The sequence below is a fragment of the Taudactylus pleione genome, unplaced genomic scaffold (assembly GCF_031769625.1).
Source record: "Taudactylus pleione unplaced genomic scaffold, aTauple2 ptg000355l, whole genome shotgun sequence".
In the NCBI taxonomy this organism is placed as follows: Eukaryota; Metazoa; Chordata; class Amphibia; order Anura; family Myobatrachidae; genus Taudactylus; species Taudactylus pleione.
The window spans coordinates 516,379-588,467 of NW_028284756.1; the positions used below are offsets into that span (position 1 = coordinate 516,379).

Genomic DNA, 72,089 nt, shown 5'->3' on the forward strand with positions numbered 1-72,089 from the left:
GAAATGTCATAAAAAGGACTAATTCCTTCAGCTTTCAATATGTCTGTAATTCTGGTTGAGGTGAAAATAGGTTACCTACTTAATAATAAATATGAGCGTGACTTGTTCTCTTATTAAACAAATATTTATATTTTCCCTTACATACTACCACCACAAGCTGTACTCTCCCATCTATGGGAATTGGCCAAATAGTTCATTCTCAAAATACTACCCCTCTCCATGTACCCGGCAACACTCATCCTTACATTCATGCAATAATACAGGTGTGATCTCTTTGGCCATGTATATACATTTCTATGTTCAATGCTTAATTGTATTTTACAATAAATATCACTTTGTTAGGATCCTAAACCCTAGGGCTCTTAAAAAATAAAAAAAAGCCCTAGCCGATACATGGATTTTAATAATCACTAAAAAAAAACAACCTTGTTTAAGCTTAGTGGGCACCAGAAGTTTTGTTTTTTTAAATACATTTTTGTATAGAAAACGCCAGGCTCCAACTTCTCTCTTAGCATATAACCCTGTGTCTCTTTTAGGGCATAACCTGGCAAAGAACTAGTAAGCCATACTTGCCCACCCTCTCACATCCAGCGGGAGACTCCTGGTTAACTGCAGAGTCTCCAGCTGTTCCGGAAAGCTGAATTGAGGTTGGGCTGCTCACCAGTCCAGGATAAGAGGTCATTATTCACCCGCCTTACCCTCGGCTGGATTATCCTACCCAGCCTCCCCTCTCCACAGTCCAGGAGTCTAATAGTCGCTGATGGCCCCTGATGCCCTCAGGGGAGACGAGCTGCATACTGTACTCCTTCACTCACAGTCCTCTCCTCAGCAACTGTCTATGGCCATTTGACATCTGAGATATTTATCAGCTCTGTCCCTGCATGCACCTGGCTTCTCTCCAGCCATTGGAACCTGCCAGAACATTCCGACCCTACCAGTGGATCGGGTATGGGATGCTGGTACTCGGGTTCCAGGCTATAGAAGGACAGTAAAAAGGTTGACAATGTCTAGATAGACACCAGATGTTAGACACTCAATAGGTCGACTGGGACAAAAGGTCGACATGGTCAAAAGGTCGACACGCTAAAGGTCGATGTGTAAGAATGTCAACAGGTACAAATGGTCGACATGGTCAAAAAGTAAACACAAAAATGGGCGACAAATTATTTTATTTAGGGGGTTAGGGTTAGGCTCTTACCCAGATGGTTAGGCACCAGGAGGGAGGGTTAGGCACTTACTGGAGGGTTAGGGATAGGCACTTGAAGGGAAGGTCAGGGTCAGGCACATACCCCGACAGTTAGGGTTAGGTACCAGGAGTTAGGCACCAAGGGGAGGGTTAGGGTTGGGGTGAAGATTAGGGCTAGAAAACAAAAAAAAAATGTTGACTATTTTTGTGTTGACCTTGTGATCCTGTCGACCATTTGTACCTGTCAACCTTTTTACATGACGACCTTTAGTGTGTCGATCTTTTGTCCCAGTCGACCTATTGACTGTCTAACATCTGGTGACTATCTAGACACTGTTGACCTTTTTAATGTCTAACTCTTAATCCACACTCCCGGCACTCAGGATCCTGACATTCAGAATCCCGATGCTGGCATCCCGACAGGGTTAGGCTACCGACACCTTCAGGTAAGTATTCTAACCCTACCCCAAAACCTAACCCTCCTTCCCTGCAGCCTAACCCTAACCCTCTCTCTAGTACCTAACTCTAATCCCTAACCCTAATCCTACCATAACCTCACTACTTACCATCGGGATGCCAGTTTATGCCTGGATTTTGACTGGTTCGGAATTCTGGCAACCCAATCGCCGGGATATAAACTACATCCCCTGCCAGTGGCTCGTGCAGGCGCACATCTTGAGCCATCAATGACCCTGACATCATCACTAAAATTTTCAAAGTAGTGGCCACATCTTACTTTACACATAATATCCCGCTGGTATTTGTAGTCCTCATTCATCTCTGTCCCTTCTCCCAACAAATAAACCCTCACTGCTGTCTAAACAGCATATCATGTTCTGTCTTTCTATTTTTCTATATTGTAGAATAGCACTTTTAACCCTTTGTGATGAGGGTTACAGAAGGAATACTGAACTTTTACCATAAATAAGTATACACCTATTGGCAGCACTGATTCGACAACTATTACTACTGTACCATAAAGTTAAGGCAGAAGCCATTAATAATCTGCGGAGAGCAGACAGAGACTGGGATCAGCTGGAATAACGCTGATCAGCAGTAAAGGAAAGCTTGTTACAGCTGGCAAGAGAATCCATCAGCCTCTTGTGTTTCTCCACGTTAAACATTTCCCATGTTCTTGCGATTCCCATACCTGCACTATCACCCCGGATCACGCTGACACTGTACAGTATGTTCTTATGAAGCCACAAAGAGTTAATGCCAACTTGGTATCTGTTTTGCTCAGATCACATCCATCTAGAGCTTGTTCTACTGTGCCCTCTCATTCCTTTGATTAGAGGTTCCCATGCTTGAAAGACAGGTACACAGAGGGCTAATGACTCCCACAGGGAGTTTAGTGACGATGAATCAAAGTCTAATCAGCCCATGGAGGGCGAGGTGCTAGAGAACACGGACCATAAATTGCACCACAGTGTGTAATGACCAGAGAGGCAATTTTACCTTACTTCTCCCATGTCTCTCATTTTATGCACCACCTTTAGCACCTTTTCTGTCCTGAATGTGCCAACTTCTAACCCTTATGCTACTGAATTATGGAGCCAGTCCCTGCTGTGATCTCCGCACATTTCTTTACTCCTATAATCCCAGTTTCCTCTGCCGTCTGGTCAGTCTCCTTCTCAGTCCACCCCATACACTTGTTTTACATTTTAACTCAATATGTATTGGTGCGCATATTTATTTTACCGCCCGAGGCTGCTATTTATGCCAACTCACATAAATATTTTAATAGTGTATGTACGCTGTAAAAGACAAACACTATTACTTTAAAGGATGACTACACCAAAAATGCAACTTTGCTAGTTTGCGACCTGTTTAGACCCTGATATATGGGATTGCCCCCAACAGCAATGAAAAGGCATCTGACCGCACACCGATCTGGAGCTCAGTAAGGAGCTGCATTGTGTCCTGCTGGAGCTTGAGATTAGATAGACGTTGCACCAGGCCCAGGGGCGCTGAGAGGGGGGGGGGGACGGGTACAGATTACCCGGGCCAGGGCTTCCTGAGGGGCCCGGCGGGGGCCCGGGTCTGGCACCGCTCCCCCCCTCACAGCAGCCCAGCACACAGCATGTGCTGAGCTGCAGTTGGAGACTGCTCGTGGCTTCTGAGTAGCAGCCACAGCACTCTCCTATGCCTGTGCGGGGGAGCGATCACACTGATCGCGCCCCCCCTGGCTTAGCGCCGGGCTGAGGGGGCTCAGAGCGCCCCCCCGCGCTGCAAATCTTTTTTTTTTTCTCCGCAAGGGGGTGTGGCCACGCCTCCCGCAATTAGGCCACGCCCTATTACCGGGGCCCACCACGGCTCTTGGCGGGCTTGACCAGGCCTAAGCATAGCAACAGTGCAGACATATATGGAGCCTGGTCCATGAAGGGGGCCATGCTGTATTCGCTGTTGCACCTTCACTCCCAGCATTGGCAAGTGTGTATGCACTTGCCGATGCCGGCATCCCCGTCACGACACATCGGCTTGGTACACATCGTTAAATGTGTACCCAACATAACTGTCATTTCATAGACTGTGCTAGATAATGACAGAAGCTGATTGGTTGCTTTGGGCCAATTCTCCCCTTTATCTTTCTCCAAGGCTTGGTACATCTACCCCAGAGTCAGAATCCGGGTGACAGTCTAAGGGAAGCATGACCGAGCAGAGATCACAGCCTTCTAGAAGACTGTTTTTACAAAAAAACTTATTGACAAGCAGAACTGATAGGCAGGATTGATAAAGCCACGCTGAGCCCTTACCGAGGGCTAAGTGTTTGTTGTTTTCTTTAAGCCAGCTGTGCCAACGCTGACAATTAGAGATAATTTATGTTTCAAATACAGAGACCTGTGTTTTGCACATGAAACTCCATCACTGGAGATAAAATTGTTATTGTACCATGACATACTGTACAGTAGCTGGTAACAAAGGACATTAGTTCTAAGGGCTCTATTTATTAACATTATTTTGACTAAAATAAAGTGAAAAGGGGTGTTTTCACACCCTTTTCACATTATTTTAGTATCACCTATAGTTATTACAGGGCAACTGGAGTAGAATTCGTAAAATTCTACTCCAACCCCTAAGTATCACTTATTTTTAGTAATCAGAACGCATTTCCCATACTTGTAATGGGAAATGTGATCCGACCAAAGTTACTAGAAATAAAATGTGAAAAAATACCGGGGAAAGCCCTGTGATAATAACGCCACCTGGAGGTGGCGTTATCCAGGGTCTCCCCCAGTTACCGGACTCCTGCACCGCTATAATGGGGAGAGCAGAGCCCGGAGCCGGCCCCAGTGATCAGCTGTGTGGTCTAAACAGACCACACGCTGATACACTGCAAAAAAAGGTAAAAAAAAAAAAGTTAAAATAAAACAAACTTATCTGACTCCAGGGACCGGAGTTCAGGACTCTGGTGATGTCCTCCCTCCGGTCAGCTGGTCTCCCATGGTGCACTGGGACCCGGTCGTTACCTGACAGGGCCCCAGTGCAGTATGAGATATCACCTGACCGGAGCGACAGAGGACATCACCGGAGGCCTGATAACTGCAGGCAAGTGTAATTAAGGGAGGGGGGGGGGCGCGGGGGGTCCGCGATCGCGGGGGTGGGACTTAGCAATGGGTGCGGGGCTTGGCGACAGGGGCTGCGGCCAGTCGGTGAATGCGCGGGGCAATTGTCACGATATTTTTTGCGAAAATACCTTGATAAGGCTCCAGAGGGGATTCGCAGGGTCAGAGCTTTATCGCAAGCTCTGTCCCTGCAAGGGATTTGTAGTAAATCCCTGTGATATTGCCTGAATTCGCAATGCGAATTCAGTCGGTAATATCACACTACAATCTGCATTACAAATGCGGATTGTAGTAAATAGAGCCCTATGGGCTCTATTTATTAACATTATTTTTACTAAAATAAAGTGAAAGAGGGTGTTTTCACACCCTTTTCACATTATTTTCGTATCACCTATAGTTACTATAGGGCAATTGGAGTAGAATTCGTAAAATTCTACTCCAATTATCACTTATTTTTAGTAAGCAGATCGCATTTCCCATAATTGTAATAGGAAATGTGATCTGTTTAGTAGTTACTAAAAATAAATTGTGAAAAAATACGGGGGGGAAGGCCTGGGATAATAACAGCACCTTGAGGTGCGTTATCCAGGCTCTGCCCTGGTTACCGGACTCCAGCTCTGCTCTAAAAGATAGAGCCCGGAGCTGCCCCAGTGATCAGCTGTGTGGCCCCAGTGATCAGCTGTGACCACATGCTGATGCACTGCAAAAAAAAAAAAAAAAAAATAGTAAACATAAAAACAAGGATCGGAGATCGGGGCTCCAGTGATGTCCTCCCTCCAGTCAGCTTGTCTCCCATCCTGCACTGGGGCCCAGTCATCACCTGACCAGGTCTCAGTGCAGGATGGGATGTCAGCTGACCGGAGCCACAGAGGACATCACCGAAGCACCGATCACTGTAGGTAAGTCTAATTAAGGGAGTGGGGGTTGTGATAGTGGGAGCGGGGCTTAGCGGTGGCCGGTTGGTGCATGCGCGGGTCTTTGTCACAGTATTTTTTGCAAAATACCGTGATAACTGTGCGGATGGGATTCGCAGGGACAGAGCTTTATCGCAAGCTCTGTCCCTGCAAGGGATTTGTAGTAAATCCCTGTGATATTGGCTGAAGTCAGTAATATCACACTACAATCTGCATTCAAATTGCGGATTGCAGTGAATAGAGCCCTAAAACAGATAAACTAATATTATTTTACAAACCTTGTCTCTGGGGTGGGGAAGCCGAGATTTCTTATTAAACACTCTTACCAAGATTGCAAATGTTGTAGTGGTTTACTTTCTTACTACAGGAACTTGGGGCCTGATTCAGACCCGCTGGCTAAGATGCACACTCTCGCTGCTGCCGATGGTATGCAGTGTGTATGCATTGTGCGCATGTGTAGGCATTACAGTGCGCATGTGCATACCTTAGCGAAAGTTCACAATGCATTCGCTCGCTGCACATAGACAGCCCAGCAGAGTGAGTGATAGGGGAAGCCGTTTGTAGGTGGTAACAGGGGCTGGCCATTAAAAACGGGGGAGTGGAGGTGCAAACGCAGGCGTGCCTGAATATCTCAACGGCGTTTTAGAGGTGTGCATAATTATAACACAGCATCATAGTACACGCCACCTGGTTTGTTTTATACTGAAGTGCTCGCAGTGCTTGCGGCAGGTGGTCAACCTCAAGCGCTGCAATAGCATCCGATGTACCGATGGTTGCATACACTTCCTGGACATGACGTGCACAAGTGGGCATCTTAAAACAGGCTGGGTGTCTGCATACACTATGTGATCGCTGTCTAAGAAATACTGGGCGTGCTAATGCATTGCTGTGCAATAGTACTGCCTACACAATTTGCATACACATCGTGCGAGCGATCGCATCTTGCAAGCGATCGCATCTAGCGAGCGGCTCTGAATCAGGCCCTTGGTCTCTAACACAATTAAATTAAACACATTGGACAATTATGTTCTAGCTCAGACAGAATGATAATGTTATTTAGTTTTCATTCTACCACCCTGCACCTGTCACAATCTGTGCATTTCCTCTTTCCTGTCTGGGATGTCGCTCTCTACTCTGGTGCTTCTAGCACACTATGTTCTGCATACATGCGGTTTGTTGCATCAGACGAGTGTGCTAGAAGCACCAGAGCAGAGAGCGACACCCCAGGCAGGAGAGAGGAACTACATGGGTTGTGACAGGTGCAGGGTGCTAGAATGAACACTATAAATATTAACTTGTGATTAAAACAACTAAGGGGTAAATGTAATAGCCAGCAACTTGCAGGCACCGGCGAATTCCTGACCAGGTTGATTTTGCCTTTTAAATGATTGCCACATTAAAAATCATCTGGCGGATTCACCGGGATCTCGAAAATGCCTACAAGTCGCAGGCTATTACATTTACCCCTTAATGTCTAACACAATTGGTGTTATACAGTAAAGAAGGCCCATTCCATGTTTACATCTGCCCCCAACCCACCACCTGCTGAAGCTGTTTTAGGGTAGCCAATGCTGTTGGCCATATCTGGCAGTTTGGTTGAAATGCCCATTGTTACAAAGTTTATCCATTCCTGTAAGGAATAACCCACTTTCCCTGGCACAGTCTGATTTAGTCATGCAGCCTACACCCTACTGAGTTTCACAAGAGCCTGGCACAAGATGGCTCTAAACTCACCCCAGGCTATGCGCTGCTAAGACAGCTCTTTTAACCCCCTCATGAAATCTCCTATCTGCAAAGAGGCATGGCATGTACACAAGGTTAGTTCACGTTGCACCGGGCAATTTGTGTGGACTGTGACTTTTTTTTTTCTTTAACAAAACCTGGGTTCAGCTTAATTCTAATTCAAAAAACCGTCCTCATCCTCTTATTTTATGGTTCGTTGGGCAAATTTAGCATTCCAATACTATCAATTCCACGTAAGGCTTAAGTCACCCATTATTTGATTCTTACATTATGTTAACTCACTCACTTAACTACTAACTAGAAATGACCACACGGACACCTACAGAATATGGAATTAAAAAAGGACACAAACGAAATTTATTGATCAATTTGTAATTAGAAAGATGGTGGCACTAAAAAGCAGTGCTCCAAGGCCACAGCCCGGCAAATATATTTGACTAACTAAATAAAGAGACGGATCCCCGCCCGGCGCAAACTGACCTGAGGTAGAACCATTCTCCCTAAATTGGCATAGCCTCGGCCCTCCCTAAAATGATGGTCCAGACCTCCTCCAAAGGGAATGACCAACTCGCCGCTATCAAAATGCCAGCCAGGCACTCTTACGCTATAATAGGCCTCCTAGGAGCACTGCTTCCCGCCAGGCTACACCTACACCTGTTGGAAGGAAAAATTTAAATTGCACAGTCCAACAAAATAAACAATAATTGCATACAATACAGCTTAAACGGGTGGGTGGGGTTCCAAAGCTGGAAAAGAGGAAAATTGCTCCTCTTCCAGACTATTTATAATGAATAGAATGGGCCTTGCCCTTTGTCACTGCCGTAGGCTACTATTTTGATGGACACAATCCTGGCTACGCCCCCCTTCATCTCCTTTAACCCCTGGTGAACTAGCAATATTCCATCACTAAACAGGGTGCTTATTTTTCCTCAAACTTATTCAAGTATTCGGATCTATTTAGACTGTAAGCACCAAAAAGTTAGGTCATCTCCGAAAACTAAAATGACAAGAAAGTCTTTGGATTGTAAATTCTCAAGAGCTGCACCCTTATGTGTTTGCCTTTAGACTTTTAGTACTGTATGTCTCTGCAACTCTTACAAATTGTATAGCACTGAGTTAACTGTTCTTTCTAAATACCGGATATTAGTAATCATGTAGGGAACCCTTGCTTGCTTCGAATATGCAATATTAAGTATTTGGAAGACTTTAAAAAAGGATTGTGACCTGGGGTCTCCATACGAGAATTTACATTCTGCTAAATGTACAGGTCTCTATGTCATACTGATGTTGATTTATACTTTTCGTGTTAAAGTCAATTTTCCTTCACCATTATTACTAATTCTTTTTCTTTTAGAATGTAAGCTCTTATGAGCAGGCCCTCTAACCTCTTGTACTTCTCCCTACTTTAGTTTCATCTACTTCTTACTCACCACTAGGGCACCTAACACTTGGTTGCTTATGCTCTGTTGCTTATCTGGGTGTTATGGTCACTAATGTAGCAATGTATATTATCCATGTCATGGTCCTGTTTTGTGTTGTTCTGTAAGTCGCTTGTCTACAACTTGTTTATGTGCTTTGTAAGGCGCTGCGGAACATTTATGGTGCCATATAAATAAATGATAATAATAATAATAATTAAGAGTTGCCTCTACTGTACAGTACAATGCCCCTTCCCTGCCAGAGACAGTCTAGTCTTGACCGTTATCTAACTGACAGACCTCATTATTCCCAAGCCCTCTAGGAACATCTGTCCAAACTCCGCTAAAATCTCACAACAGAGATTTGCAAAAACCATTTAACATCACTTATATATCAAGAGGATGATCACAATTGCATTCGAATCAAGAACAGAGTAATATGTTTGCTACTTGTGAGATCAACTCCTTGTATTACTGTGTGTATGTGACATATTGCACATAACAAGTAAGGTAAGTGAATCATATCTTACCAATTCAAGTGTTCTGAAATCATTTTAAAATAAGGACTATAAAAGTTTATGATTTGACGGAAGAAATAAAACAGAGCATCTAATTAATTATCTTATTATCAGTGCAGAAATGATTACCATGTCAGGTCAATTACATCTGAAATAATTGAATTACCTCAAATGACGTGTTGTCTGGAGCGATTTGAAAATAAATTCTGAAAGTTTTCCGCAATGGAAATGATTAACAATTATTATTCTTTACATATACAGTCAATGGCTGGGTGGAGCATTCAGTCTAACTTATCTAAGGTGCTGGAGACAAAAGAACACACACACTAGTAGTAGTTTAATCGGAAACTACTTAACACCACCCCTCCCACTGTGCACAGAGACTACTGGTTCAGTAACATGTAATTTGCCCCCCACCACACCCTCCACCCATTGTGCACAGAGACTACTGAACCTTAACATGTCATTTGCCCCCCAACCACACACCCCCACCCACTGTGCACAGAGACTACTGAACCTTATCATGTCATTTTCCCCCCCCACCACACACCCCCACTGTGCAGAGACTACTGAACCTTATCATGTCATTTGCGCCCCCCAGCCCCACTGTGCAGAGACTTCTGAATCTTAACTTCGCCCCCCCACCCTTACTGTGCACAGAGACTTCTGCGCCCCCCTAACCCCCAACACACACAGATACACACTGTTCCCTGAGACTACTAAATTCCAACATGGCTTCTGACCCCCACACTGTGCACAGTGACTACTGAACCTCTCCGTGGCATCTGACTACTACACTGTGCAGGACAGAGCCGTAACTAGGCTTTTTGGTGCCCTGTACCAAGAAGAGCTTTGGAGCCCCCCTCATTTTTCAAAGGGACATAATGCACCCAAAAAAGGGGTATGGCCTCATGGGGAAGGGCCAGGGAAGAGATAGGGGAGGCCAGGAGATGCTGGGAATGAAATAAAAGGAAGCTACAAGTGAGAATGACAATAAACAGAAATTTTACAGGCCCAATCAGTGCCCCCTGACCTGTGGTGCCCTGTGTGATGGCACCGGCCGCACTACCCTAGCTATGGCCCTGGTGCAGGATGACAATGAACCCCAATATTTTCTGTTACCCCTGACACTGTGCAGGATCAGCAGGGTCGTAACTAGGGGTGTGCGACCTGTGCCGTCATATATGGTGGAGGACCCTGAGCAGGGCCTTCCCGAGTCAATGTTTTTTGGTTAGCGGGAATAGATTTTGGCGCCCCTCAATGGACCTCCATCCTAGTTCACTCATCCCCCCCATGGAGCCCCTCACAGCCCAGCACCCCTCATAGGACCCCTCACCACAGCCCCAGTCATCACAACCCCCCTCATCACAGCCCCTCTCACTCCCCTCATATCCCCTCATCACAGCCCCCATATCCCCTTCATCACAGCCCCTCCATCACAGGCCCCTCACTCCCCCTCATCACAGCACCTCCATTACAGCCCCCCTCCATCACAGTCCTTCATATCCCCTCTTCACAGCCCCTCATATCACCCTCATCACAGCCACTCCACCACAGGCCCCTCAAATCCCCTCAACACAGTCACCTCCATCACAGTCACCTCCATTACCTCCATCACAGCCCCTCATATCCCCTCTTCACAGCCCTTCAACATAGCCCCTCTCACTCCCCCTCATCAGTCACCTCCATCACAGCCCCTCCATTACTTCACCCTTCCATCACAGCCCCTCATATCACCCTCATCAGAGACTCCATCACAGCCCCTCAACATAGCCCCTCTCACTCCCCCTCATCATAGTCACCTCCATCAGTCACCTCCATTACCTCCATCACAGCCACTCCATCACAGCCCCTCATATCCCCTCTTCACAGCCCTTCAACATAGCCCCTCTCACTCCCCCTCATCAGTCACCTCCATCACAGCCCCTCCATTACTTTACCCCTCCATCACAGCACCCCTCCATCACAGCCCTTTACTGAGACAAGGCTGCTGGCTCCAACAGTGGCAGCAGAGGACTGAAGGGAAGGGAACAGGTCTGGCTGGCAGTGACATCGGCGGGCGCCCTCCTGAGCGCTGCAGCGTGCCATGTGCAGGCAGCTGTGTCACAGTGACACAGTCTGCCCGGAGGCACATGACCCGTCACCCGTCCCTGCCCCGTCCCGAGTAGGTCTCAGTGCAGCCAGCACTGCTCAGATTGGATTACCAAAGTGATGATCTGCAGTCAGCTGCTGGCCGCGGATCATCACTTTCATAATCCGATCGCTTCATTGCTCTATAGATGAGAGGGGAGGAGAGCGGTCCCTCCTACCCCTCCAGCAGGGACTCGAGCCTCCCGCCGGGTGACTGCCGCGGCGCCTTCCTCAGTCTGGCGCTCTACGTGGCCGCGTACCCGGTGTATAGGTTGGGCCGGCCCTGACTTTGAGTGAGGCACCATTGCTTCCCCACGGCACCTGCATGTTGCTTGCAGGGTGCCTGGAATGGCACCCTGCAACCAGTAGCACTACTGCTGATGCCCTTAGGATACTATGGGCAGTGCTTTACTTCCCAGAGCTGGCGGCCATGCCCCATAGGCATGACATAATGACATCACGGGTTTAGGGGGCGGGGACGGCACTGGACGCATTGCCTCCCTGTTACGGCAAAGTGGATTAGTACTGATCCTTTTTATCTCCTGTTGCCATAACACCATGCAGTGTGAGTGCTGAACACCAATATACAGTATCATCACCCCATACTGACTCCCACACCATACAGCATGAGTACTGAACCCTAATATTTCCTTTGGCCCCCACACCATACTGCACAAGTACTGAACTGTAATATTCCCACTGAAACCCCACACCATACAGAATGAGCAAGGACGCCAAGAGGGCGTGGGGAAGAGCGGGTACAGATTACCGGGGCCCGGGCTTCCTGAGGGGCCCGGCGCCGCTCCCCCTCCCTCCCTCACAGCAGCCCAGCACACAGCATAGGAGAGCCGCTGTATTTGAGACAGGTCAGACCTGCAGCAAGGCCTGCATTGCTGGTCGATGTGCATTGCCGATATATATGCTGGTACACAACATCGTACGCAGATGGGAAGGCAGTGGTGGGTGTCATGCTCTGGTAAGCTTTGGAACTGTTAGTATTTTTTCATTGCTGCGTACCATGCTCAATCGCAGCTGCTATCACATTAGCAGCCAATCCTAGGATACACTTTAAGCCAATCATGTGGTACAGATGACAGACTTCATCGTGAAACTGATAATTATTAGCAAATATAAATTTGTAAAAAAAAGTATACCACCTCCCCTCCTCCCCAAAGTACTACCAGCACATGCGCTGAGAGCCTAGACTGGTATCTGCAAAATCAGTGGTCCATAAAGTACTAGGCTATGCCAGCCAGGGCAGGTGCTACTATAGCAGGTCCCCTACCATAATGACAATTAGATCTAGGCTGCTTAGCACGGGACTCAATTCCATACTTGCATACTCTCCAGAAATGGTCGGGAGTCTCCCAAAAATTAGGTGACGTTCCCGGCCATCCGGAAGAGTAAACAAGTCTCCCGGAACTGGCCGGCCCCCGCTGCACTCCCCCCAAAAATTCCTGCAGCCACCACCCCTAGCCGCCCACTTGCTGATCATAAGTTGGCAGTCTGGGGGGGCAGCCAGGTCGGCTTCCTCGTCAGAGCAGGGGACGTAGTATGAACATAGGTGAGCGGTGTGGGTGCGTGGTGGCTGAATCACATCATATTAGCCCCGCCCCCACTTTATAGTGCCTGTAATTTGTTTAGTGGGGGAAGGCCATGATGCCACCATCGAGCCACTACACCCCCCCCTCACCTACCACCTATGCCCATACCACGTCTCCTGTTCTGATGAGGAAGCCAACCTGGCTTCATACTCTACAACTGTCTCCCCCTCCTTCATTAAAAGTCATACCACAAATTCCACTCTCTCATTGATGATCATACCCTAGATTTTAAAACCCCATCTCATTAAATAGTAGACCATAAATTTGACCCCCCATCTCCCTCATTGAAACAAAAAGCCCAAATTTAACCCCCTCCCTCATAAAAACCATACCTCAAATGTACAACCCCTCTCTCACATTGAAAATGATCAACCAAATATGAAACCGTCTTCTTTGAAAAATTATACCCCATATCCAAATTCCTAATCCTTTATTAAAAACCATGCCCATTTGAACCAGTTAAAAATCATGCCTCATATCTATGGGGCGACCCAATCACATTACTCACCCCACAGTCATCCCTCCTTATAGCTTCATGTAATCTGATTGGTGGACAGCTCCAGCAACATTGTGTCATATGAAGTCATGTGACAGGACGCTTCTATCACTACAGCTCATTACAGTGTTACAGTGTCACCTGACCGGGTGAGTATTGTCTGTTCCCCTATATGTTTTATACCTGTCATTTCTGAGCTTTTACCTCCACCTGTGTACAGACACCTACACTGCTGAGATTTGTTTTGTCATGTGTATTACTTTTTACCCCAGGAACAATAAGTCTATATTTTAAGGGAGGATAATATTACATAGGAAGGATACTAAGTTTGTATGTTTGTGGTCACTGTGTTGGTCACCAGTGATCCATGGATAGATTACTAGTTTTATACTAATTTAATTACTTGGTAGCCAGGAGTTATACATCATATATGTGCTTATATCCACAGTTATCTGCAAAGAGTGTGGGTACTAGATAGTCACCTTATGTCACTCTATGCATTATCCTTTATGTGTAGTACAGTATGGGTCAGTAATACTTATATGTGACATGAGACACCTCTCTCTGGGCTCTATTTACTACAATCCGCATACTAAATGCGGATTGTAGTGTGATATTACCGAGTGAATTCGCATTGCGAATTCAGGCAATATCACAGGGATTACTATAAATCCCTTGCAGGGACAGAGCTTGTGATAAAGCTCTGTCCCTGCAGATGCCCTCCGCACTCTAGTCGCGGTATTTTCGGAAAAAATACCGCGACTAAGAGCCCGCGCATGCGCTGACCCACCGTCGCTGCTACCCCCCACCAACGCTAAGCCCCGCCCCCCACGATCGCGGACCCCAGCGACCCCCCCTCCCTTCATTACACTTACCTGCATCCTCCTGGCCTCCGGTGATCATCTCCGGGCTTCCCGATCAGGTGGTCTCCCATACTGCACTGGGACCCGATCACCTGATGACTGGGCCGCAGTGCACTATGGGAGACCAGCTGACCGGAGAGGAGCCATCACCGGAGGCCCGATCACCGGTCCCTGGATTCAGGTAAGTAAAAAAAAAATGTTTCAACTTTTTTTTTTCTTTTTTTTACAGCAATCAGCTTGCGGTCTGTTTAGACCACATAGCTGATTACTGGTACCGGCTCCCGCCTCTGCTCCCCCCATTAGAGGAGAGTGGGAGCCCGGTAACCGGGGGAGACCCTGGATAACACCACCTCCAGGTGGCGTTATTATCACAGGGCTTCCCCCGGGATTTTTTTACAATTTATTTTTAGTAACTCTGGTCAGATCACATTTCCCATTACATTTATGGGAAAGGCGATCTGCTTTACTAAAAATAAGTGATACTAGGGGTTGGAGTAGAATTTTACAAATTCTACTCCAATTGCCCTGTAATAACTATAGGTGATACTAAAATAATGTGAAAAGGGTGTGAAAACACCCTTTTTCACTTTATTTTAGTAAAAATAATGTTAATAAATAGAGCCCTCTGTATCATGGTCGCCCCTCAGGACCCCATAACCTGCCCTCACACTGTGCCAGTTAGGAAGGAATGTGCTGCAGATTTCAAAATATGTGGCAGTTGGTGATGACGGCACCCAGGCACCAACTAAATCAGACTGGCCAGTAACACTCCTGGTGAGTATGTGCTCTGCCAGCTGCTCCCCAATGAGGGGGGTCAGGCGGCCCCTTGTTACCTAGGGGGGGAATTATAAGGGAGCGCTCAGCCCTGTGGTCTGTGTGATAGGTCTAGTACATATATACATTTATTTATAAATTATTACGGATGATGCCTTATTTCCTATATTTATTGGTTTTGCAAAATCAACCACAAGAATTTTGGTTTTGGATCTGGAGTTTTTTATTTTTTTAATGGTAAAAAAAAATAGCTGAATTCATGTAATTTATAGAATCCAAAACCCAACATTTTGATTTAAAATCTGAATCTGAACCACTGTGTAACCTCTTTCTGTCAGCAGGAGATACACTAAATGCCCCCAAATATAACAATCGTAGGACCATCACTGCCTTTCAGCTACCAATCCCATATGTATATATTTATATAGCATGAACTTTTATAAAGTCCCAGCTCATTTTGCAGCATTGTATAATATGGAGAACAGGTGAGAGTGCTTGGGGTTCTAGGCCTACTACTTGCTGACTTTATTACATTGCTCCCTGGGAGTTTCTGCTGCCAAGATGCAGGTGGCCGCAGGTGGAGAGATACATCATGGTGCTGCTCCTCTCACTGCACAAATCGAGGCAAGGTAAAAAGGCGCACAAAAGACGCTCAGCGCTACTGAGTCACGCCATGGTACGGTGTGACTAGAAGGACTGTTTAACGCACAAGGAGGCTAGATGTACGAGGACCCATCTGTAGGATGTGGGACCATGCTGAAGCCATACGCTGAGAAGACAACCTCTCCTATAGGGCTCTAATAACATTTTACTGAGTAGTCAGAACAGTAATGGCAACCAAACATATAACAATATTTTTAAAAATGTAATAATTGTCTTTTATCTCTATTTCCAATAGGTAAAAAATGCTGACTATCAGCAGGTCGTGCTGCTCACTGCGCACATGCAGACTGACGCTCCCTATGTATCTGTTTGGAGGGATCCTGATATGTGCTGGGGGGCTCATCTCCATCATCACCTATATGTCCTGCCAGAAAGGCCCCCAGAAAAACTGCAGCATGGTACTTCAAATCTTCGGGCCAACACTTGCTGCTCTGTACTGCTGGGGAGATGCAGAGCCTATGTGCTGGGAAATACCATCGAGCCACCAAGGGACGCAATTACAGCAGTCCCTGTACCACCAGCGGACCGACCTTACACCATTACTGTGGGTGAGTATTTACCAAAGTTATATTATAGTACATATTACGTCACGGCACAGTTTCCGATCTGCAACATTTTACTTTCCTTGTAACAGGCTGATCAGTGGCGGGCTGGGCCGGGGGGCAGGGTGCCATATGCCCACTGGGCTGCACCGTCACTTGGTATCCCGGGCCGCCTCCTCACTCAGCAGAAAAACCCTGGTGGTCCAGTGGTCGCGATGCATCACACACATACTTACCAGTAACCGGCGGCAGCTGCCTCCTTCCAGTTACTTTATGTCAGTTAGTGACAAACCAGGATGTGATATGGCCGCGCATAGGCGGCCTTATCACAGTGGAGAGACTGCTTGTGCTGTGCTGCGGCTGTGCTCAGTGACAGCCTGAGGCAGTGCACAGCCACAAGCAGGAGGGGGCCCGGCCAGCAGTTACCAATTATAAATATATTAGTAACATGGCCACACTACAGCTGGCGGCCGTGTCTATCACAAAGCCTCTCTGTCCCTCCTTGCAGTATAAAGGTCGAGTGGTCGGCAGTCAGACTATGTCACAGCTGCCTGCCCCGAGCCATTGTGTTAGGTGAGAGCAGCACTGTACTGACACTGTATTGCAGCAGTGTCAGGGTTAATCCCCGGGCCAGATCTTCCCCTCTCTCCCCTGATAGAGCTCCTCCCTCCTCCCAGGAAGGGATGGTGCTGCATAGCGTGTCCTGTATGTCAGCACAGCCTGTGCGCTACATATTGCAAGCTGCCTGCACTGCAGATTACAGGGAACAGCTGCAGAGTTCCCGGGGTAGCATATTCTAAAGCTCTCCCATCTGCATGCAAGGCTTCCACAGGTAGGATGTGCACACAGGAGCACATAGCTTATCATATTAGACAGGTGATGGGAGGCAGAGCCCAGCATGGAACACGCACGAGTGAGGAATGTTGTCAGCTTTGTCAGCAGTGAGTTTATATGTTTTTGTGCAGGGAATGCTATGCTGCTTTATTACTACTTAGGAGGCGGCCATCCAGTCAGTGCTGCCTGGCAGGGAAGAGGTTACAGGAAAGCTGATAAGGCATAGGGGACAATTGTGTGTTCTGCCGATCTTGTGCTCAGGACAGGATGATTGATGGAGGGGGAGATCTGTGCCTGTGACACCTTGTTTACACTCTGACCATTGCACAAGCCCACACAAAGCACCTTTCTCTGCAATAACTGTTTTAATATAATCACATATCCCTTATTAGCCATATAATGTCTTACAACAGTATGTCCCTCAGTCCCTGCTTTCAGAGTACAATATAACACCTGCCCAGCCCAGCACTGCTCAGCTATAGATCTTATTGGTTCATGTTATGGCTCAAATATGTTGTTGCTCTCTACCTGTCAGGGCCCGGACACCCTCCTAATCCACCTAAAAAATCAGACTACAGATGGATTCCGTTCCGACCAGGAACCGGTAAATTAAGGAGGGCTGGCGCAAGTTGCTTTATGTAAGCATGGGAGTGCTGGCTTTTTGAAGATTTTGGGCCTGATTCAGCAGTGGACGCTAATGGGACCACAACTGCGATTTTGCACAGAACACAGCTGCAAAAGTATGCTAATACCTGCCAGAGCTAAGCCGGCTTAAATACGCCCACTGCTGCTTTCTCATGTCCGTCCAATGTCGCTCTTCTGCATAAATATCTGTACCATCGATGCACATCGGCCAGTCACAGCCGTTACAAGTCTGACCAGCTGCAAACACTGCAAGTCTCATGCTACGTATATGTAATCGCAATAGCTAATTTATGCACACTCAAATGCCTGCGTTTTTCCATCACTGACCCCAAACGCTGACAGCATGTCACTCATCTTGCAATGGATTCCTCTGTGTGTCTGTAATTGCAATAAGATTGCTGTGCACATGCAGTGTATATCAAATAATTGCTTGATCTGTGTCCGTAATCGCCATTGTGTCAGCTGCTTAATCAGGCCCTATGTGTGTGTGTATGTGTATATATATATATATATATATATATATATATATTGTGTGAATGGGTCATTTTTTATGGGCCAGTTCTCTGGACTTGCCCCCCAGGCTAAAAGTTGCCAGCCAGCCCCTGAGGCTGAGGCTGTGTAACTTAACCAATAACAATGGGTCAGCTAATCTGTATGAGAAATTGTATGTTAGCAATGTAGGCAGCTGGAATTATAGTATAATGGTGTTTCTGCTGACATAAGGGCCTATTCATTATTACTAATGGGGGCCTGCTCATTATCTTCAGATGACGTAGGTTCCTCTGTGAAGGAGGTCTAGGTTGTGAAACAGAGATCCAATTCGATCCCTCTGGTCCTGTGTCACCTGCTGCTGTGCGTATGAGGGAACTACTGTAAGATCACACATGTGCACAGGACAAGATCAGCTGCTACTTTAGTATGCGAAGGCTGCATAAGCGTGAGAATATGTAAGATTACTGGTGTATTTGCTGTATGGCTGTCTATGACAGCCTTGTTGCTGGGCAGTTTATATTGCTGGCTGGTCAGATGTTTGGTAGAGCCAATGACATTGCTTGAGGGAGTGGTCGGTTTATCAGTATATATATATATATATGGGCTCGTTTGCATGGTGACAGCCTCTTTGGTTATGAATCTTTGAAACCCACCATCCCACCCGTTAATGAATTTTGTTGTGTCACACTAACCTTTTCTTTTCTAAATAGGGGAGGCCCAGCATGGCGGGAGTACTCTGCAGCTCAGTGGCTTTATGTGGCATAAGATAACTTTGTGGGGGCACTTGCCCTCGATGAACCTGGCGAATTTGTCCTCCGTGCGGGGGGACCCGGGTGCTTTTCAGTACGTGAGCGCCACGGATTGGCCGAGAGGGGAAGTGAGACCCTCGCATCGTTAGTGCGTCTTAAGGGGGGACGTGTCAGTCGTTCCCCGAGTATTTGAGTGAGGTGAAAACTGGAACTGAGTCTGCAGCGTCTCTTGCCACCCTGGTTAGGTTAATTAATTAATTATAAATAAAAGCTGTGACCTTTTAGCCAAGCTCTTGTTGTCTGTGACATTATTTATTAGTTTAATTAAGTAAGCTATACAAGGTTGTTAGGGGTTTGAAGCAATAAACCAATGTATTATCTTATGGATATTCAGATCAGCTGTCCCTGCACCAGAGCAATGCTGTATTGCTCCATTAGTTATGTATCCACTGCCACAACTCATATTGGATACCTAATTAGTGGGGGACAACAGGCCCATGAAAATGACAAGGCCCCATAATGAGAAAATGGAGCGATTGCTGGCACACAGAGAGGGCAGCAGTTATGTGGGCACAGCAAACAGTCACTTTATCACTTTGCAATGAATTGGTGACATCACTGAGGCATGATGTATTTTATACCTCAGTGACAAAGGGCCTGATTCTCATGTGGATGGATTTAGCATTGCTGCTGCACCTTTGGACATAGCAGCGATACTAACATATGCAAAAGCATCAGGAGGCATCTGTAGTAGAAAGATGTCTCCTACATACCTTAGTGATGCGCAGCTGTGTCCCAGGATGCAGCCATCGCAGCACTTGGTCTTGGCACCCTGGTCTCGGCACTCCCACAAAAAGGAGATGACAGACCTCCGTTTTGTGGAACGGACCAGTTGCTGCCCCCTCCCCACTTCCAAACAGCCACAGCCCATCAATCAGACTCCAGTTCAAGGGCACTGCAAGCGATCACGCAGGGCCCACTCTGCACATGCGCACACACCCCACCATCGGGTATCTACATCACCTATTGGGTTTCCATACAAATCCGAATTAGGCCCAAAGTGTGATATGTGTAACAATGGACTAGATCAGGGGTATCCAACATGCGACCCTCCAGGTGTTGTGGAACTACACATACCAGCATGCCCTGCCACAGTTGTGCTATTAGGGCATGGTAAAACTGCAGGGCATGCTGGGATGTGTAATTCCACAACAGCTTCCACACGAGATATAAGACGTGGAATATAACCATGATGTTGGCCACGCTTTGTTATTGCATTAGGGGTCTATTTACTAAGCAGTGTTAGGAGACAGAGTGAAAAGTAATAAGGTACCAGCCAATCAGCTCCTAGCTGCCATCTCACAGGCTGTGTTTGAGAAATGACAGTTGGGAGCTGATTGGCTGGCACCTTATCACTTTCCTATCACTTTTCACTCTGGGCCTGATTCAGACTTGGACGCTATGCTGCGCTCGCTCGCATTGAGCGATTTTTCGCAATCTGCGCATGCGTATGAGTTGCAATGCGCATGCGCGAACCAGCCAGTGCGATGGGAAAGTGCTCGCCCGTAGCCCGCAGTTGGGCCGCTATTTTGAGTGATATATAGTGCCGTTTGTGGATGGTAACAAGGGAAGGTGCTTGAAAACGGGGGTGTGGATGTGCGGACGCAGGCGTGCCCAACCGTCAGAACGACGTTTAATGGGTGTGCATAATTAACAAAGTAGCGTCATTATACACGTGACTAGGTTGTATTTTAGCCAGAGCTGCTCGCAATGTTGTGGTGGGAAAAGGCTACCACAAGCACTGTGAGCAGCTCCGATGGCTCTCGATGGTCCCGATTAATCCTACAACTACCGGAGATTACATGTGTTGCGAGTGGCAAAGGGGCGTCTTTATACAGGTGCAAGCGCATAGTGCGGCCACTCGCTATTAATTAGTGGGCGGCTTTACGCGACGCAGTGAGCACATGATTTAAATAGCCGGCCCCTTTTCAGGGCCGCCAAGAGCCAAGGCGGGCCTCGGTAATAGGGGGCATGGCCTAATCTCGGGAGGCGTAGCCACGCCCCCTTGCCGACAAACAAATAAATAAAAAAGATTTGCAGCGCCGCGGAGCGGCCCTGCTCGCCAATGCGGAGGGCGCTCTGAGCCCCCTCAGCCCGGCGCAAAGCCAGGGGGGGCGCGATCAGTGTGATCGCTCCCCCGCACAGGCATAGGAGACTGCTGTGGCTGCTCCAACGAGCAGTCTCCAACTGCAGCTCAGCACACGCTGTGTGCTGGGCTGCTGTGAGGGAGGGGGGGGCGGCATCGGACCTGGGCCGCCGCCGGGCCCCTCAGGAAGCCCGGGCACGGGTAATCTGTACCCGCTCCCCCCCCCCCTCTCGGCGCCCCTGCCCCTTTTAGCCAGCAAGCAGATGCAAATAGCATCCGGGTCTGAATCAGGCCCTCTGTCTCCTAACACTGCTTAGTAAATAGACCCCTAAGTTTATTACGCTGTATTACGCAGCCTCTTTAGTGTCATTATCAGGAGTAAGAGACTCATTTTGTTTTGCTTTTTGCAGACAATGAGACCATCATGTTCCCAGCACCTCCACCATCATATTTTGAGATCCCAGCAGAAGGTGTTCCCTGTGTCAGAGATGCAAGAGACGTACTTGATCCACCACCATCGTACGCAAGTCTCTTCAGCAGAGGGTAGGACAAAGCAAATGTCACTGTCACTGTCATTGCTATAATCACTGCAGTCCTTAGCAATATAATGCAAGCATAGGGCACATTTAAGCCCTGTTATGTCTCTGTTAACCTGTGTAGCCAGCATTATTCTACTCCCAACTGAAGGCTCCCAGCCAGCAGCACAGCTATCATTTAATGAACTGCACTTGAGCCTAATAGTTTGAGTACCCCAAAATGCCCCAGTGTTGCTGCATATGTTATATTTAGGGGTGTGCACCGGCCACTTTTCGTGTTTTGGTTTTGGATCTGGATCTTTCTTCGTGTTTTGGATCTGGATTGGTTTTGCCAAAACCACCCTTCCGTGTTTTGGGTTCTGGGTTTTGTGTTTTGGATCTGTATTTTTTTTAATAAAAGCAAAAAAAAAATTAAATCACAGAATGTGTTGGTTTTTCTGCTCCTATGCTATTATTAACCTCAATAACCTTAATTTCCATTAATTTCCAGTCTATTCTGAACACCTCACACCTCACAATAGTTTTTTTATGTCCAAAAGGTTGCACCGAGGTAGCTGGATGACTATGCTAAGCGACACGAGTGGGCGGCACAAACACGTGACCCATCTAGGAGTGACACTGCAGTGGCAGACAGGATGGCAGTTTGAAAAACTAGGACCCAAACTGTACATAATGCAAAGAAAAAAAGAGGTGCAAGATGGAATTGTCCTTGGGCCCTCCCACCCACCCTTATGTTGTATAAACAGGACATGCACACTTTAACAAAGCAATCATTTCAGCGCCAGGGTCTGCCACACAACTGTGGCTGAAATGATTGGTTCGTTTGGGCCCCACAAAACAAGCTGGCAATTAATCTGTCCCTGCACAAACTGGCTCTACGGAGGAAAGATGTCGTCCTCATCCTCCTCATCCACCGATTCCTCACCCTCTTCAGTGTTGTGTACATCCTCATCCTCACAGAGTATTAACTCGTTCCCACTGGAATCCACCACCACAGGTCCCTCTGTACGTTCTGGAGGCTGGTCTCCCTGGAAGAGTTGATAATTCATTTTTATGAACATCATCTTCTCCACATTTTGTGGAAGCAACCTCCTACGCCTTTCGCTGACAAGGTTCCCGGCTGCACTAAACACTCTTTCGGAGTACACACTGGAGGGGGGGCAACTCAGGTAAAATAGAGCCAGTTTGTACAGGGGCCTCCAAATTGCCTCTTTTTCCTGCCAGTACAGGTATGGACTGTCTGACATGCCTACTTGGATGCTGTCACCGATGTAATCCTCCACCTTTCTGTCAATGGTGACAGTATCATATGTAGTGACAGTAGACATGTCAGAAATTGTTACCAGGTCCTTCAGTCCGGACCAGATGTCCAAACTTGGTCCTGCCTGCCCTGCATCACCGCCAGCGGGTTGCTTAGGATACCTAAGTTTTTTCCTGGCAGCCCCAGTTGCGGGAGAAAATGAAGAAGGAGCTATTGACGTGTCACGTTCTGCTTCAGCTGCCAGTGTTTTCACCAGCAGGTCTTTGCACCTCTGCAGGCTTGTGTCGGCCGGAAAGAGAGACACCACATAGGCTTTAAACCTAGGATCGAGCACGGTGGCCAAAATGTAGTGGTCTGATGTCAACAGATTGACCACCCTGGAATCCTGGCAAAGCGAATGAAGGGCTTCATCCACAAGTCCCACATGCCGAGCGGAATCGCTCCGTCTTAGCTCCTCTATCACTTTCTCCAGCTGCTTCTGCAAAAGCTTGATGAGGGGAATGACCTGACTCAAGCTGGCAGTGTCTGAACTGACTTCACGTGTGGCAAGTTCGAAGGGCTGGAGAACCTTGCACAACACGGAAATCATTCTCCACTGCGCTTGAGTCAGGTGCATACCCGCTCCTTTGCCTATGTCATAGGTGGATGTATAGGCTTGTATTGCCTTTTGCTGCTCCTCCATCCTCTGAAGCATATAGAGGGTTGAGTTCCACAGCGTCACAACCTCTTGCTTCAGGTGTTGGCGGGGCAGGTTCAAGAGTGTTTGCTGGCGCTCCAGTCTTCGGCACGCAGTCGCTGAATGGCGAAAGTGGCCAGAAATTTTTCGGGCCACCCATAGCGTCTCCTGCACGCCCCTGTCGCTTTTCAGAAAATTCTGCACCACCAAGTTTATTGTGTGAGCAAAACATGGGATGTGCTGGAATTTGCCCAGATGTAATGCCCGCACAATATTGGTGGCGTTGTCAGATATCACAAATCCCCAGGAGAGTCTAAGTGGGGTAAGCCACTGGGCGATGATTTCCCTCAGTTTCTCTAAGAGGTTGTCGGCGGTGTGCCTCTTACTGAAACCAGTGATACACAGCGTAGCCTGCCTTGGAACGAGCTGGCGTTTCTGAGATGCTGCTACTGGTGACGCTGCTGCTGTTGCTGCGTAAGGTGATACATCTACCCAGTGGGCTGTCACAGTCATATAGTCCTTAGTCTGCCCTGTTCCACTTGTCCACATGTCCGTGGTTAAGTGGACATTGGGTACAACGGCATTTTTCAGGACACTGAGGACACTTTTTCTGACGTTTCTGTACAGTCTCGGTATCGCCTGTCTAGTGAAGTGGAATCTAGATGGGATTTGGAACCGGGGACACACTACCTCCATCAATTGTCTAAATCCCACTGCACTAATGACGGATACCGGACGCATGTCTAACACCAACATAGCAGTCAAGGCCTCAGTTATACGTTTTGCTTCAGGATGACTGCTGTCGTACTTCATCCTCCTCGCTAAGGACTGTTGGAGGGTCAATTGTTTAGTAAAAGTAGTGGTGTTCCTACTTCCTCTCTGGGATGATGAACGACTCCCAGCAGCAGCAACAGCAGCAGTGGCAGCAGGAGGCGTAGCAATGCAGGATCCTCCGGAGGAATCCCGGATAGGAGAGTCAGTCATGCCAGTGACATGGCCTGCAAGACTACTTCCGATCCTGACTAAGGAGGAAATTGACGAGGAGGGAGTTGACAGTGTGGTTTGCAGGCGCTTGGATACAACAGGACAACGGGATTTAGGTGTCCCTGGACTGCTTACGGTCTTAGCCAAAGTTTCTGAACTTGACAGTAACTTTTTATGAATGCACTGCAGGTGCCGTATAAGGGTGGATGTTCCTAGGTGGTTAACGTCCCTACCCCTACTTATTTCACCTTTACATATGGTACATATGGCAAGACAGTTGTTGTCCGGATTTGGATAGAAATATTGCCAGACCAAAGAGGTGGAATGTTTGGTCTTCTGCCCAGGCATGACCGTGATGGGCTTTTTCATCCCACGGACAACAACTGTCTCCCCTGGAGCCTGATTTAAACAAACCACATCACCATCAGAATCCTCCTCGCCAACTTCCTCCTCAGCGCCAGCTACACCAGTATCCTCATCCTGTTGTACTTCAACAGTGACATCTTCAATTTGCATATCAGCAAGTGGACTGTGGGTGCTCCTTTCAGCACTTGCAGGGGGCTTGCACATGGTGGAAAGAGCCACCTCTTCCCGTCCAGTGCTGGGAAGGTCAGGCATCGCAACCACCACCACACTTGGACTCTCCTTGGGGATTTGTGATATCTTCTTAGAACGCACAGTTCTTCGCTGTGCTTTTGCCAGCTTAACTCTTTTGATTTTTTTAGTGGGAGGAGGGCTTCCATTGTCATGTGAAGCTGAACCACTAGTTATGAACATAGGGAAAGACCTTAGCCATTCCTTGCCACTCCGTGTTGTAAATGGCATATTGGCAAGTTTACGTTTCTCTTCAGATGATTTAAATGTTTTTTTCAAGGTAATGTTCCTGAACTTTGTCATTTGGGACTGTATGTGCCCTCTACTATGACATTGGGCATCGGTCTTGGCAGACGACGTTGATGGCATGTTATCGTTTATGTCATGACTAGTGGCAGCAGCTTCAGCAGTAGGAGGAAGTGGTTCTTGATCTTTCTCTATTTTATTTTTATCTGAGAAAGTTTGGTCCTCCATTTATGTTATATTGATATATACGTGCGGCTAAGGCGCACACAAACACAGAAAATAATTTTTTATTTTTGTTGGAGACTAGTGCACTCTGTGGGTTACACCACCCTTTAAGAAATGAACCAGCCGGCCCTTTACTTATGGGACACAGGCGCACGCTTGGCGCTACTTTGTTGATGCACGTGCGGCTACTGCGCACACAATTCACAAACACAAAAAAATATATTTTTTTATTTTGTTTGGAGTGCCCTTTGGGGGTTACAGCACCCTTTAGCGGTCAATCCAGCTGGCCCTTTATTTATGGGACACAGGCGCACGCTTGGCACTACTTTGTTGATGCACGTGCGGCTACTGCGCACACAATTCACAAACAAAAAAATATATATTTTTTTATTTTGTTTGGAGTGCCCTTCGGGGGTTACAGCACCCTTTAGCGGTCAGTCCAGCTGGCCCTTTATTTATGGGACACAGGCGCACGCTTGGCACTACTTTGTTGATGCACGTGCAGCTACTGCGCACACAATTCACAAACACATAAAAATAATTTTTTTTATTTTGTTTGGAGTGCCCTTTGGGGGTTAAAGCACCCTTTAACGGACAAGCCAGCCGGCCTTTTACTTATGGGACACAGGCGCACGCTTTGCGCTGCTCCTTTGTTGATGCACGTGCAGCCACAGTGCACACAATTCACAAACACAAAAAAATATATTTTTTTATTTTTTTTGGAGTGCCGTTTGGGGGTTACAGCACCCTTTTAGTGGTCAATCCAGCCTGCCCTTTATTTATGGGACACAGGCGCACGCTTGGCACTACTTTGTTGATGCACGTGCAGCTACTGCGCACACAGGCCCTCATTCAGAGCCGTACGCTCTGAGCAGAGCGCACGCTCTGAATGAGGGCCGTCCTCCATAAAAATGGAGCGTCCTCCTGGACGCTCGTATAGCTGTGGGTCACCACCCACAGCCTATACGAGCGTGCATTTTGATGGCCGCGATGGTCGTGACCATCGCGACCATCGAAACTGCGAGCCGGAGCCTGCGGTTGAGGTTTTCAACCGCAAGCTCCGGAGTGATTTTGGCTCTATCAGAGCCAAAATCACTCCCACACAATTCACAAACACAGAAAAAATATTATTTTTTTTGCACTTGGGGGGTGCACCCCTGACGGACAGAGCACCCCCTGGACAACACTACAGCACCCCTTTAGGACTGGGACACTGCACAGGACTTTGCAGTGGACACAGGCCCTATGGACAACTGACTGCACAATACAGTCCAGCCAGTCCCTATGGACTTTGAAGTAGTGGACACAGCCCCTATGGACAACAGCAGCACAGCGCAGCACAGCACAACACTACACTGCACTACACTACACTACACAGCCCAGCCAGCCCTAACTCCCACCCTCCCTCTTCACTGTCCACAGCCGAGTGAGAAAATGGCACCGACGCGGGTACCCTATATAGGATCCAAAACCCGCGAGACCCGGAAGGCGGGATGATGACGTTTTGCCTCGATTTGAGATCCGAGTCAGGCGGGAAAAGTCGAGCCTGACTCGGATCGGGGGGCTCGGGGGGGTTCGGATTTCAGAAATCCGAACCCGCTCACACCTAGTTATATTATGTTTCTGACAGTCACTAATTGTCTATACACAGTGAATGCAGCCAGCTTGTGGGCTGAATATAACCTCATGAGAATTCAGTCTATCCATTTGCTGGAAACTAATGACCTCACTGAGACATTTTAGAATTGTCTCCTGTCCATAGTCATAGTACAGTATAGACTGCAATTTCATGCTACAAACCTGTTGCTTAAACTGAGGAGGTAAGGAGTACACTAGGAATATCAGTATGAAGGGGCAGATTCAATTAGCTGCGGTAAATTCTTTGATCACTGCACTTATTACACAGTGATTTCTCTTACCATGTGTATGCGCGCTCCCACTTCATGCACAATTCAAATGGAAAAGGCTTATCCCAGAAGTTGTGCAGTACATTTTGTATGATGTTAGCGGTGTTAAATGTGTGGAAAAATGGGAAAAATCAGTCTATACTAAAAAATACTGCTAACTGTTATTGGATAATAGTATAGGAGTTTAAGCCACTTTAAAAATTTTGTTTAAAAAAAAAAAACCCTATAAACCCTATAACTCCCAACTGCAAGCTTGAAAACACAAGTCCCATCCATACAGCACCGCCATATACCTATCCCATCCATACAGCATCGCCATATACCTGTCCCATTCATACAGCACCGCGATATACCTGCCCCATCCATACAGCACCGCCATATACCTATCCCATCTATACAGCATTGCCATATACCTGTCTCATCCATACAGCACCGCCATATACCTATCCCATCTATACAGCATTGCCAAATACCTATCCCATCCATACAGCTTCGCCATATACCTGTCCCATCCGTATATAACCCCCATATACCTGCCCCATCCATACAGCACCCCCATATACCTCCCAACCATACATCACTCCCATATACCTATCCCATCCATACAGCATTGCCATATACCTGTCCCATCCATACAGCACCACCATATACCTGCCCCATCTATACAGCATCCCCATATACCGGTTCCATCCACACAGCACCCCTATATACCTGTTCCATCCACACAGCACCCCTATATACCTGTTCCATCCACACAGCACCGCTATAAACCTGCCCCATCCATACATCGCCCCCATATACCTGCCCCATCCATACATCACCCCCATATACCTGCCCCATCCATACAGCACTGCCGTATACCTATCCCATACATACAGCAACCCCATATACCTATCCCATCCATACAGCACCCCCATATACCTATCCCATCCATACATCACCCCCATATACCTATCCCATACATACATCACCCCCATATACCTATCCCATCCATACATCACCCCCATATACCTGTCCCATCTATACAGCACTGCCATATACCTATCCCATCCATACAGCACCACCATATACCTATCCCATCCATACATCACCCCCATATACCTATCCCATCTATACAGCACTGATATATACCTGTCCCGTTCATACAGTACCACCATATGCCTATCCCATCCATACAGCATCGCCATATACCTGTCCCACTCATACAGCACCGCCATATACCTATCCCATCCATACAGCATCGCCATATACCTGTCCCATTCATACAGTACCACCATATACCTATCCCATCCACACAACACTCTAATATACCTGTACTATCCATACAGCACCCTAATTTACCTATCCCATCCATACAGCATCCCCATATACCACTCCCATCCACACAGCACCGCCATATACCTGTCCCATATATTTTAAACAATTCTGCATTTTGCAGAATATCTCCCCCCAAAAAAATATTCATTATTGTCCAAATTAGGATAATTAAAGACTATGGGGTCTATTTACTAAGCAGTGTTAGGAAACAAAGTGAAAGGAGATAAAATACCAGCCAATCAGCTCCTAACTGCCATGTCACAGGCTGTGTTTGAAAATTGACAGTTGGGAGCTGATTGGCTGGTACCTTATCTCCTTTCACTCTGTCTCCTAACACTGCTTAGTAAAATAGACCCCTAAGTACCTTATTAATCATTAATGACAATTTTACCTTAAAACATGGATTTTCTCCAACTTTTCACCTGCTATGGGGCGGTGATGAAAAATCCAAGTTAAATCCTATGGAGAGATAACATGGGTTAACTTGCACTGCTATTGGGGTAGCAACAAATGTGTGCCACAATAAGTGGCATTTACCCGAATTAACCCCTGTAAATGGTTAATCACGGCTGATTCAATACCCCATAAAATGTGATAATGTGATAATCTATATTTGTGCCTTTTTAGATACAAAGGGGTCTATTTACTAAGCAGTGTTAGGAGACAGAGGGCCTGATTCAGAGCCGGTCGCTATTTGCGGACGGTCGTTCCAAAAAAGGGGCTGGCTATTTAAATTGAGTGCTCGCTCTTTGCGGTTTGTTGACGCCTCTATGTCTGAGCGAATGAACGAAAAATTTTGTTAAAGACGCCCCTTTGCCGTTCGCATCACACGTCATCTCCGGTATTTATTAGATTAATCGGGTACATCGAAAGGCATCTGAACTGCTCGCAGTGCTTGTGGTAGGTTTTTCTTACCGCTATCATTGCGAGCAGTTCAGGCTAAAAGACAACCAAGTGACGTGGTCGATGACGCTCCTTTACTAATTATGCACTCCCATTAAACGCCCTTTTGACCGTTAAGCACACCTACGTTCGGATCTCCACTCCCCCGTTTTCAAGCACCTTCCCCTGTTACCACTCACAAACGGTACATTCTGTCAATCAAATTAGCAGCCCCTCGCTGTTTTGCGAGCGCACGATTTCCGACCGCAATGACTGGTTTGCGCATGCGCATTACAACCCATACGCATGCGCAGTTGTGCGAACATCGCTCAGAGCGAACGAGCGGTTCTGAATCAGGCCCAGAGTCAGAGTGAAAAGTGATAAGGTGCCAGCCAATCAGCTCCTAACTGCCATCTCACAGGCTGTGTTTGAAAAATGACAGTTGGGAGCTGATTGGCTGGCACCTTATCACTCTGTCTCCTAACACTGCTTAGTAAATAGACCCCATAGAGAGAACTTCCAGAATCCCGCAAAGTACATCTGCGTGGTGTTCCCCCCCCCCCCCCCGCCCAAATATGAAGAAGTATGTCCCGTGTAGACAAGAGATCTTCCTGCAGGCATGGTTGGACAGCAGAGATGATGGACGCGTTCCCCGAGCGCTCTATTCCAGCTCAATGACCATCTACCTTCATCATCGCTTTCCTGAACTCTACAAAGGTGACCAGTATTCCACCTAATCCTTCTGGCTGCGGGCTACCTATTGAGCACTCCATCTTAGCTCTGGGTGTGTTCCTTCCACCAGTGATGGTTTCCTGACAGAGCGGCCTTTGGACGGAGCTGATTGTGCATTCAACATGCTGCATATACCAACACAACATGCTGCATATACCAACACTACATACTCCATATACCAACACTACATACTCCATATACCAATACTACATACTCCATATACCAATACTACATACTCCATATACCAACACAACATGCTGCATATACCAACACAACATGCTGCATATACCAACACTACATACTCCATATACCAATACTACATACTCCATATACCAACACAACATGCTGCATATACCAACACTACATACTCCATATACCAATACTACATGTTGCATATAACACATTAACAATCAAGATATTACACAAGCAATATAAGCCATGATAGAGGGTTCTAAAGGGTGCACTTAGGATCTATAGGTTTTGTTTAAAATAATTATCCTTTATTAACTTATATAATTATAAGCACAAATAATATTTTCTTTTATCTTTAATTAACAAATTATTTATTAAATTCAGGCAGTAGACAGATTTAACTTGATTATTTATCTATAATTTGTAGCCGATTATCATTAGTCACAATAATCAATATTACATTTTTAATTACTTTATTAGGACAGTTATTACTAAATAGGCTAGTTTATAAATTTTAAAATAAATGTATTATTAAATATATTTATTCACACGAGGGTAGTTTACTTCTTAGTCTATGTATGTTGGGTTAAGTATAGAGATAGGTAGGTAAAATAGGAACTTTTAATGTATTTTGTCTGTTGTTAGTTATCTCCTTAAATTTTAGTTTAGTTAGATATAATACTTTCTGTTTATAGTGGTGATAGAAGTCTTCATAGTGCTGCATACTAAGCAGAATTGAATGCTTTATAAGCCTGATGTGGCTTAAACCATAAGGCTATGGCCTGGCCTACGTGCTGGTCTCGTGTTAGATGTTTAGCCTATTAGTGGTTATTGGGTGTAGTTGGGTAGGTTATTAATGCCTGTAGCTCTAAAGCCCTGGTCTCTTTCATTTTTGTAGCTTATTAAGGTAAGTAACTGTGCCCATCAAGGCTTTGAATTGTGTAATTCGCAATTTATTTGTTAATATTATTTTCTTTGTATCTTCCTTTCTTGTTCTTCTTTTATTTTGTTCTCCTTTATTTCTATTTTTTTCTTTTTTTCCTCTTAGTCATCTCCTTTCATCTTTTTCACTCCCTTTTTTGCCTTTCATTCATATAATCCTGTCACCACAGCTATGTTTATCACTCTGGCCGACTTTCAGATGGTGCGCCCTCACCCCCGCTCCATCCCAGCAGGGACACGCTAAGTCACAGCTGTTTCTGCTTATGTCCCACCTCTGGTGACTGAGTCTTTTGACCCAAAGTGCAGTTTGCTGCAGGCCCCAAATGATGGTCACGAGAATGACATCTCACACATTGGCTTACTCATGATGAGTTCCCATGGCAGGAGAAGGAACTGAGGGCAAGAGATCCTTCTAGAACGCCCTCCAAAGCTAATTTGCCCGCAAGTACAGGCGTGGTCATGGCCAAGCCTATGACACTGGCAGTTAGTCCTGGCCACTATTTTAGATCACTGAAGTGGCTGCACGCAGATGGGGCTTAGCCAGGCATCCTTACCAGGGAATTCTAGAGAGGCTACCTTATAGCACAGGCATTTAGCCTGTTTTGTTAACTGACCCCATAGTTCTGACACCTCCATTTCAGCTTCATAGCAGTGCTACAAGGGGTCAATTTGCTGGTAGTAGCTCACATTTTGTAGATTTCCATTTGTTAGTTATGGGGGTATGGTAGATCACGTAGGAACGTCAGTACCACAATCAATTTGTCATCTTGTGGTTGTGAGGAATCCCATTGGTCTGTCCTTGTCTTGTCAAGCCTGTCTTTCCTACTTGGGGCTCTGCTACTCACCACTTTCCATAATGGGAGTCTTTAGGGATTTTTTTTTTTGCCTAACTAGACGGACAAAATTGGCTAAAAAATAAAGTCCCTCAGTAGGATTTTTGTTTTTACCTCTCGCCGAGTTAATTTGTTTTTTCCTTGCAAACTCCTTTTCCCTTCCCCATATTACTCCCTCTGACTTCCCCTTTGTGTGTTTATGTCTGTTTTTTTCTGGCAGATCCTTTTAATCAATTATGATCACTAAAATATACATTTATTATATTTCTTCCCTCCTTTGGTTGAGGGGTTAAAGTAGGTGAGTTGGGATTTTGTACAAAAAAGAAAGTAGTAGCGCTGGTGGTCAATATCATGTATAGCATATAATTAGTTGAAATATAAAGGTGCTTTCAATACATTTATTGTATAGATAAAAATTGATTCATAATTTCAATAAAAATAGTACATAATTGATAATCCACAAATAAAAACATGTATATATGTGTGCATGTAGGGTCTCACCCACAACCTCAAGTCCGTACTGGTCTATTGTCCATAAAGCCTCTATGGGGGAACATGGATGGTGCCACAGTAGTATGGGAGCCTGTCTGCTGGAAATTGGTCCTGGTATCCGCTAGAGGGATGTCCCTTCCAAGATGTATGGATACGTTAAATTGTTGGGTCCTCACAATATGCAGTGTCCATGGATATCAAATGCTTGGCGGCGACCAGTAGCTGGCGTTTCCTTAGTAGCTAGTTTCCTAATGTCCCAAAGGCTGCTTTAGGCAAGATAATAAATGGTTCAAATGGATATGACCAAATTAAGGTAAGTGGATGAAAAGCAGTGATCAAGATAAAAGCCTGACACGTTTCACTGCATCTAGGTGCAGCTTTATCAAAGATTTTGGACTGGTGGTCATTCAAATGTACATTGAGCAGTGCAGTCTTAGGTAGTTTTCGGGTCATCTGTTTTCCTGAGTCCAGCAGAGTGAGGGGGCTTGGTTACACAAACTTTAGTGGTGATTTTTTAAGAGTCGAATACTGTTATCTGTGGCAGTTAATTTGGATGGCAATGACCTGGGTAAAAGAACAGCTTCAGATTTGAGACATGCTATTGAACACTATTTCACCTTATACTATTTGGCCTTCATGTAAAATTTTGTTTGGTCATGAATGGTCTCTTGGGCTCTTCTGGATAGGTGTTCCCCATTGTGTGTCCATGGATGAGTCTCTCAAGAAAGTTAATGGTAGATTTGTGGGTTCCCACCCATTAATTAGATTGCTGTATACATATCTGTGCCAACTTGCTGGAGTCCAGTTAACTGAAGATGATTTAATTGTATTTGTGGAGGATCTGTTTAGCGTGTTAGATAGGGCATATTAGGCTGGTGTATGGTGGTGGAGCAGCTCTGTAATTAGATCCTTGCTATGGCGGGTACATGTTGATTATTTTGGGTCCACTCACCTTTGCTGGTTATTTATACCTGTGTCTTCAAAGCCCAAGCCTCTTTGACTGATAAAGCTTTCCCTCCCCCTCCTCATTTTTGTGCTTGGTTTGACCTGTAGGTGATTTCCTTGGCTTTATTTGCCGGTAAAGACCAACAAATCATCAGCCCAGGTGCAAGTTTATTACTTTGGGTCCACTCACCTCCACTGACTGCTTTTATAGTCTGACCTACACAGAGTAGCAACACCACCCTACTAGCTATTGTTTGTCAAGTTTAGGAGAGGAGTAGGATACCCTAGTCTGTGTTGATGAGGGTCCCCAGGACATTCTCCACCTGTAATGTATGTTTGTTATTGTTAGGTCGAGCATTGATGGGATACGCTGATTTCTGGCTATCCTTTCTTCACCAACATAACGTTCTATTATATTGCTTCATAAATAAATATCTGACCCTTATCTGCCAATTTATGTCTCCGTGTCTTTATTTATTATTATTATAAGTTTTGTTATGTGCCATGCACCCTTCAGCTGTTAGGATGTAGAAGAAGTAAAGTCTCTATAAGCCTTGTGGCATAATTGAACATAGGCCAGCCCCCGCAAGGCTGGGGGCTGGCCTATGTACTGGTCACATGTTAGGTTTTTAGCCCATTAGAGGTAAGCTGGTGTTTTTAGTAGGTATAAGCGGTTTGGATTCTGTGAAATCCGAACCACTCCGAACAGCGGGGATCTGAGTCCACCTGAGCCACTGCTCGGGTGTTCCAGTCTGATTCGGATCGCACTTCGAGGCTGAATGTCATCCTCCCGGTGTCGGATTCTCGCGAGACTTGGATGACGTTCGGCCTCTATATAAGGCGCCGTGCCCGGGACTTGGTGCCATTTGTTAGTCAGCAGAAACACTGCGCAGAGCTCAGCAAAGTTGTCAAAAGACTACAGAGACTCCATTGGCTGTGGTGTTAAGTGACTGTAGGGTAGGGGGAAGACTGCACACTGACGTATGCTGCGCTACTCTGCTAATTAAAGTGGCTGTAGTAGCCTGTGTCCAGACTCCATTGGCTGTGCTGATGTATGCTGCTAATTAAAGTACTGCCCATCTACTCCAGTGTAAAAAAAAATTAATTAAGCTATAAGCACCGTGACTCCTTGGGCAATAGCCCTCTGTGTGTATAAGCACCGTGACTCCTTGGGAAATAGCCATCTGTATGTACAAGCACTGTGACTTCTTGGGCAATAGCCCTCTGTGTGTATAAGCATCGTGACTCCTTGGGCAGTAGCCCTCTGTGTGTATAAGCACCGTGACTCCTTGGGCAATAGCCCTCTGTGTGTATAAGGCTACAAGCACCGTGACTCCTTGGGCAATAGCCCTCTGTGTGTATAAGCACCGTGACTCCTTGGGCAGTAGCCCTCTGTGTGTATAAGCACCGTGACTACTTGGGCAGTAGCCCTCTGTGTGTATAAGCACTGTGACTCCTTGGGCAGTAGCCCTCTGTGTGTATAAGCACCGTGACTCCTTGGCAATAGCCCTCTGTGTGTATAAGGCTATAATCACCGTGACTCCTTACGCAGTAACCCTCTGTGTGTATGTGTGTATAAGCATCGTGACTCCTTGAGCAATAGTCCTCTGTGTGTATAAGCACCGTGACTCCTTGGGCAGTAGGCCTCTGTTTGTATAAGCACTGTGACTCCTTGGGCAATAGCCCTCTGTGTGTATAAGCACCGTGACTCCTTGGGATGGAGCCCTCTTTGTATAAAAGTACTATGACTCCTTAGGCCTTATCCCTCTGTGTATACAAGCACCATGACTCCTTAGGCCTTATCCCTCTGTGTATACAAGCACCGTCACTCCTTCGGCCTTAGCCCACTGTGTAAACAAGTACTGTGACTCTGGAGGCTGTAGCCCACTGTGTATAAAAGCAATGTGACTCCTTGGGCCGTAGCCCACTGTGTATACAAGTACTGTGACTCCTTGGTCCTTATCCCTCTGTGTATACAAGTACTGTGACTCCTTGGGCCTTAGCCCACTGTGTAAACAAGTACGGTGACTCTGCAGGCTGTAGCCCACTGTGTATACAAGCACTGTGACTCCTTGGGCCGTAGCCCACTGTGTTTACAAGTACTGTGACTCTACTGACCGTACTCCACTGGGTAGGTGGGAGGGCCCAAGGACAATTCCATCTTGCACTACCTTTCATTTCTGCCACTGCTGTGTGGCAATGTTTCATAGATGTGCATTAAACTGCGGTGTCTGTGCTGCTGCTCTGTCGCTTAGTAACCAGTCAGCTCACTGCAGTCTTTGGCCAATAATGGTGAAAACAATGTTGTGAGCTGTGAGATGGTCTAAATTGATTTAAATGACTGGAAATTAATGTTATTGACGTTAATAATACTCTAGGAACAAAAAAAGCCCAAATTATGTGATTTCAGCTATTTCGGGAAATTTGTGTAAAAAAATCCAAATCCAAAGCCGGACGATTTAACAGAGCCAAATCCAAATCCAGCAAAAATGGTCCGGCACATATCCCTAATAAATATAGTGACAAGCTTCTCCTGGTGATGGATACTGGGCTTATTTGTAATGCTGATGCACTTGTGCTAAATGCATAACAGAATTCATTACATCATTGGATCCCTGTGTGAGTCGCTGGATTTAAGGTATGCAGCAAAACTTCTGTATTTCAATGTGAAATTCTGCTGACTGAATATCACACAAAAAATTGTTAACTGTAACGTTCAGTTTAATTAAAAAAATGTACTTGATGTTACTCTTATTTATTTTTCCACATCTTACACCAATTAAAGGCTGCAGCTAGAACATATTTTTTTCAGAGGAACTTCAGTCTCGCTGCCGTCTGCAGCTATTTATCTCCCCCGTGCTCCCTCCACAGCGGCTGTCTCCAATAATGCTGGCAGGGACAGGATTTCAGCCCTAACCACTGGGTGCACAAAGATTGACAACAGTCACACATGCTGATGCACTCCTCCTAAAGCACAAGAAAGTCCTCAGACGTACATATCGGACTTGTATAATGCTGAGATCAAACAAAAGTTCCTTTAATTGGGACAATTAAATAAAAAATGTACATGGCTGTAATTATTCTTTATTCTCTTATTTTGAGCATCAAGAAAGCTAAATCCCGCTTCCTATTTATACATCTCCACAGGTAATTTTAGTTACTGTGGACTTTCTAGAAAACAAGAATCTCTGCAATTACAGCTTGGACAGGGAGCTATGCCATATTACTCTCCTGCACTGGAGCAGTCAGAGGTATATAGTTCTATGAATAAATCAGTGGTCTCCAGCTAGAGGAACATTATGTAGATGAAGCTTCACCTTTTCTATGGCTTTTAGCCCCCCTTAGGGTCCCCATGGTATCTGCTGTATGACTCCATTAGTTTAACTCACTTTTAATCACACACATTGTGCTGCACTGTTAGAGAGGTTGTCCACTGCTGTACAAGAATAAGAATACTGGCACTCCAGGAACAGCGTGATTGAAAAAGCAAAAATGGTTTTGTTAGGAGGCAGCATAAATAAATATCAATGGAGACCATCGATGATGAACCATTTGATTGGCCATCCCTAGAGAGGAGAATGCTGGTGGAGGTGAGGTTGAACGAGGCACCTGATTGGATTGGCTGCAGATCCCATCCAGTGGAGTTGCAGCCTATTTCAATTAAGTAGTTCCTGGATTGCTAGATGTCTAGCCCTAATATTGGCCTGGTGTATGAACATATGCAACCACATGGAAGTCTCGGGAATCAATCCTGATTCGGTTACTCACAGGTGGTCTTAATGTTTTTTTTAAGCCCTGCCCCCATTATGTGTACTGAGTCACCTTTACAGCCACAATGATAACATGAGAACATCCTATTGTAAAATATTTAGGGGTTGTGTTGCATATGTGGCTCCTGACTGGAATGGTAGTAGCTGACATGTGTCCCCTAGATTTGTAGTGTCCCCTAGATTTGTAGTGTCTGTGATAACCCACTGGACGGGAGCTGCTGTCAATCCAATCAGGTTCCTCATTCAACTGCACCTCCACCATAGCTGTGCTGACAGCATTCTTCTCTCTAGGGATGGCCATCAAATAGTTTATCATCGATGGTCTCCATTGATGGTGGCATTGGTACTTTACATAGATGGCAGGAAACCATCAAGGGAAAATAACTGATTGTTTGAACCATCGATGTGTTGAAGTTGGAGCACTACTGAGCATACTCCATGTTTAGGTTCCTAAAGGAAGGCCTTAAATCCCTAATCAAGATGGTCGCCGACTTCTGCACATGAGTGGTGCCATCTTGTCACTGTCTTAGAGTGCCACATTAGGAAATGGACACTACTGAGAGACCCTAAAATCGCTGCTTGTACACTGCACCGCTAACCTGATACAGTCACCGGCTGGTGACCTGTATACTCTGGATCACAAGCTCTGCTCCATGCATAGGAGTCTGTGTAAGCATAACTGTGAGCACGGGTGTACACTTCACATTACTGCTGAATAAATAACCCCACTGGTTAAGAACTGGGCTGTTCGTTGACTTAGGGCATCTGCTGGTGTGTATATACACTGTGCCATACCACTGCCAACTGCACACACATATTCCAACATGATAGGAATCACTTTTATGGGACACAAGAATGTGATGGGCGAATCAGCAAGGGGACACGACTAAGTGGGCTTTCAAGGGTGGGGCCAAGTACCGAGCAATGGGAAGAAAAAAAAATCATCATTGTGTCTCTGCCCATCGATGGCGGGGAAATAAAACCATTGGTCCTCCACCATCGATGTCAAAACCATTGATCATCAGTGGCAAACCATTAATGACCATCCCTACTCTTCTCTATACTGTTGCCATGGTAGCAATTACAGTGGACACGCAGTTTGACATTCGTCAAATATGCTTTTTATAGATTAGCAATCTTGTTTAGTTTCAAAGCTCATCGTCCACAGCCATCAAATCCTCGATTAGGAGAGCTGGTTTAATTAATGTGTTGTCTGATGAAGATGAATACCCTGCTATTTTCTCTGTACAACTAATGTTCCGTCGCTACTCATACACAATATCACAAGAGGAAACCAGTTATTTACAGTGTGAACAAGCAAAGTAATGTTTACAGTGGGGAATAGTTACATGTTCTGTGCAATTAACATGGGGGATAATCCATCTTGTACAGCAAAGTTGATAGTTGTTAATATATAAACTGCAGAGTTTTTAATGAGACATAATTAAGATTGTGTAGCGACTTGGTGCAGTCATCAAATTAATACAATTTATGTTGTATTTATTTTTCTGTTACATTAATTACAGTATGCACTATATATAGAAATAATAAGGAAGGGCAAAGGAACACTGGATTGGTCACCCTACAATCTGTTTGTGCTACAGTGTATTCATTTTCTATCAACTGCCACTTATGGCACTGTTTTCACTTAAACAAGACTTGCAACCAAGGGGAATATTATTAATTAGCTTGATACTCATAGAAACTTAATGCAGAAAATGATTTCTCCTTCCCTTGTCTCCTAAAAGAGGATCAGGCCAGGAGAGTGACTAATATTCTAATCAGCCTGACTAATGCGCTAATTGTTCTGCCGGACAATTCCTGCTTTATGCAAGACTTCTCTTCTAGAGTGGAAAGTTGTCTCTAGAGATCTGCTGTAGGCCATGGGAGCTAGTAGTAAACAATATGCATGCAAAGGAGAAGGCATAAGTTGGCCATACACCTGCATGACCAGCATCAGATCCGATTCACCATCCGACTCCCCGGCAGTCCCGGCAGCATGTTTGTTGTTTTTCTTAGCACAGGATCAGTTGTATGATTGATCAATGTGCCTCACGTGCTCATTGGGGAAACAGTCATTTAAAATGACTTGAATTGCTGTACGATGGATCGCATGAACAAATTAAACGGCACGATCTGCACATGATACGATGGAACATATGGGCTGCACATCTGATCAGAAGATCCGATTATAGGAGCTGCGGGAGCCCGCATCGGATCTGATCTTACTAAAAAAATGTACGATTTTCACAAGATCCATCTGATGACTCATCGAAAATCGGGCAATCGGGCCGAAATCGTGCAGATGTATGGCCAGCAATACTGTACATATTTGTCTGTAATAAATTTCTATGAACCCTTTAATTAACAAAAAAAGGAAAATGTAATAAATTAAAAGACACTACTTTGTGAACAGATCAACTTTAGAACTGTGCAGGGCAAAAGCGGCATTTCACTCCTCCGAATCTCAGATTCAAAGATGCCTTGGTACCCGGATATGACTATGGGCATGATTCAGGGATGTAGGCGATTCCATATTTACGCAGTTGAGCGATTACGCTTGTGCGCACTTCAAGATACCTTTTGCACCCGCAGTGACGAAAACTTCTCAGTAATTGACAGTCAGCGCCCATTTGGGGGAGGTAGCGGGTAGTGACTGCAAAAATCGCAGACGTGTCCAGCCGTTTTCGGAGCATGTTGTAGCCTACTGTTCATCTGTGATTCCATACACAGATGAAGTGGTTCCTACATCTCAGTTCAGATGGCCATTCTGCATGATCATAGGGCTACTCCGACGGACGATTATCGAAAGATCTGCGATGGCGGCTGCGTATTTGTACGCAATTGCTTGGATCTGCGAAGCTGCTTTCGGGTATCACAAGACATTTCCAGCCGGTCTGGGGCTGCAGAACAGCAAAAATCACTGGGAAAATGGCGGTGGTCGTTTTCCCAGTATCTCGCGCATGTGCAGTACTGACGTCCCCGGGAAAACGGTTCGGGTGCCATTTTCCCGTAGACCCGCACATGCGCAGTAGATTATGGCACTAAGCCAGAATCTACTGCACCCGCCGGCCGCCGTGGCATCACTAGAGAGAGGAGGGGTCCCGCACTGAGTCTGCACATGGGCCCCCATCTCTATTAAAATGCCCCTGCAGCCGCTACAGCATTAGCATACAGTATTTTCGCACAGCAGCTGCGTTCAGGATCATAGCTGCGATTGCATTAGCATAGATATCTGACTCGGGCGCTAAGATCCTTATCGGTAGAACTTTATTTGCCAAATTTGATGGATAATTTCTAATTATAACCAATGAAAATGTATCAAATCACTTGTTTAATTCAGCTAATTATTGAGCCCCAGTTATCTTGTGGCATTGGCAATTCTAACCGACACAATCCAGGGGACGTCTTGTCATCTGCTCCCTTTCCAAATTCATTAGCTTTAGACATTTACTAATTTACAAATGCTTCTAAAAAGAAAGAGTGATGGTGTTTCCCATAGCAACCAATCAGATTCTTAGTATCATTTATGTCGTACATACTTAAAAATAATAGCTAGCGCAGGGGCTCCTTTGTTTGTAAAACGCGGGCTCCCCCCACTGGAACTGGAATCACTGGTCTCTGAAGGGATCAGAGGCTAAAGAAGCCTCTGATCACTTCAGAGGCCAGCGTTCCCAGTGATGCATTGTGCGGGTGACGTCATGACGTGAGGAGCCTGCCCTGCGTGCCTGCTGGATCTAGTTAGATCCAGTCAGAGCGAGCAGCTTCAGCAGGAGCCAGAGCGGAAGCCAGAGCCAGCATGGTCAGGTAAGTACTGGGCTGGGGGCACAAATAGAGGGGGCACTGCATAATGGGCACTAGTTTTGGTACAAAGACAGGGGTTACTGCTCAAGGGGCACTACTTTAGAGGTCACAAATACAGGAGGCACAACTTTAGGGGGTACAAATACAGGGGTCACAGCTTAAGGGGCACAAGTGCAGGGGGCACTACTTTAGGTGGCACAAATACAGTGGGCACTGCATAAGGGGCACAAATACAGGGCACACTTCATAAGGGCCAAAACTACAAGGGGCACTGCATAAGGGGCACAAATACAGGGGGCACTGCATACGGGCCACAACTACTGGGGGCATTACTTAATGGGCGGCACAACTATAGGGGGCATTGCTTAATGTGCACAACTATAGGGGGCATTGCTTAATGGGCACAACTACAGGGGACATTGCAGAAGGGGCACAGCTACAGGGGGCATTGCATAAGGGCCAAAACTATTGGGGGCACAGTATAATGGGCACTGGCTTTCTCAATGTATTTTATGTGGTTTGGGATTTCAGTATATATTTTATGTGGATGTGTATTTTAAATGTATTTTATGTGGATCTGGCTTGTTTCTGTGTATTTTATGTGGATCTGGCTTGTTCCTGTGTATTTTATGTGGATCTGGCTTTTTCAATGTTTTCTATGTTGCTCTGGCTTTTTATTTCACTTCAACAGTGAAAAAATTATATTGGGAACATTATGTAAATTGTGTATTGTCAATGTGCTGGGCTCGCCCCCAGCGTGACTAAAAACAGGGGTGTGACATAAGGTCATGCTCCTGCGAATGTCATAACAAAGGCGTGCGCACAAAAATGGGGCATGGCCTTGTGACAGCCCCTTAGTCACGCGCATGCGATCGGCTCTTCAACTTGACCACAGATATTTTGGGCTCTTTGCCTCTGACTGGTTGGCCACCCCTGAGCTAGCATCTTACTGGTTACTAGGGGCACCACCTCACTTGCTTTTGTAAATCTTCTTTATAGCTTTTTAAAGTCATTCCCTTAAGTTGTACTTGAACAACTCTGCCTAAGGTGTGTAAATGAGCTCGGAAGGAGTGAACGTGGGTGTATATGTACTTATAATAACCATAGTCATGCATTCATTTTAAAAATGATCTTATTGCAAATAGAACACATATTGTATAACTACATATATATTAGCGCTTTCATTACGGTGTATACACACTGAAGCTTTGCAATTCATTTATTGTTGCATAAGAAAAGATTAGTACAAACTGCAGGAAATGCAAATGTAACCGCGATCTTAGAGTGTTCACAGCGTCCTCACATTGAGATTATTTGTACATTGAGATGTGTCTGGTGCACTTACTGTAAATGGAAGAAGCATCACAGTATAATGAAAGTTAAATGCATGTAAAAACACAAATACTGTACATGCAAAAATATTTATCTTGGTGCATTGTTTTGTTTTGTTCACATCCGTTTACATTTGCTTAACTTGTATTAACAATAGAGATGAGCGGGTCCGGTTCCCTGAGAACCGAACCCACCCGAATTACGGGGATCCGAGGCAGATACAAGTCAGCTCTGTCACAATTGGTGTCTGCGAGTTACCTGTCTCAGGTGGTGATCGGGTTTCAACGGAGGCCGGCATGACTGGAACCACAGGTGATTTAGATAGCTCTATTTACAAGACTTGTGTAGCAGTGAAAACTGCCTTTGATGATAAATGACAGAAACTGGAGGGACCGGACTGGGACCGGCAGGAAGACTTATTGAATTGAACTGATGAACTAAGAACTTGACTCTGGACTGGAACAACGTGGACTGAACTGATGAGCTTGGAACTTGACTCTGGACTGGAACAATGTGGACTGAACTGATGGGAAGTCAGGTAATGCTGAGACGAGGGCTAAACAGGGTAATCTGGAATTTCTATGACAAAGGCTGGAACTCAGGTGCAGGCTGGATTGGATAATTGGGAATAACAGGTTTCAGGAAGGAATGGGTAGGTTTGGGAATTTTAGGTTCAGGGAGGGAGTAGGTAGGTAAAAGGGGCAGGAGTTGATCCACAGCAGGAAGCAAGGCAGGGTGACACGATGCAGGTTTACAGAGTGCCAGGGACCAACCAGGAGTAGGACTAGCAGCAGAGCACAGGCCAGGTATTGCTGTAACAGGACGTCTGGATGCCAGGTATTACTGTAGCAGGTTTTCGGGATGCACCAGGGGTTGCTGTCAGCAGGCTTACTGGATTGCCAGGTTTGGCTGTAGCAGGTTTTCAGGATGCACCGGGGGTTGCTGCCAGCAAGTTTACTGGATTGCCAGGTATAGCTGTAACAGGTTTTCTGGATAGCACCAGGGATTGCTGTAGCAGGTTTCAGGGATATACTAGAACACAGAAACAGCATGAACCATACACCACGGGAATATGAGATGGTCAGGCCCAGAATGCTATCAGGGGAGGATATATATACCCTGGGTCTGGCAGCAATTGGTGGATACGGACAGATGGTATGGCAGTAGCATTCTGAGTGGTGGAAGGCACAACATGCAGAGGGAGTATTCATCTCTGCAGCTCTGAGAATCAGAACCACACCTGCGACTCCAATCAGGGCTAGCAGTGCTCACAGACAGGAGAGACCAGGTGCAATAATCACTGTGACAGGAATGCATAGAGAAGTCAGAGCAGATCCCCCAGGAGAACTACAAACACAGATCCATGGGACACCTGACAGGGGTAAGTCTCAAGGCAAAAAGGTGACAACTAGACAGGGTTGTGACAAGCTCAGGTTTTCCCGCCTGACTTGGATCTGAAAACGAGGCAAAACATATGTCGGATTCTCGCGGGTTTTGGATTCTATAAAGGTCCCGTGATCACCGCCATTTTTCATTCTGAGAGCTGGGAGCTGTGCTGTTGTTAATACTTAATACTGGCTACTGTTGTCCATAAGGGCTGGCTGTTGTCTATAGAGGGGCTGGCTGGCTGTCGTTGTCCTGTCCATAAGGGCTGGCTGTTGTCGTGTCCATAGGGGCTGGCTGGCTGGCGTTGTCCTGTCCATAAGGGCTGGCTGACTATTGTCGTGTCCATAGGGGCTGGCTGGCTGTAATTGTCCTGTCCATAGGGGCTGGCTGTCATTGTTCTGTCCATAGGAGCTGGCTATTGTACTTGTCCTGGTCATAGGGGCTGGCTGGCTTTAGTGCTGTGTTGTCCAGGGGGTGCTATGTCCTTCAGGGGTGCTCTTCACCCACCCCCAGTGTGAAAAAAAAAAAAAAAAATTAGAGTTAGCTTAGCCACACTTGTCATCAGTGCAGGGGTGCTGTTCTGCTGTCTGTTAAGGGGCTACTCCCTCTTTTCAGGGGTTCAACCCAGTGTTAAAAAAAAAAAAATTGTGTGGTGTGTTAGGCACACCTGTCATCGGCGTAGGTGCACAGGGGTGCTGCGCTGCTGTCTGTCAAGGGGCTGCTGGCCCAAAAATAAAGAAAATTTAAAAAAATTAAAAATTGTGTGCGTGTCAGCAACACCTGGCTGTTACTGTCATCGGCGTAGCTGCACAGGTGTGACGTGCTGCTGTCTGTCGAGGGGCTGCTGCCCAAAAAATAAATAAACAATTTTTTTGTGTGCATGTTAGCCACACTTGTCATCGCCGTAGGTGCGCAGGGGTGCTGTGCTCCTGTCTGTCAAAGGGCTGCTGCCCAAAAAATAAACAATAGTTTTTGTGTGCGTGTTAGCCACACCTGTCATCGGCGTAGCTGAGCAGGGGTGCTGTGCTGCTGTCTGTCAAGGGGCTGCATGAATATTGCAATGAAAATTTTGTTTTTTAAGTTATTGGGTTATAAAAAGTTGTTGTTTTTTTAATCTTAAACATAGCAGAAATGTTATCCTAACAGTTTACAAAGTTATATGCTCTAAAAAACTAAAGCCTATATTTATAAACCTATAGAGAGTGGACATCCTAAATTCTAAAACTGTTCTATTCAAAAATTTAAACAAAAGCAAAGATTATAAGTCTAGTGTGTTATAGTGTGTTATTATGATGTTAGAATGTAGAAGGCCAAAAATTGGGTGGGCCACACATGGCTGATTGATCAAACATGGCGACTGGATTAGTGTCATAAGGAAGCGGAGGCTGCAAACAGGGTGTTATATTATGAGTTGGCCATATGGGGTATGTTGTTGTTAAGGGATCAGGCTGGTTATCAGTGGACACATTATTAATTATAGTTGTTGTTATTTTGGGTTGCCATCTCCTGAAGGGTGTTTACCAACAGACAGAGACTATCTCTCAATGTTGTCCACTGGCTGAGATCCATCTCATCTAAGGGTTGGGCTTTCCCCATGCAAATGAGATAACTCACATTTAGAAGGTAACTCTTATGTTTAGCTGTGGTGTCAGTCTCTCTTTTGGCAGAATTTGCACAATCTTGGTCTTGGGGGCACCATGATGAATCAGACAGATCTTCCAGGGTAAACATCTGATCTGGTGTTGTATCTATTTCTATTATACCTTTGTGTGTGAGTTTAGTCATCTGCCGCTTGTGGTGGAGCTATTTTTCTGCTTTCTAAATGATCTCCAGATACAACGTAAAACTTAAACCATAAATCTGAAATGTTGTATTTAATGCTCTGGTCTGCTTGTTCACATATCTGATATGGTTAAGTAGACAGTGGGAACAACAGCAGTTTGAAGGCCACTAACTAAATCTGTTTTTTTTTAATGTCCCTGTACAGGTTGGGAAATGCCTTTAGAGAAGGTTTGCAAAAGATTATTTAAGTCAATTGTTTTTTGAAAGCACTCTTCTTGGTCCCCTTCTGGGACGAAAATCCACTCCTAGCCACAGAAGAAGGTGCAGGATTCTCAAGAAAGACACAACGTACGGCCTTAAATCAGGGGTAGGCAACCTCGGCGCTCGAGAGCTCACATATTCCTGATGACCTAGCTGATGCACACGTGTATTCATTACTCACCAAAACATTTAGAAAGATCCACAGGTGGAGTTAATTATTATAGTTGTGATTCTGTGAGGAGACTTGGAAAACATGCACTGTTGGTAGCTCTCAGGGACCAGGGTTGGCTACCCCTGCCTTAAATCATTGATCTTACGCTTGTCCACATATCCGTGCTGGTTAAGTGGCACTTTGAGGCCACTAACTATGTTTTTTTATGTCCCTGCACAGGTTGGGAAATGTCTTTATAGAAGGTTTGCAAAGGATTATTTAAGTCAATTGTTTATTTGATTTTGGAAAGCACTCTTCCTGGTCCCCTTCTGGGATGAGAAAATCAACTCCCAGCAGCAGCAGCCATGCTCAAGGATTCTTCTGTGGCAAGGACTGATGTGAATGTATCACATTTTTTTTGTAAATGCTGCCTCCCCTCCCCTGCTCCCTCATAAATTATCTTTAGAATCAAAAAACAAAATAAAATTTACTACCAATCAACCCTCCCTGTCCCGGCCCTGCCTTCAACTACATACATACTCCAACTCCCTCAGGCCTCTCTTAAATAATAAAAGTGTTTCCTGATGTGCCATGTTTGAAGTTGAACTGCCATGTGTTTGTGCCGCCCACTGCTGCAGTCAGCCTGCTATCTGGTGCAAATTTTGGGCCTAAACTATATGAAAAATCAATATTGCGAGCTGTGAGGTGGTCAAAATTGACTGGAAATTAGTGTAAATAAATGTTATTGAGGTTAATAATACAGTAGGAACAAAAAAATGTGATTTTAGCTGTTTTTATGATTTATTAAGAAAAAATCCAGATCCAAAACCAAAACCGAAAAACTAAACACGGAGGTGAGATGTTGGCAAAACCAATCCAGATCCAAAACCAGGGGAGATCCAGATCCAAAACCAAAACACGAGGGTCAGTGCACATCTCTAATTAACAATACACATACCTCCTAACAATCCCTCTTGCAGTGGGGCGGTTGCGATTTGAGGCTCTGCCTAGCCATCATGTTTGGGGGGCTATCCAGTCAGAAGGCCGATGGTAACTTTGTTGACACTCATAATGTCAACACCACACTGTTGACATTAGACTATCGACATTGTTCAAACTGTCGACAATCAACATGTTGACATCCTTAGAATGTCACCATGTTCGCAATGGAACTGTCGCCATGCGAAATGTCAACATGCTGAGGAAGCCGACGGTCAGAGATATGCGCCCCAGGGAGGGTTAGGATTATGTTGCGGCCTACGGGGGAGGTTAGAGTAAGGTTGCAGGAAGGGATGTGATAGGGTTAGGCACTATGGGGAAGGTTAGGGATTAGGGGAGAAATACCTACCAGAATTTTGGAGATTACAGGTCCGTGTTAGAAGTGCCACATGGTCACCGGGACCCGGAAGTAGACCATGATGCCGCCGCACCTGCCTGGGGAAGGTAAGTGACCACTGGGCCACCAAGGACGGTTTGTCGACAGTTCATCATATCGACATATCATCCATGTAGACATGATGAATGTCGATATAGTCACTGTCAACGGCGCACCCGTGTCGACATGCTGCATGTCCACACTCTAATGTTGACCTGATGACTGTCGACACAATAACTGTCGACAAGTCATATCTCACCCATGATTGGGACTGTATTATCATGATTAGTCAGACACTTGGGGGCCTATATTCCACATTGTTCTGAATAGCAGAACTGCGGTGAAGGGGATCCGTACGCACCATGCACAGGTGAATGCGACACCTTATGTAGAGCCGATAATCAGGATAAAGCAGTGCACCCACCACTATTGTGGGCAGCAGTAGATGGGCGATTGATGGGCTGAAAGGGGCTAAGGGACGGCCCTGCGCTTTTCAGCGCTGGGCATACCCTCAGTTTGTGTCCAACCCCCTCTGTGATACGCACATCAGGCCACCTGTCCTCATCTCAGATTTAATGTTAGGAGGTATGATCACAGGTAAAATGCTATGATGACTCAACAAAAGCTACTATACTAAAATCTGATATGTGATAGATTGACATAGTTTGTTACAGCTCATCGTAGCTCTTTGCTCAATGTTATTAAATAAGTCCATATATTTAAAATAGTGGAGCAAAGTGCTCTCCAAAACCTCAGTCAAATTGAACAGGAAATTGAAAAACGTAAAACAAACAAAACATAATTTACAATATAGCAAAACATAATTTGAATATTCCACTGCAGGTTTCCTGGGGGAAATCTTACAATTGTTATAAAAATAAGAGGCAACACACTACAAAACATAGCTCATCGTTTATACATACCAGATTATGTTATCTATGAGCTACACTGTGAAAATAGAATAATTTTTCAGTGTTTTATCTGGAATTACTTGGTATCGAAGAAGCTTTTTAGTCAGATACATCTGTTCCTGCAAGATTCTGTCAAATCCTATGGCAGATCTACGCTGACTTACGAATGGTGATGTGCAATATATTTTCGAAGTTGATACAAGGCTATAAACATTTGCACGTAAGGCACATCAAATTGTTGTTTGACTCAGGCAAAGCACATAGAAATATACACAGGGCCTAAGGTCTGAATGGAAAGCTGCAGAGTTTCCGCAGAGCTAGTGTATTGATGAATGACTGGGTTTTTTTTTTTTTATAACCATCTCCTACAAGGCTTAAACACACTAAGCAAGGGATTCTTCATGTACAGCCTGACAAATCGAACAACAGCATTAAAAATGCAAATTAATTATTTAGGATACATACAGTATATCTTTTTTCCCCCTAAAAACTATTGACAGACAGAGCAGGCACCGTTTTGTAATGCATCATGGTGCTGATAATTGACAATTCTTCAGACTAAAAGCTCCCATACTGTATGCATCGTTGAATCGCTTTTTGCTAATCTTGCAATGTTTTCCACTCAAGAGTGATAACATATGTAAATGTATGTAATGTACTAAGGGAGGGGATAGCATCAATATAGACCAGAGATGAGCAACAGGTGAGCCTTTACCTGTGACCACTGCTCTGTGCCTTCTAGGCTGCCTATTGGTTGATGGCTTTGAGAATGTACAATGACCAAAGCATGCTATAACAAACTATACCCCCTGTAACTAAATCTGATCTGAAATAATGCACGGGCATAGTGAGTGATGCTCTAAGGTCATAGATTGTATTAATTAATTTATATACCTGGTGAGGCCAAGAAAGCATTACAACTCTCAGCACTAGTCATAAATACTATTAAAAAATAATTGGGGGAAGATGTACGCCCACAACACAATCTTTGTTGTGAAGACCCTCACCATTAATTTGCTTAGTACTAAAGCCGCAACCCCATGGGTGATGATGCCATCTGAATATTGATGGCCTGAACGACCCCTAAGTTGTTGCATCTTAACAAAATGTTCCTGTCGTGAAGACGTGCATCCAAAGCTCAACTGTGATCACAATCGGAAAAAGATCCAATAGCATTAAACTTGTGGCAAGACCATCAGCATGCCAAGCCTCAGGTCATGGCTTTGCACACAATTCCCCATCCAGGTAAGTACCAAACCCACAGGATCCTGATGAATCAACAGAGGACATGGCACAGCCCTAGGGCAAACAGCAATCAATGTAATATTGGACAATGATACAAAAGCCAAATGTATGGAAAATTCCTGGCTAAGGTTGCGAGGAGCATACACACAGTCCCCTCCAACTACATGGAGCTAAGACCACAAGAGAACTCTCTGAGTTAAAATACAGCATTATCACTGCAGCAGTCCAACCCCAGTATTCTCTCCAATGCCACAATGCAGACTGAAGTAGAAGCCTTACAAAGGATCTCAACAAGTTTACTCTGTGCACAGTCCTTGGCCGAGTATCCATCATCACAGATAAAGAAGGGTCAAAAATGACACGTTGACCCCCTGGACACACTGCGTGCTGTTGAAGGCAAAGCATTTTCCCTTCTGAAACAGCAGAGCATGGCCCTGACTCAGGCAGAAGTAAGGATTTGTTAACCTGGGGACCTCATCCTGCACCCGATGTTGTTGAGTCTCTTTGAGTCAGACCTCTATATCTTTAAACCCAAACGACATGACTTGAATAACGTCTTACTGCTTATGAAACTTTTAAAAATAAAAGTGTCATGTAATAACCCCTTCAACTTCATGCACATTCTGCAAATTAAGCACTGTTGGCTTGTGGCAATGGAAATATCATAGGTGTGTAGCGGGAGGTCTCATACATAAAAGATCATCACAGGGAGTTACCTTACAATCAGACAGGACCAGTCTTGAAATATATAACTTATTTTTATATTACTGGGTAGCAGGATCAATATAAAGATGACAAACATCAGCTTTCAGTAACAGCTTCGTAACACAACATGAGCTCCATGGCTCACCTTCATTTCTCCTTCAGTCTCTATTTCCTAGAGCACACATGGGAAAGGAAGTACAAGCAAGTACAGGACTATACAGCAGACAAACAAATACACATGTATATGAATATATCGCCATCTGCTGTCCCTCCAAGGTAAGTAAATGCATATGAATAAACCCACAGGGGTCTATTTACTAAGCTGTGTTAGGAGATAAAGTGAATGGTGATAAGGTACCAGCCAATCAGCTGCCAACTGTCATTTTTCAAACACAGCTTGTAAGATGGCAGTTAGGAGCTTATTGGCTGGTACCTTGTCACTTTTCACTCTGTCTCCTAACACTGCTTAGTAAATAGACCCCCTTTGTATATAAAAAGGCACAAATATAGATTATGTCACAGGCTGTGTTTGAAAAATGGCAGTTAGGAGCTTATCTTATCACCATTCATTTTATTTCTTATTTCCTAACACAGCTTAGTAAATAGACCCAACCGTCTGTTGTACATATTTCAACAAGTACACATATTTAATAATATTCAGATGCTAGCAGGCCGATTTCCCAAAAAACACACAGCTAAATCTAATATGCCTCCCGGCCAGTTGTTGTAGCAGCAGAAAGCACCCTCACCTATGTCCCCAGCCAGTCCTTGTCATTCTGTTGTGATCTCTAGAACATATGGACAAAATGCGCTTTGCCAATCCTATCACTTACTCTCCTGTAAACCCCTCCCATAGCAGTAGCATTATTGGAACAATGGGCCTGATTCAGACCCACTCGCGAGCGGCTGTACGCTCGCAAGTGGGTCGATGGTCTGCACTGAGCATGCGCACGACGGAGGGAGCTCCGTCGTGCGCATGCGCCAGACACGACGAGCGAAGGACTTTCCTTCGCTCGTTGTGTCCGATCAAAGGGGGCGTGCTGTCAATGTTGATTGACAGCACGCCCCCTTTGGTGGGCGTGCCGGGGGCGTGCCTCCCTGACGGGGGCGTTCCCACGGGAACGCCTCCCGTCAGAAGCCGGCCCACTGACATCACTAGTGATGTCAGTGGGAGTGATTTTGGCTCTGATAGAGCCAAAATCTCTCCGGAGCTTGCGGTTGAAAACCTCAACCGCAGGCTCCGGCTCGCAATTTCGATGGTCGCGATGGTCACGACCATCGCGGCCATCAAAATGCACGCTCGTATAGCCTGTGGGTGGTGACCCACAGCTATACGAGCGTCCAGGAGGACGCTCCATGAAAAAGGAGCCCGGCCCTCATGCAGAGCGTGCGCTCTGCTCAGAGCGTACGGCTCTGAATGAGGGCCAATGACTCAAATCTGCAGTGGGACCCACACTACCCACGTAACGCTGTCAGCAACTTATCCTTATCAGAACCTCCTTTACATTGACAAGCAGGAACATGAGCTTGTGTGGATTAATTGATGAGCCTCTATCTGTGTTAGAAAGAGAACATTCACCCCCATCAAAAGCAAAAACAGGCTCATACTCACCAGCTCCTGAAGGACCAGCAACCCCTTCACTGCTCTGAGCTGGAACTTCATTCAAGAACCACCTCTGTACATGCTTGATTCATGGACTCAGCACGAAAAAAACAAACCATCATTAAAACTAACAACCATAGAACCAGGAGCAGCAGTAGCGGGGTGCCAGCTAGTGATATATATTTCCAGAAAAGCCAGTTGTGCATCTGTAGCTGAGACACCACTAGGCCTAGTGCCATCTTATTAGAAAGGAGATGATATGGCCAATGGGAAGGGGGGAGGTGCCCCCTTTACAAGGAAAGTACCAAAAGCCACAGGTGGTGGGAGGATTGAAGAACCTCCCACCAGCAATAGCAAGGGCACTTTAGAAGGCTGAGTCAAATGAGGGAAATCCCATGGGGAGGGGTAAAAAGGAAAATAGGGGCATGCAAATTGTGGAATGGGAAGAAAGGCAGCAATACACCTAGTACACAAAGACCAAGGCAGGGATCTATAGGTACAGCCAGAGACAGTGCAGGGGACAGAAAAATAGTAGGTGGAGTGGGGCTATCCAGCATAAGAAGAACCGCCATTGCCCCCGGTGACAGGGACTGGCGGGTCAGGAATATTCAGCTCAGCAGGGCTGTCCCTGCATTGATATACCTCACTGCTGCTACCCTCTCCAGAACTGGCAGCAGGCAAGGCCAAATTGTCTTTGCAAGCAAAAATAGGTACTGGTGAAGTCTACACGTACGAATTGAGGACGTGCAGGGGACTGCCGACAGGAACTTGAGCACAGCAACACTGCAGCATCATGAGGGGAGCATGGTCTAGAATCAACTGTGAACCAGCGATTAATGGGAACAGAAGCTGGCAGGAACTTTAGCTAAAGTCTTCATGCGGGATGACGGTTGTTGGTCCCACCGCACCCCGGTATGTGGGCATGAAAAGGGCAGGGAAAACTCTGACAACCTCATGGGAGAATTGGTACAGTGTGGTGGATGGGACATGGCAGTGGGGAGGGGGGGTGCAGAGAAACAGAGAACAAAGCAGAAGAAAGAACAGGCACATACCACACAAAAGGCAATAAATAGACCATGTGCGTAACTTCGTATTCGTATAGTGTCAGCAAGCGCCCAAGTGGCAACAAGAGTAACTTCCTCGGCAAGACTATTATATTTATCCTGAAGACCCACCCCGTAAAGTTCTATGTTTGGTTAAAATAATTGCACAATTCATTTAGGAATGATGGCGAATGCAGTAATATCTCACAGTCATTCCTATGAAGGGCTTACACTTCTGTAATAATTTGTAGAGATCTTTAGTACGTATTAATAAAAATAAACAAAAACAAGACAAAAACGTCTCCTCTCTAGAGCAATCAGGAGCCGGCAGCCTTTATGATGTAATAGTACTTATATCCTTGAAGACAAGGATTGACTGCTGCAGAGAGCTGCTTTGCCTGCACACCCTGCCCCCAGCCTCACACCTTACATGCAGCACTAACTTCTGCTCAGATATATAACCATATGAAATATTCACGACTTTGGCTGGACCAGCAAGACGGATGGTATCCTACATTAGAACAAGCCCTTATGTGTAAAAGAGGGTATGCTACATTTAATCATGCTGTTTGTCTCAGAAATACTGCCATCTTAAGAATATTCTTCTGCAGATGGTGTTAGAACTGTGGGTGATGCTGACATTATTCATGGAATCATAAAAAGTGTTATTTCTAATAAGAGCAATTCGGGGTTACTACGGGTATATTTATCACAATTTGCATTTTTAACGCAGATGTGAAAAATATTTTTCGTGTAAATTCGCAAAGTGAAGATGAATAGGACTAAACTGAATAAAATCCTCATGCCAGAAGAGCTGGAAGCAGTGTGATAGCGTAATGCTATCACACTGCTTCCCGATGTGGGTTCCCAGACTCCGGCGCACACTGGAGGGGCAGCGATGGAGAGGGAGCCGGAGGGATTGTGGCTGCTATCGGAAATAGAGGGACTGAGGTAGATATCGGAGATATTTGCTGCAGTCCCTCCCTCATACATTCGGGAAGCCTTAATATTTGCCGGTATCCCCCCGAAATCATCCTTATCCCTCAAATATTATTTGATAAATAGGAAGTACAGAGAAGGGATTTTATGCAGATCCAACTAGAAAAGAGATTATACTGTTTTACCTGTTCCATCCACATTCATTATACAAATATTATAGGTTCTGTACCAATAATATGAGTACCATAAAATAATACTCATACAAGCACAAAAGGTTTAGGCTGGTAATGGATCTCAGCATGATTTGCTGCAATAGATCAATAGTTTTAAAGGGCTACAAATTATGACATATCACCATTCCTTTAACTGCTAGAGACCTTCAGACTACAACTCCACCAACCATTTGCCGCAAGGGAAACTTGCAGATTATCCGGCTCTTAGCTGACAGGCTGCTTATATATGTGGATTGATCATGGGATAGTGTGGAAGATGATCGTGAATAACAACTGACAAGTCACTGACTAATTGGTGAGTTACTGTAGCTATACAGTTGACCTAATTCTGAGTCACAGCAGACGCATGTATCGATTATTAGCAAACTGCCCATAGTCTCACAATGCATACGCACCTTGAAGGTCCAGGGCCTGATTATGAGGTGGACTTAGGGCCGATGTCAGATGCAAGCATGTTTTCAGTCCTAGACGCACTGCGTATGAGGTTTGAGTCCCGACGGTTGCCGCTGAAAGCCGCAGAACGAATTTGGACACCAAGGGCTCTATTTATTAACATTATTTTTACTAAAATAAAGTGAAAAAGGGTGTTTTCACACCCTTTTCACATTATTTTAGTTTCACCTGTAGTTATTACAGGGCAATTGGAGTAGAATTAGTAAAATTCTACTCCAACCCCCAGTATCACTTATTTTTAGTAAAGCAGATCGCATTTCCCATAATTGTAATGGGAAATGTTATCCGACCACAGTTACTAAAAATAAATTGTAAAAAAATACCGGGGGAAGCCCTGTGATAATAACGCCACCTGGAGGTGGCGTAATCCAGGGTCTCCCACGGTTACCGGGCTCCCACTCTGCTCTAACGGGGAGAGCAGAGCCGGGAGCTGGTACCAGTAATCAGCTATGTGGTCTAAGCAGACCGCAAGCTGATTGCTGTAAAAAAAAGAAAAAAAAAATTAAACATTTTTTTTTTACTTACCTGAATCCAGGGACCGGTGATCGGGCCTCCGGTGATGGCTCCTCTCCGGTCAGCTGGTCTCCCATAGTACACTGGGGCCCAGTCATCAGGTGATCGGGCCCCAGTGCAGTATGGGAGATCACCTGATCGGGAAGCCCGGAGAAGATCACCGGAGGCCAGGAGGATGCAGGTAAGTGTAATGAAGGGAGGGTGGGTCGCAGGGGGGGGAGGGGGGGTCGCGGGGGTCCGCGATCATGGGGGGCGGGGCTTAGCGCCAGGGGGCGGGGCTTAGCGTCGGTGGGGGGGTAGTACCGGTGGTCGTCGGCGCATGCGCAGGCTCTTAGTCGCTGTATTTTTTCCGAAAATACCGCGACTAGAGTGCGGATGGGATCCGCAGGGACAGAGCTTTATCGCAAGCTCTGTCCCTGCAAGGGATTTATAGTAAATCCCTGTGATATTGCCTGAATTCGCAATGCGCATTCAATATGCGGATTGTAGTAAATAGAGCCCAGAGAGAGGCAATTTCAGTGGGCGTATCCAGGGGCGTCAGAACGATTTTATGTTGGGGGGGTATACAAACCAAGATCTCGCATTAGCATAATGTAGTAACTAGTAAGCAACCGCAGCCAGAAGGAAAAGCGTCCGACTCAGATGGACAAGTCTGCATGGGCTGTGCAGTGCTAGACTTAATATATAATGATTATATATGATGCAATGCTCCTGCTCCGGCATCGCAACCCGCTCCTTCCCTATGGAAAGGAGGTCCGGGTTGCGATGAGGGATCCTTGCGAATCCCTCCGCCCCTGTCCGGAAATCGGAGCTCTTGTGCACATGCGTGACCTGTAGGTCGCGCATGCGCAGTCCTGTCACTGCTCTGAAAAAGGAGCAGTGAAGCGGCCCGCGGGGATAGCTGATTTCGTATCAGCTGTCATCGCGCCGGAGCAATGATTAATTGCTCCTGTAGCCGCGGCGAGTCAGAATATTAATTACCGGGGTCAGTTCGGACCCGATAATTAACATCATGAATAGGCCCCTAAGTCTTTATTTTCTGAATATATAGACCATGAAGGTAATTCCATGTCCATCTCACCCTACATACAGTATATGCATTTATAGTTTGTGGATTTCTCTAAACCAGCGTAACAATCAACTTCTCTGTTTACGTCCATTTCATTTTAGCTACAGTAGCTACCCATTGCCATCCTAGTCTATCCTATTCCTATTGCAATCTGGGAGTAATTCAGCAAATTTCCATTTTTCAGACTATTCCCCGCTGTGCTGTTATTTTCCATCACCGGGCCTCCCCCTTTGGCAGCTGGCTGATCTGTTCCCAAGAGTTAGGCTCCAATATTTCCTGTAAGCCATGGATGAGAGTCTGCAAGCTGGTAAACCTGTTTTGATCCAGTTTGACCTTTGCAGCACAGTTGCTCTGTGATTTCTGGTTGTTGGGAAGCATTTTGAGGATTTGCCAGCACATGGGTAACAGGTTGGTCTGTTTTGTTGACTCCCCCCCTCACACATACTGATTTTGTCTTTTCATTTCTGGGTGAAGAAACTTATCAAAATAAATGCAGTGGTTTATTTAATGTCACTTTGTAGCTGGTAAGATTTAGGGGCCTATTTGTTTAAAAAAATTTGCTATTCTCCGAAAATGAATCTGCATAACATGGCAATAATTAATATTGTTTTGGGGGAATTTATTAATGTTCAGTCACCGGGACAAGGGTGTCGATAAGAGCCTGTCCTGCCAAATAATATGAAATAAAGTTATAGTTTCTGCTCCCTTTTTTTAACTTCTAGTTTTTGGACCCTGCCGCAAACTGCGCATACGCGCCCATCCACCCAGACGGGATGCAGTCAGGAAGCCGACAGTCAAACTTCCCGAATGTCTAATCCTGGCAGGGGTCTAATGACAGGCGTCGAAATCCCGACACCTGTCATTTTACCTACGCCGGGAGCCAGACGGCCGGCATAACGATCGAAGGTAAGCCAGATGCGGACAGCCGTGGAGGATAGGGTTAGGGGCTCCCGGGGGGGACTTAGGGTTAGGTACCCCCCAGGAGGGTTAGGGTTAGGCTAGGGTAAGGGGGGGGGTTGGGTTAGGCACCCCTCGGGGAGAGGTTAGGGTTAGGCTCCCCACCGGGAGACTTAGGTTTAGGCTGTGGGGAAGGGTGGGTTAGGCACTTGGGTGGATAGGTTAGGGTTAGGCACCCCTAAGGGAGGGTTAGGTTAGTAATAGCTTAAATACTTACCTGTCGGGATCTTCACTGACGGACTTCCGGTGTCCCGCCGTATTTCATACCGATCCCAACCGGACATGTGCAGGGTGCAAAACTTGCCATGCGCATTACACTCACTCAAGCCCACTGGGAACAGCCCATAGGAAGCAGAGTTCTAATGCAATCTGAAGATGGTGTTAGCTACTGCAGTCTGCAGGCAAGCTCTGATAAGCTCTTCTTTTTGGAGCCTGTTAACTAGCCACCCCCATTGAAGAGCTGTGTTACTTGTAAAGCAAAACTTATTTCCAATATATCCAGCTTAATAAGTTTAATACATCTGTGTGACAAACAAATCTGCTTTAACCTGCGGAAACAGCAGTATCCTCATGTTTTAAGGACATTTGTTTAATATATACTGTAGACCTCTGTAAAGACTTGCAAAGACATTTGTAAGTTTGCTTTATTTTGCTCACTGTATTCTACCAAAATGATTTTTGTTTTGCGGTATCCTTTTTTTTTCTTTTGATATATGCACATATAACACTTGACTATTTTGAAAGTCTCTATTCTGGGAGAAGCCTGGAGAGGAATCGCAGCTAGTTACTTTAAGGGGCGGGGACGGACTGTCACATTACTTTAGCCCCGCCCCCTTCCTATGGACCGCGATTCTCAGTCTTATTGTCTCCCCATCCTGCCCATTTCACTAGGGAGTGGCGGGAAGCAGGAGATCCAGCCACTCTTTCGGGTGTGTGTGGGACTACCCCAAAAAAACGTGGGACTCCCGCACCTTCCGTGAGAGTAGGCACGTACGGCACATATACTTTACAGCAGAATACCTAATAATAGGTTATTTTGTAAGCACATTGTTGGGAGTATAGCTCCATTACCAGACATCATATCATCTTCTTACCTCATTCTTTCTTTCTGCAGAAAGACACAGTCATCGGGTGTCCAAATACTCTTTTCTCAAACTGTATTTGTGGCGTTCTGCTCACAGCCTTTCCTCTATTAGCAGTGTGACATATTGCAGGATTGCCCTGGATTCTGATAAATGCTGTGCAGTTTCTTTTTTCTAGTATCTCACTTATATACTTTACCAGATATCGGTTTGTACTGTATATCTGTAGTAGTCCGATATGACAGTTACAATATACTTTTATTTCAAATTTCTGTTCCTGTTGTCCCACGCACATCACTATGCATAAACCTTCATGGATAACTTTATTTTTAATGTCAGCACACTTGTAGCCAATGGCGTAACTACCAGGGTAAGGATTGATACAGGGCCCTGCGGCTGTCTTCTCTGCTGCTTTGGCTCTTTGTAGCTGCCAGCCACGCTACTGGTAACTAAGATATGGATATCATAGAAACCACGAAGTCCTGATGAAAATTGTTCTTATAGCTTTTGATTGAATACAGTAGATGCATTGCGGAAGTTAATGACAAGGTGCAATGGGAGATGCAGATCAGTAATGTCGTTGTTGGCACAAAGCAAATTGTGTCATTATGGCCCATTATGTGTAATGGCACAGATCATGGCAATTTGCAGAGAATTGCATCATCACACCACCTGTCCCGCCCATTTTGCAAAAAATTGGGTGAAATGAGTGTGGTGACCCTCTTTTCCAGGAGACCATGAGTACTCCCCACAAATCAGGGTCTCCTGACCATTTCCTTTTACAGCAACATTTTTCAGTATTGCTAGGAGCACTGTCATTGGTATTACAATCTTTTAAGGTGAAGAAAATATGGTTGCCTTGACTGGGCATACAGTACATGAGCCCATATACCAGTTACAGTAGACTAGCAACTTTCTTGAGTCAATATAAAACAGCTCTTCAACTGAGTATTTATACAGCTTACTTACAGTACAACAACCTTTGCAGATGTTTTGTGTGTGTAAGGCCATGGGGGCAGTGTGTGTGTGTGTGTGTGTGTGTGTGTGTGTGTGTGTGTGTGTGGCCATGGGGGCAGTGTGTGTGAGGATATGAGGGCAGTGTGTGTGTGAGGCCATGGGGCAGTGTGTGTGAGGATATGGGGGCAGTGTGTGTGTGTGTGAGGCCATGGGGGCAGTGTGTGTGAGGCTATGGGGACAGTGTGTGTGTGAGGCTATGGGGGCAGTGAGTGTGTGTGAGGCTATGGGGGCAGTGAGTGTGCGTGAGGCTATGGGGGCAGTGAGAGTGTGTTAGGCTATGGGGGCAGTGAGTGTGTGTGAGGCTATGGTGGCAGTGAGTGTGTGTGAGGCTATGGGGGCAGTGTGTGTGTGTGTGTGTGAGGCCATGGGGGCAGTGTGTGTGAGGATATGGGGGCAGTGTGTGTGTGTGAGGCCATGGGGGTAGTGTGTGAGGATATGGGGGCAGTGTGTGTGTGTGTGAGGCCATGGGGGCAGTGTGTGTGAGGCTATGGGGGCAGTGTGTATGTGTGAGGCTATGGGGGCAGTGTGTGTGTGTGAGGCTATGGGGGCAGTGAGTGTGCGTGAGGCCATGGGGGCAGTGAGAGTGTGTTAGGCTATGGGGGCAGTGAGTGTGTATGAGGCTATGGGGGCAGTGAGTGTGTGTGAGGCTATGGGGGCAGTGAGTGTGCGTGAGGCTATGGGGGCAGTGAGAGTGTGTTAGGCTATGGGGGCAGTGAGTGTGTGTGAGGCTATGGGGGCAGTGAGTGTGTGTGAGGCTATGGGGGCAGTGAGTTTGTGTGAGGCTATGGGGGCAGTGAGTGTGTGTGTGAGGCTATGGGGGCAGTGAGAGTGTGTTAGGCTATGGGGCAGTGAGTGTGTGTGAGGCTATGGGGGCAGTGAGTGTGTATGAGGCTATGGGGGCAGTGAGTGTGTGTGAGGCTATGGGGGCAGTGAGTGTGCGTGAGGCTATGGGGGCAGTGAGAGTGTGTTAGGCTATGGGGGCAGTGAGTGTGTGTGAGGCTATGGGGGCAGTGAGTGTGTGTGAGGCTATGGGGGCAGTGTGTGTGTGTGAGGCCATGGGGGCAGTGTGTGTGAGGCTATGGGGGCAGTGAGAGTGTGTTAGGCTATGGGGCAGTGAGTGTGTGTGAGGCTATGGGGGCAGTGAGTTTGTGTGAGGCTATGGGGGCAGTGAGTGTGTGTGTGAGGCTATGGGGGCAGTGAGTGTGTATGAGGCTATGGGGGCAGTGAGTGTGTGTGAGGCTATGGGGGAAGTGAGTGTGTGTGTGGGGGGGGAAGGGGGGCGCCAAAGGGCTCCACTTAGTCTAGAACTGCCCATGGTTACATGGAATTAATTATATTCTCCAATAATTAAGAGAATATGATAGCGATCAAAATATTTATTCTAACAAAAAAAATGGCTATAAAACATGTGCTTTGATGCATCAATAATATGGCTTTTGAATGTGGTATTATATTATCAGGCAATAGGATTGATTTAGATTTGAATACATATCCGTTTGCAGAGCGTATCTTGCATGTTTTTGCACTGTGCATGCACCAAATGTACGTAACGTCACATCTCCACTTGCGACTGATGAAGCTAATATTAGGTTTTATAGGAGCGTACTCACATAAGCAATGCTCAATAAGGGGATGTTGATGGAATTGTGGGCTATGCAGAGTTTGTGGAATCGCAAAAAAATCCTTTTTAGCTGCATTTTTTGCACCCAGTATGTATACACAAAGCATAAGGATAGAAGATGTCCCGCAACCCTACTTACAGACATACAGATTTAGTAATCCCCTGGGAGTGTGCGTGACCCTCACTCCATCCCGCTCACTTCCCCAAACCTCAATTTGGCAGTTAGGTCTGACCTTCTTCCAAAGAAAGAGCAAGACATTGTTGAATTACACCAAATGTGGGTACTCCTTCAACAGGAAGTGGAAGCATTAAATAATGTTTAAAGGGAAAGCAGAGTGACACAGTGCACACTCTAGAAAAAGTGGCAGATTTAACTCTGATGCTGAATGAAAAATACATTTTGTTGTGTCCACACAAGCAAAACCTGCAGCGTTTGAATTACAGAGATTGTCTAAATCTCTGTAATTCAAACTGAGAGTTTTGAGGAGCAAATACAGACATTCCAGACCAATTTGGCTACTCCAGAGCACCTTCAGAGTGTCATGCACATGCTGTACTTGAGAAGTTGTGAGGAGAAAAAAAGAACCCTAAAAAATGTCTATCAAGTGCACAGAAACTGCTGCATAATCTCCATGTGGAAATGAGTGCCAGAGAACAAGAGCTTGAGCGTAAAATAAAGGTTGCAGAATCTGAAATAGCTGAACAAGCATTGAAAAGAAATTGTTACATTTGAAGAAATGCAGAGTAATTTTCTGCAGACTCAGAGCATGTAAGAAAGTGCAATAAAATAAGTCATCCAGCTTGAAGAGCATTTCTCTGCAACTGAGATAAAATGCCACTTGGAGGTAAGAAAAGCAGAGAAAGAAAATCATTTTGTGTCAGTATCAGCAGTCATGGACATGACTGGTCTGCTTTCAAACACTCAGCAGGTCACTGATTTCTGGCCTTCCCAATCATAATCCTTAACAGAACCCAGCTGGGTTCAGCCTCAGGCTAGAGATGACATAACACCGCTCTAAAGGTTACCACTAATCTCCACAATCAGCCAACCACTATAAAAGTCTGCTCAGTGCATTTTTACAGTATCAATTGTGTCAACATAGATGCTCCTGCTCCAGAACTATGCCTTCCAGTATCGTTTGCTTCCAGTGTTGTTTTAAATTTGGTGTTCGATCTCCTCAACAGCAGCACATCCATATCTGCATTTCCATCGGCTGTGTTTCCAGGCAGAGTCCTCATACCAGCTAAGCACTCTGTTGCTTTCACGATGAGAAACAACTACACTTAGCCATGACCTGGGCCTTGGTACTGAGTAATATCCATATCCTCTTGCCGAGATCCCTGGTGAAGTCTGGTGGGGGTCTTAGACTCCATGCTATTGTATTTGGTTGAGCCAATTTCACCTGTGCATTATGATCTATGTACATATGTGTACTCTGACACGCTTGTTGTCTGGTTTTGAGCTCAAGGGTTGTTTTTTCTACTCAGTATATCTATTTGCACAGTACACACTATTCCCACAGTGCCAATGTATTAGTGTATCTCATTGCATGGTACGTGCTGTTCCCACAGTACTTTATTGCATGCTACATGTAAAAACAGAAGAAACACCTCCGTGTACGTCATTGCATGTTATGCGCAATAGAAACAGTGCCCACACCTCCATACACTGTATCGCATGCTATGCGCTGTACAAACAGTGCCCACCCCTTTGTGTAGCTTATTACATACTATGCACTGTAGAAACAGTGCCAATGTATCCGTGTACCGTATTGCACGCTACTAAACTACCACCTCTCAGAATATCGCAGCTACATCCCATTTGGTGTGTTCTCCCAGAGAAGCAAAATCCCAAAGCTTCACATTTGGCCTGCACTCATTGATACAATGACCCATTTACTATTGTTGGGTCAAAGCTGCAAAACTTCCCACAAGAACATGTTACAGAAACTGAAATGTCTCGCAGTAACCTTCAGCTATCTCTTATATCTAATGATTTGCAGTCCTCCCTGGGGATTACAGTTTCCAATGATTAAGCTGTAAGGCAGTGTCTTGGGCAGCAATGTGCAGCTGCAGAGCTGTTGAAAGCTTTTTGGGTACTTAACCAAAGCAACTTGCGCTGCTCATCAATGTATTGGAAATTAAGAGAAATTGGAAAGTCTCAACCTCCTGGGGACACCTACAGTCTCTGCTTCCTTGACCAGTGTACAGATTGCAGATCCTAACCTCCTGCTGTCTGACATGTGGGAAATTGTTGAAGTTCTGAAGTACAGCCAAAAAGATATAGATGTGGTTATAAAGACTGTCTTGCTAGAGGTTCAAGAAAAATAATTGAAAGGTTTGAAATGGATGAAAAAGTAAAAAGGACTTTATCTAGAATATGTTAAAATTAGGGATGAGCGGGTTCGGTTCCCTGAGAACCGAACCCACCCGAACTTCGGGGATCCGGGGCGATCCGAGCCCAAGCTCGGATCTCCCTGTCTGCCCCGGATCCCTCTCCCGAGGCAAAACCTCGAGATCTGCTGTCGGATCTCGAGGTTTTGCCTCGAGCGGCCATTTTAAAAAAAATGCCTTTGCCTTTAATGGGCAAAGTGCTGATTGGCTGACAGAGCCGTCTGTCACGGCTCTCAGCCAATCAGCATTATGGTGCTCATTTGCATGTAGCACGGACTCGTGAGATCCGTGCTACATGCATCTGTGTGATTGACACAGAGCACTAACGGGTCCGTGAGACCCGTCTGTGCTGCTGTGGTAAATAAAAAAAAAAAAAACCTGTGTAAAAAGAGAAAAAAATGGCGTGCCCCCCCCCCAAAAAAGAGCAACCAGCCCCGGGCATTAGTGACCCAGTGCTGGGTGTGCTTAAATACAGGGGACAAACGACATAGGGGTCCCCTGTACTTAAACACAACCAGCACCGGGCTAGTCAGAACCAGAGCTGGTTGCCAAAATACGGGGGACAAACGACGTAGGGGTCCCCCGTATTCTGCGCAACCAGCTCTGGGCTCTGATCCGGTCCTGGTTCTGGAAATACAGGGGAAAAAAATGAGTAGGGTTCCCCTGTATGTTCCAGAACCAGCACTGGACTTTTTCTAGCGGGGGGCTGATGCCACAGCCAGGGGAGCCCTTTCACCGGGCCCCCCAGCCGCAGCATCAGCCCTGACCGCTAGTCAGCCCAGGCCGGGGATCCCTGGAGAGCTGGGGACCCCCCCAATAAAGGGGTCACCCTCTCCAGGGCTCCCCAGGCCCATGCTGATAGCCCGGGGCTATCCCCGCCACCCCTGGTGGCGGTGGGTGGCGGGTTGATTGTGTGGTGTGGTGTAAATAAAGAATATCAAACATTGTCTTTACAAGTAGAACTGCAAGTCCCAGCAAGCCTGCCCCGCATGCTGGTACTTGGAGAACCACAAGTACCAGCATGCAGGGCATTAAGGGCCCACTAGTACCTGTAGTTCACCTGTAAAAAAATGTTTAAAAAAAACACAGGACACACACACCGTGACAGTATAAGTTTATTAAACATACACACACACACACACACATGTACACATACTCACCTATGTAACCCTGTAGCATCGGTCCACTTGTCCGGTAAAGTATCCATAGGGGACCTGTGAAAAAAAACATACTCACCATCTCCTATGCGAGGTTCTGTCCTCTTCGTTCCAAAGTAGGCATCCCCGGACTTGGCAAAAAAAAAAAAACGAAAACGCGATCCACGAACTTAGTACCGTTCTATAGAACGGTACTTCCCGAATGAGAGCTTAGCGGCGGGGTATCACCATGGAAACCCCGCTGCTAAGCGTTCATTGGCTCAGAGAGGCCATCTCCCGTCTCTCTCAGCCAATGAACGGCTCCCTCCATTGTAGTCAATGCTGGGAGCCGCAAGGTTATTAAAGTTTACCCTGCGGTTCCCACCATTGACTACAATGGAGGGAGCCGTTCATTGGCTGAGAGACGGGAGATGACCTCTCTCAGCCAATGAACGCTTAGCAGCGGGGTTTCCATGGTGATACCCCGCCGCTAAGCTCTCATTCGGGAAGTACCGTTCTATAGAACGGTACTAAGTTCGTGGATCGCGTTTTCGTTTTTTTTTTTTGCCAAGTCCGGGGATGCCTACTTTGGAACGAAGAGGACAGAACCTCGCATAGGAGATGGTGAGTATGTTTTTTTTCACAGGTCCCCTAAGGATACTTTACCGGACAAGTGGACCGATGCTACAGGTTACATAGGTGAGTATGTGTACATGTGTGTGTGTGTATGTATGTTTAATAAACTTATACTGTCACGGTGTGTGTGTCCTGTGTTTTTTTAAACATTTTTTTTACAGGTGAACTACAGGTACTAGTGGGCCCTTAATGCCCTGCATGCTGGTACTTGTGGTTCTCCAAGTACCAGCATGCGGGGCAGGCTAGCTGGGACTTGCAGTTCTACTTGTAAAGACAATGTTTGATATTCTTTATTTACACCACACCACACAATCAACCCGCCACCCACCGCCACCAGGGGTGGCGGGGATAGCCCCGGGCTATCAGCCTGGGCCTGGGGTGCCCTGGAGAGGGTGACCCCTTTATTTGGGGGGGTCCCCAGCTCTCCAGGGATCCCCGGCCTGGGCTGACTAGCGGTCAGGGTTGATGCTGCGGCTGGGGGGCCCGGTGAAAGGGCTCCCCTGGCTGTGGCATCAGCCCCCCGCTAGAAAAAGTCCAGTGCTGGTTCTGGAACATACAGGGGAACCCTACTCATTTTTTGTCCCCTATATTTCCAGAACCAGGACCGGATCAGAGCCCAGAGCTGGTTGCGCAGAATACAGGGGACCCCTACGTCGTTTGTCCCCCGTATTTTGGCAACCAGCGCTGGTTCTGACTAGCCCGGTGCTGGTTGTGCTTAAGTACAGGGGACCCCTACGTCGTTTGTCCCCTGTATTTAAGCACACCCAGCACTGGGTTACTAATGCCCGGGGCTGGTTGCTCTTTTTTGGGGGGGTGCACGCCATTTTTTTCTTTTTTTACACAGGTTTTTTTTTTTTTTTTTTACCACAGCAGCACAGACGGGTCTCATGGACCTGTCATTGCTCTGTGCCAATCACACAGATGCATGTAGCACGGATCTCCCGGGTTCGTGCTACATGCAAATGGGCACCATAACGCTGATTGGCTTCCTGTCTGCCACTGCAGTGCCACTCCTAGATGGGCCACTTGTTTGTGCCGCCCCCTTGTGTCGCTTAGCATAGTCATCCAGCTTCCTCGGTACAACCTTTTGGCCTAAAAACAATATTGTGAGGTGTGAGGTGTTCAGAATAGAGTGGAAATGAGTGGAAATTAATGTTATTGGGGTTATTAATAGCGTAGGAACAAAAAAAGGCCCATTTATGTGATTTTAGCGTTTTTTTTTTATTTTTTAAGAAAAAATCCAGATCCAAAACACAAAACCCAGAACCCAAAACACGGAAGGGTGGTTTTGGCAAAACCAATCCAGATCCAAAACACGAAGAAAGATCCAGATCCAAAACCAAAACACAAAACACGAAAAGTGTCCGGTGCACACCCCTAGTTAAAATGCATAATATTGTGGCTAATTTGAAAGCACAATCAAACTGCTGGAGGATTCACATAAACATACAAAGGCAATGTCAGACTGGGGCATGAAGGGCCCACCGGGGGAATGCAGTGATAGGGGCCCATAAGGGTGTGGCCAGCCTCCAGAGGGGATGTGGCCAGCCTCCAAAGAGGCTTGGCTAACCATTTGAGAGTGCATGGTCTGGGCCCCTTAAAAATGTACATATAGTAAATACTGCTGGTGCATGAATGATAATGTACCATATTAATAACAGCAATGCATTGTTGAAAATACACCATAGTACTGTGCAGAATAATGCAACATATGTATAATGCATAGTTCAAGTGAACAGTCTTGAACCTGATCCCTAAATTAGGCAGTGGGGCCCATCGGAGGATTCCTCTGTACCCCTGTGGGCCAGTCCAACCCTGTACAAAGGGGTCTATTTACTAAACCTTGGATGGAGAAAAAGTGAGCAGATATAAAGTACCAGTCATTTAGCTCCTAACTGCCATGTCACAGGCTGTACTTGAAAAATGACAGTTAGGAGCTGATTGGTTGGCGCTTTATCTCTGTCCTCTTTATCTCCATCCAAGGCTTAGTAAAATAGACTTTAAAGTTCCATAAGGTCACAAAAAAAGGGACACAGGAACTTGGAGGATGAGACCACCAGATGACATAGGCAACAGGGTGATGTGCTTTAATGTGGCAGAATGCCCTGATGAGGAAAATGAAGAGGGACTTCACCATGAAAACGCCACATCCCAAGGAGGAGGAACATACACTAAATATCACTGAAATACATTTATATACACTATAGTGATATACAGTCACATTGACAAAATATGAAAATACCAGTAAGAATACAGTAAGTACTGAGAACAGTTTTGTTATGGTTGCCTACTCATGTTAGAGGCAGCCATTTTGAGAGTTGAACCAGTGACTTTACTGTGGAGAGGTCACAAGCATTCTTATCTTTATCGCTTCAGCTCACACAGTGGTAGTCTCTGGGTGTAACCAAAACATACTGTACACTTAAATCTACCCCTGACACAGATGTTTAGACAGAATATGATGATAAACAGTAGTACTTACAACATGAGATATCATTTGCATCCTTATAAACAACGGGAGACCTTTGTGAGAATAGCAAACCCTAACCCTCCCTTAGGGGTGCCTAACCCTAACCTCCCCCCTAGTGCCTAACCCTATACTATCCCCAGGGGTGCCCAAACCTAACCTTCCCCTCCCCACACCCTAAACCTAACCCTCCCGGGGGGGGGGGTGCCTGACCATAACCTCCTCCCAGGGGTGCCTAACCCAAACCCCCCCTTCCCCTAGCCTAACTCTAACCATCCCATGGGGGTGCCTAGCCCTAAGTCCCCCTGGGAGACCCTAAACCACTGTCGGGAAGCTGGCGGTCGTCATTTCGACCACCGGCTTCCTGACTATATACCGTATTAAACATGCGGCCTCCCAGCTGCAAAGGTACTACACATCCCAGTTTGCCTTGCCACAGTTTTGCTATTACGGCATGCTAATACTGTTGCAGAGCATGCTGGGATATGTAGTTCCACAGCAGCTGGACGGCCTCATGTTGTGCAAGTTCACTTACCTTATAGTAACGTGTTCATGTGAGGTATATCTGCCAAATATAAGAATACCCATTAATCTATTTAAAACAAAGGAAGATGTTTATAATCATTCAGAATTGTACATAAAAGTGCAGTTTGCGTATGCAGAATAAGCATCTACTCACTGTTTTTCCCATCTGTATTTCAGTTACATGCATCTTAAAATCTGTGCAGCTTTAAAACATAAAAATATGTCATTACACATATGCAGTACAGTACATACTTGCCAACTCTCCCTGATTGTCAGGGAGACTCCCTGAAATAGTAGCCATCTCCCTGACTCCCTGAAGAGTCTACCAATCTCCCTGATTGCACCTTGCTCCCATTATGAAGCTGTTATATAAAAGAAAAAACAGAGATATATACATTCAAATGGAATCGTTAGTATCATTTCCCTGCATTGGTTATAAGGCACAATGATTCCTATGGCTACATGCAGTTTCCGAAAAGTATCAGGGCAAAATTTACTAAGCGGCGGGTTCTAAACCCCGTCGGTTTGGTGGCAGTTTTGCTATTCGCAGATTTACTAAGGCCAAAACCGCCTTCAAAACAAATTTTAGAATAGAATAGAACAGGGCTGTCTTTTAGAAACTGTTACCAAACCTCCACCAACCCGCCGGGGGTTTAAATCCCGCCGTTAAACCGCCACCAAACCACCGGGGTTTAGAACCCGCTGCTTAGTAAATTCAGCCCTCAGTGTGTTTTCATCAAAAAGTAGATCTTACTAACTGCTTTGGGTCTTATTTACATTTGGTTGTAAGTAAATTTTATGACACGCCTCTCAGATGTAGCAGTACACGCCCACTTTACCACCGCGCTCATACAGTAGTTGCTGCTTTCACAACCTCCCTGAAATGCTTTTTCAAAAGTCGACAAGTATGGTGCAGTATCATTATCACCTTGAAAACTGGCAAAACTGCACCAGTCTTGTGTAGTAGAAGAATTTACACTTGGCAAGGAGTGTATTTCAACAATACGCGTAACCCAAAACAAAACGCATCTCAAAGGAGGAGAAAAAAATATTTAAAATACAAATTGGCACGGTATCTCTCCGGAAGAAAACAGCAGCCATAAAAACTGCCAACTCATTCAAATTTAACCTAAGTATATGGAAAAAAATAAACAACATTAATGTTGTATTTAAACTGTGAGATACTTAACTAGTAAAAACTAAAAAAATATATATATATAGCGGTAAAATATCAATAATAATAAATTGAATTGCACCTTAAATTGGTTTAATGTTAATAAAATGTTATTCTAAACAGAAAATCTGATAATAATAATAACGGAATAGAACACTTTATAGAGCAGAGATACAACATAAACACAAATAAATTACTGCATACTGTATAAATACATCAGGCAAAATAACGTCTGCACATTATGGGAAAGTATTGACAATTTCGAAAGAGCAATGAAGTGACAATAATTCAGAAGTAGCAATATACCTCTATGGCCGAGGTTCCCATACTCGAGACCTGATTCACTACCGATCGCAACTGCGAATGCAATAGTGATTACACACACAGTCTCACTACGATAGTATGCTAATCCCCTGCAATCACTATGCCGTTTCAGCACAACATAAGGACGCCCACTTTACCTTACACACATCCGTAATACTTAGCAAGACTGCAAAACCAACGGTAACATGGAGTACCATCGCAGCCTCACGCACACTTGCACAAGCCCTGACCTTACTCAGAAATTGCTAACTTCATCGCACGCATGTGCAGAACACAACAATTGGCCGATTGCATGCGTAATCGCAGTTGCGATCTGTAATGAATCAGGCCCTCAGTGCTCAAGGCACCCTAACAGCCCAGGTTTTAAGAATATCCATGCGTGACTTAGGGTCTGATTCAGCAAGGGAGAGAGCTCACGTGTGTGCGAACTAGCCAGTGCGATTGGGTAAGGGTACGCAGACTACATGTACTGTGTATGCAAACCCTTCCAATATTGATTGACAGGAAGTGCTGTTTGTGGGTGGTGACGGGGGGTGGTCGGGCGAACGCAGGCGTGCCTATGCGTTAGGACGCCGTTATAGGGGCATGCATAATTAAGGCAGTGCAGCGGCATACGCAGCCAGACGACTCTATGTACGCCGGAAGTGGCCAAAATCATGCGCCAGGTCAGGTCATCCTCTATTGTGCATCTCGGTCCGATGGTTCTCGATGTTTGCGCTGTCCAGCATACAGATTGAGCATTGAGTAAAGGGAGATGGGCGGCAGTATGTATTGCTGGGCGTCTGCATCCTTGTGCTGCGGTTGCCGTACATATGCATTGATTAACATATACACACGGTGGCCGAGTGCGTGCGTTCTCTCCCTTGCGTCTCTTGCTGAATCAGGCCCTAAATTAGTACCTCAGTCAATGTGAATTAACCACCTGTGCTCAGCCATGGATATCTCTAAAACCTGAACTGTTGGGGAGCCTTGATGACCGCGTTTGTGAACCTCTGCCTTACGAGGCTGATTCTGAGTAGGATGGATCTCTATTCACAGATGCAAACGGTGAGTTTTTGTATACAGTGCATGCGCAGAAGCGAATCTACACATTTTTGCGTATGTCTGCCCTATTCTAAGTCAGACACACAACTTGGCCGGATCTGTCTTTCCGTGAAATAGTTGTTTCAGGGTATTATTAACTGGATGATGGCAAAGCGTAATTGCCCTGACTTGTAGGAGAATCATGGAAGTATCGTGGGCATGTGTCAAAAGCTCTGTGCGATTCTGAGTCCTGCGTAAGGGTAAGGGACAGTGGCGGGCTGGGCCGGGGGGCAGGGTGCCATGTGCCCCCCGGGCCGCAGCGTCATGCGGGCCGCGGGCCGGTGCAGTCTGTGTCACTGTGACACAGACTGCACCGCGTGTGTAGTGCTGACCGGTCAGAGTTTGGTCAGCGCTACACTGACAAACACACAGCCACCGGCTCCGGCAGCTGTGTGTTTGTTGTAAGCAGCCGCCAATGAGAGTCTGTCAGACTCTCATTAGCTGCTGCTGCTGCGCCCACTGCGGGAGCCGCTCCATCTTCCGGCTCCCACAGTGGGCAATGGGAGAGACGTCATGATGTCATATGACGTCTCTCCCATAATGCAGAGCGGCCCGGCCCGGGAGGACAGATGGAGGAGCAGATGGCGGGAGCGGGGATTCATGTAAGTGTTTTTTTTTATTCTGTTTTTTATATTATATGTGTCTACTGGGGGGGTCTGGCACTATTGGGGGCACTACAAAGGGGGGACTACTACTACTACTGGGGGCATTACAAGGGGGGTGGGGGACTACTACTGGGGGCACTACAAGGGGGAGGGGACTACTACTACTGGGGACTACTACTACTGGGGGCACTATAAGGGGACTACTACTACTACTACTGGGGGCACTACAAGGGGGGTGGGGGACTACTACTACTGGGGACACTACAAGGGGGGGACTACTACTACTGGGGGCACTACAAGGGGGAGGGGACTACTACTACTGGGGACTACTACTGGGCGCACTATAAAGGGACTACTACTACTACTGGGGGCACTACAAGGGGGGTGGGGGACTACTACTACTGGGGACTACTACTACTGGGGACACTACAAGGGGGGTGGGGGAC

The 72,089-nt window shown here is 46.0% G+C and overlaps 1 protein-coding gene and 1 pseudogene across 1 annotated transcript; both read left to right on the top strand.

Moving 5' to 3' along the window:
- The first annotated feature begins 16,174 nt into the window (after positions 1–16,174).
- TMEM171 (transmembrane protein 171) lies at positions 16,175–30,509 on the top strand. Its single transcript, XM_088444351.1, is given in 5 exon segments — positions 16,175–16,301; positions 16,304–16,423; positions 21,694–21,829; positions 30,417–30,459; positions 30,462–30,509. Coding segments are annotated over 5 exon segments (474 nt in total).
- LOC148508567 (uncharacterized) lies at positions 27,749–29,192 on the top strand (annotated as a pseudogene).
- Positions 30,510–72,089: the final 41,580 nt, after the last annotated feature.